We start from the raw sequence: 72089 nt of genomic DNA on the forward strand, positions 1-72089 counted from the left end.
TAGACATTCACGTTCGACTGCCGAGTATCTTCCCTGTGCTGGATTGAGTTTTTTGCTGGCGTAGGAAATGATTTTCCTATCACCACTCTCCCCCCGCTGAAAGAGCACGGCAACAACTCCGACTTCGCTTGCGTCGGTCTGTAGATTGAATGGCTTACCCGGAAGAGGAGGGCAGAGCCGTGGTGCGGACACCAAAGACTCCTTCAACTTCCGGAATGCCTCTTGCTCAATTTCTGACCAACGCCATTTGGTCCCTTTGGCCAACAGACTCGTGAGTGGTGCTGTGATCTCGGCGTAGTGTGGCACGAATTGGCTGTACCAACCACAAACGCCTAATACCCGTAACACGTCCTTTGTCTTTTTTGGGACAGGTAGTTCTTGAATCGCCGTCAGTTTCTCCGGTTCCCGGTCTATTCCTTCACCGTCCACGACGTGTCCTAGGAATTTGATCTGTGCCACCCCGAATGTACATTTTTTCGGTTGGCACGTCAGACCGTAAGACTGGAGTCGCTCCAAGACTCTCTGCAAGTGGTTTAGATGTTGATCGGGACTCTCCGAGTATACCACAATATCATCCAAATAAACCAACACAAATTTACCAACTAACCCACGGAAGACCTCGCTTACCAAGCGACAGAATGTGGCGGGGGCGTTTTTAAGTCCAAAAGGCATTACTCTGAACTGGAATAATCCTCTTTGGGTCCTAAACGCCGTGAGTGGACGTGTCTCTGGTGAGAGACCCACCTGCCAGTATCCTGATTTCAAATCCATGGTGCTGTAAATCTTCGCTCCACCCATTCCTCGGACCATGTCATGGAGATCCGGCATCGGGTGAGCGTCCGACTCCGTCTGCATGTTCAGACGGCGATAGTCAACGCAGAATCTACGTGAGCCATCCTTTTTCTTCACGAGTACCACCGGTGCAGCCCATGGAGAGATGCTAGGTTCAACAAAACCCTGTTCTTCCATGTCTCGCACCATTTCGGCAATCACCTCGTTTTTCTCTCGGGAGTACCCGTAAGCGTTTAGAGCCAGCGGATTTGGATCCTTGAGACGGATCTGGTGCTCTATCACCCGAGTTCTGCCTACTTCTCCGGAGAAAACCTCCGGATATTGGCATAGGACTTCTTTGACCCGCATACCGTACTCTCCTTCGGGTAATCCTGCGGTTGTTAGGTCCACTCCTACGGTGACCGGAGTTACTGGATTTCTCCAACTCACGGAAACACGTCTTTCTTTCCCCAGGTGGATTATGCAACCGCTATAGTCCCAAGCGACTTGTTGCTCCACGAGGAAATCATGGCCCAGGAAGACATCTCCGATGAGATCGTCTAACACTGCTGCCCTGAAGCTTACCTCCAGATCCACTATCTGGGCCCGAAATTCGGAAAACTCCGTAATTTCTTGGGTCCGACCGTCCGCCATCCGGACAGTCTCCGGTTCTTCGGTAAAACTCCGGCCAAACTTCTTTGCCACCCACGGTTTGACGTATGTCCTCGCCGCCTGGGAGTCCAGTAGCGCTACTACTGCCCCGAGTGCAAACTCTAGTTCTATGGCCGGTAACGGAATATCCGTTACTGTAGTTTTCCCCGTTGACACCGTTGCAATGGCTGGAGACTCTAACACTCCGGTCCGCAGATCCGAAAAGCGTTCTCTCAACTCGAACTTTGAGTCCGTATCTGAGTCTCTCCTCTTGCACTTTTCCCGTGGATAAGGAATAAACTCCTCGGAAAAATCTTCGGCTGTGACCGGACAAATTAACAACTCCTGTGTTAATTCATCTTGTTCCGCATCACTTGAAATGCTGTCCGCGACATTTTTATTGGAAACATCACTCACCTCGGTGGGATTTTCACTTTTGTCCGGAACACTTTCGACTCTTAAAGATTTTCCCGACCTGTTGTCCAGGTGGTCGGAACCCGTTTCCATCACCGAATCATTTTCCCGGTCCATTGTCACGAACTGTGGTTCCTTTACCGGAACGTCGTTTTCAATGGGTTTTCTCGGGTGATTTCGGCGCTTTCTCCGGTGTTTCTCCGGAGGCTCGACGGTTTTCACCGGACAACTCCTCACTCCGGAGCTTATCTTCGGGTGACCAAAGTTTTTCTCCGGAGGAATGCCGTTCTTACCGGATTTTACCGGTTCAGAACTCTTTTGGTCCGACTTCTTCGGGCCATTTCCCGAGTCTCCGGTCCGTATTGCTCCGAAGTTCCGTTTTTTCGGGTCAGTTCTTGTAATTTGTGGTTCCTGTATCGGAACGTTACTCACTGCCCGAGTTGAACTTCGTTGCTTACCACTCTTCGGACGACTCGTGACTTTTCCGCCGGTTACTTCCTGGCCGGCCGGGACCCGGCGGTCCCGCCGGTCGTTTTGGCGTTTCCCGACTCCGACTTTCTTTTTGGACATGCAGCTTGCCAGTGGTCATGACTACCACATACCCTGCATCCTGCTCCCGAAGATAGTCGTTGCTTCGGATTCGGCACCTGGGATTTCTCAGCACTCTCAGCTTTTCGTTTATCCAACCATTTTAACTTTGGTGGTACGTTGGTGCTCACTCCCGCCTTATCCGATATTACGGCCTTGCTACCATCCAGAACATGGGCAAGCGCTCGTAATTCGCTGAACGATTTCAGTCGCTGTATACGTGCATGAATTCTAAATTCATCACGCATGAGTCCAATCACTGTCATTACCACCGCTTCTTCTGTCAGACCAAGGTTTAACCTCCGATACAACTGGTACTTGTGTAGGACATACTCCCCCAGTGTTTCGGTCTTGGTCTGAGCGGTGCTCAACAATTCTGATTGCAGACTCGACTGCAACTCGTCCCCGTTGAACTTTTCCAATAGTTCAGACCTGAACTCTTGCCATGGTAAGTCCAACGCTCTCATGGTTCCCCACCATGTTCCTGCCTGTGCCTTCAGCTGAGGGGCCAAAACGGTCACCCATCTAGCCTTGTGGATACCAGTTTCTTCAAGTATTGCCTCGGCCTGGAGCAAAAACCGCACTGGGTCTTCCTCCCTCTTACCGGCAAACTCTGGTATCGACGCACGGGCCATATTTAGCTCATTTTGAGGGATGAGCAGGCTGTCCGGGAAATGCACGCGTTTTACTCCGGAAAAACTACTCCGTAACGCTTCCTCATGACTTCCGCCGGACACTTCACCGGACACTCCGGACAGATTACCGAAGACTCCGGACATTTCACCGGACACTCCGGACCGGTTACCGGAAACTCCGGAAGAACTCCGATTTCTCGGGTTTTCCCCGGTCAATCTGCTCCGTATGTTCGCCCATCGGCTCTCAAAACTCACACTTTGAGTTTTGACCGGACGATTTTGACTTTCGTCCGGGCAAATCTGATTGGCTCCGGATATATGGCTGGTTGATGGTTGTTGGGAATTTTCACGGCATGAGCAACTTGCTTGCTCCACCCGCTCGGTCGACCTATGCTTTTCTTCTGCTAACTCCCGCTCCAAGCGTTCCACGCTCTCGCTGAGAGTAGCGATTGTCAATTGTTGCTTGTCGACCGTTGTTTCCAACCCCTCCAGCCTGTTTAACATCTGCTCCATAAACTGATTTATCAAGTTCTTTTCAGAGTTGACCTCATCCTCCTCAGTTTGAGCCTCCGATGTTTTCCCTTCCGGTACCTGGGCTGACGTCTCGTCAGTTTCCCCAAACCGTACTGATCTTGGGTCAATGCTTTCCTTGGTCCGAATATACTCTTCTAAAGCCAAGAGTTTATCGGCCTTGGACCCCCCGGTCTCAATACCACGTTTCAATAATTCCCTGTTAATATCGACAATATTTAACTCACTAATGCATTTAGTAACCATTGTGCAGATTAAATTTAATTGCTATTATCTATCTAATATTTTGTCTTTGTCCAAATTTTCCCCATAAACTATTTAAACACAGTTTTGCTACAGCTCGTCTACCAGGATTATCACCTAACTTATCTTTATCTAATAAAATACCCATTTTATCGAAAATTGCTTTTATATACTCATCATTAGAACTATAATTATGTTTTGAACTTTCTAATTTTATTTTCATAAATGTATCAATATAATCTTTAAATAAATCCGTTGTTTTTTCTTTAAAATTCCATACTTCATAAATTTTTGTTATAATGTAACCTTTTTCCAAAGCTTTATTAACTTCGTCTGTTGTCCATGTTCCTATAAATTGCCTTTCATTTTGAGAATGATTACATTTTTGATTTTGATCTACAGAACATTTATAACATAATGGAAATAATAATTTTTCATTTTTTTCCATTTTTATTTTTACTGGAAGTACAGGGTGATAAAGATTTTTTGGAGGTAAAATTTTACATTTAATTAATCCAAACCAATTTTTATCATATACTTTTGGTTTCAATATTTTTTCAGGATGTCCAACAGGATAATAATCATAATAATTCACAGTTGGATATAAACTACACACATCAATATAACGCATTTTTGTATTTTTTACTCTTAATTTGTAGCATTTGTTCTACCTCCAAAGAAAGCGTCTCTTGGATTAATAGGGTCAGCTATATCAGCTTTTTCCATTTTTTTGTATGTATTACTATTTATCCAATCACATTCCCATTGTTCAACAAGATTATAACCTGCTTTTTTTATTGATGTACTTCTTTCAATTGTTTTTTCATACAAATCTTCCATTGTTGCATGATTTATATTATTTATAGTTTCTCTATCTTTATAACATTTAGTACAACCGTGCCAAAAACATCCATGATATTGATAAACTGTTTTTGATTTATTATCAAATCCGTCTACTTTAGCTCTTGCTATTTTTTTTTCACCGCCATTTAATGCATGTAAGATATTTTTATTATTAAAATGTTTTAACCACGTTATCGATTGTTTTGAATATTTTTCATTTTTTTCTTTATCAAAAACAGCTATAGTATCTTCTAATGAATATCTTGATTTATAGATAGCCATACAAACACCTGCTATTGTTGTATATTGAAAAGGATCTATATTAGCTATTTCCAAAAACTGTTTTCTGAATTCTAAACAACTTCTTCGTAAAATATCTACATCTGAATTACAGTAAGACTCTAATTCTTCTTTAAAATTAAATATATAATTTTCCTTAATTTTACTATCATACCATTTTTCAAATTCTTGTTTATTCTCTGTTTTCATTGTCTTGTATCCGTAATATTCTTTATCAGGTAATACGCCTATATAATCTTTATTTTCCACTGTATTAAAGAAATGTGGGAAGTAACCTTTTTTCAACTCTTTAAGACCAAAAGTTTTGGGAAAACTACTAAGTGGAGCTTGAATAAAATTACTACTGTCTTTTATTTTTATATTTAAACATTTAATTTCTAATAACATTAGTTTTGTACCACTATAAATTGTAAATGGTTTTAGAGTGTTATCAACCAAGTATTTTAATATAAATTGTGAATCGTATCCTTTTGCGTAATGAGCTATGAATGTATAACCCTTATATTCATCTGATATTATATGATTACAAAATTCTTCGTTTGTATCGAACATAATTTTATTTCCATCAAAATCATGTGCAATTATTTTATTTGCGATATGAGTTCCTGTTTCTTGTTGAGCTTCATAATCAAAAAACATATATTTTTCTGTGTAAGTTGTAGTACATTTACCTCCTTTTGCTTCTCTAGATAGCATATAACATTGGTGTTCATTTATTTTCACTTCTTTTTTACAATTTCTACATTCACTACATCCACAATGATGATCCTTATTTCTTAACGCTATTTTATTACATTCAATACATTTGTATACATATTCACATATATAATTATGATTATCTAAACATTCTTGATTAAAACAATATCTATTACATTTTTCACAATATATTCTATTTTTCGTACTACTTAAATGTTCAAATCTCGTACCAAAATCTGTACATAATTTACATACATTGTATTCTTTAACACATTTATGTTTATCTTTATTTTGATATGGTTTATCACACTTTTCACAATAATAAGACGATCCGTAGAATCCTTTAGTTGATGTAATAACATCAAAATGATTACAATTTTTATACAAATAAATTTTAGTTTTTTTATCATCGCCCTTATAAATTAAAGTATTTAAATTTTCAGCACAAATAACATTTATTTGTATATTTAGTGCAACTTCCACATTCTTAATATCATTTAATGTAAAACCTTCTTCGTTATATTCTGTTAACATATTACATAATTCTAATGCTAAATCTTTTTGAATTTTTCTACCCATCTTCAATTGCTTAATTTTATTGGAATCTAATTCATGTCCTAAAATATTATTTGTTTGAGTAGATAATGCAACAACAATAGCCCTGGGACAACATAAATTATCATTGTTCTTAATCTGAATAATACTATTTTTCGTTTTTATATTTTCTGATAAATTTATTATTTTAGTTCGATTTGAACCTCTTGGTATTTTTACTAATTGAACTTGAAAAGTAGTTTCTGTAATATCAATTGTTTCAGCTGAAGTTAATATTTTACCAATTGATTGTTTTAAGTTTGATAAAAAATTTTCAGATTTCATTCCAGTAGATATAGTATTATTTAAATTTGGATTCATTACTATAATATTTATTTGATCACCTTTTTCGTAATTTGAATTTTTTTGGACAAGTTTTAACATCTCCTCTAGAGCTTTATGTGTATAATCAATTTTGTATTTTGTATTACTTAGTTTAAGATCTTTTATTAAAGTTTCTCTAAAAGAAATTTTATATTCAGCATTATGTATCTTAAATTTCTTCTGCACTTGTTTATTCAATTGAATTACTTCTATCAAATCAAAAACCTCTGGTGTTTTTCCTAATGAACTATTAAAATAATTTTCTTCAGTGAAAAATGTTTTTTCTAACTTCTGAAACGGATTATTGTTTAATGAACTATTATCAGTCTTGAAAATATCTCCTTTAAATTTACGAAAAGGTTGTTGCTTTCTTTTATTTACGATGTTTGTTATTAAATTTTCTTTATTAAGTTTGTAAATTGATCTTATATCATAATCTCTTGCTAATGACTTAAGCTCAGAGATTTTTAAATCACGAATTGTACGACCTTTCCTAATTTTTGATATAAGATCAATTTTTTTAAGGGTACTATATCCCTTAAGTTTATTCTCTTTTGCTATTGACTTAAGCTCAGAGACTTTCATATTTTCTAATATTCTTATAGAATTTATTTGTTCCATTGTTTATTATAATTTTTTTTTTTTTAACTAACATATTCAATTTTCTTTTGAAAGATTTTGCATTTGAGGATTTTATTTCATTTTGTGATCTATTTGTGATTTAATCAATTTACTGATCTTTTTATGGTTAATTATAGTTTACTGATATTTTTATGATTAATTACAGTTTACTGATATTTTTATGTTTAATTACATTTTACTGATCTTTTACTGATATTTTTATGTTTAATTACATTTTACTGATCTTTTTATGAAAAAAGTTATTTTACTGATCTTTTTATGTTTAATTACATTTTACTGATCTTTTTATGTTTAATTACATTTACTGATCTTTTTATGATTTATTACAGTTTACTGATCTTTTTATGATTTATTACAGTTTACTGATCTTTTTATGAAAAAAGTTATTTTACTGATCTTTTTATGATTTATTACAGTTTACTGATCTTTTTATGAAAAAAGTTATTTTACTGATCTTTTTATGATTTATTTCATTTTGTGTTCTATTTCTGATAAAGTTTACATTTTCTGATGATTTTCTGATGAAAATCAATCTTGTGATCTTTTACTGATATTTTTAGGAAAAGTGTGCTCAAGTGCCCCACTTACTACTAACGCGTATGAAAAATCGTCGCGGACGACGTTACAAAGAGCATAAATATACAAATAAAATAAGTTAAAATAATTCACGCAGTGAATAATACAAGGAACATAGACAAAAAATACAAGTACAAATAATTCAATGTTAGGGACAAAATGGTAACGACAATAATAAACGGACGCGCTAGCGTAAGTGGTGATAACACGCCGTTATAACACTGTTTATGATTAGAGTTTCAAGTGCTTTGGCTATGATAGTTAGGAAGGTGATTGGTCTGTATGATTTCACCTGACTCGGGTCCATATCTCCTGGTTTTGGGATAATTACCAATTTTGCTGACTTCCACGAGTCAGGGAAGACAGCGTCCTACAAGCACCAGCTGAACAGTTTCGTCACCGGTTCTTTAATAACTGCCCAAGCCTTATGTAGCATGCCCGTAGTGATGCCGTTTTCCCCTGGAGCGCTGGTCGGCTTCATTCGCAAATCGCGGCCTTTATAAGTTCCTGCTCAAGGGACGGCCTGAGCGTTAGCGGCCGCTGGAACACCGATCCGATGTGACTCGGATCTGAGGGAACGAAGGTTTTTAGAACTAGCTCGGCTACCTCATCATAGTCTGATGTGGGATAACCGTCTGCCTTAGACAGCGTGCAGTTGATTGGCTCGGGTCGGCTGCCATTCTTGGCCCATCTGAAGGCTTTGACCCACGGATTTTGGTTTAAGTCGCCCACAAACACTTTCCACGCCTCTAGCTTGAGAGACCTGATCGTGTCTAGGAACTCGTTCGGAAGGCTATTGTACCTCTGACGGTCGGTATTTGTAAGTCCCAGGCACCTCTCGGGACTAGGTTCTTGCGCAGACTTGCAAGCACTGGAGACCACCAGACATTTTACCATTGTCGGTGTGAGATTTACTTTTGTCGATTGATATGTCGGTTGTTCATTACCCTATCTATGCCCTTAGCCATGGCGTATATGCTAGACTCTGCGATGCCGCCAATTTCACCCGCGAGAGTTGACCTAAAAAAGTCCCAATCGACCGACTTAACCTGGTATCCGGTGTCGTTAGAAGTCATGATTCGTGTGGACTTAGGTACTGACAAGTCAAATATGATTACCCTGTGATCGCTATCGGTGAGATCACTCACTTTCCAGATGCTAATAATTGGGATGATACCGAGTGGTGACAATGTCACGTCTATGTTCGAAGAACGGTTGTCCTGGCGACAAAATGTGTCTAGTTGATCTGCGACGTTATGGTTGCGTAACCCATGTCTGTCAATGAATTCTTCGACAATCCTACCCCGGCGATTGCGTGAGGAGGAGTGCCAGAGTTTCGAATGACCATTTGTATCCGTATATATGATTGCCCTCTTTTCCTTGACAAGGAAAATTGGTCAAGGTGCTCGACGTGTTCAACGGTTAGAACGTTGTATTAAAAAACGACGATACCAGGACAACGTGTTCTAATCTGCCCTGGCCGTATGCGGCTCTCATCGACACCGAGTACTTAGACGTGTGAGTGTCCATGAGAGAGCACCATGTCGTGTGGCAACGCCTTGACATCTGGAGAAATCTCGGCCTGAACCACCCGACGGTGGCCTCGCTGCTTGTAGCCGGCCTAAGACAAGATGAGCGAGTACTCACCAATTACGCGAGTTTCCTCGGGTGAAGGGCATGATTCGTGTACCCTTACCCGAGTTGGCCAGGGAGGCACCAAGTCCGCTTCACGTAAGCTGACACCTAACCCGCGGTGCGCACACTCTTAAGATCCGAGGAAGCAAGTTCTGAGTTGACCGTTACATGGCGGTCGATCCGGCTACGCGGCCAACCGATACCGAGACGGACTAGCAACGGCCGGGGTGCACCAGCATCGCCTAGGTTTATACGACAACCCAAACCCGATCCGCCATGCTCCTCAGAGCCAATTCTTATCCTGGAGTTACGGATTGGTTTTGCCGACTTCCCTTACCTACATTATTCTATGCGGCTAGAGGCTGCTCACCTCAGAGACCTGCTGCGGATATCTGTATGAACCGACGCAGCCTAAGACTCTGCGTGGCCCTCTCTCGAATTTTCAAGGTCCACGTGGGGGTCACAGACGGGGCCATAACAAGCGGTTTTCTTGGCGCTCGCGTCCCTATCGCCCGGCTAGAGGATTCCAGGGACGTACAACGCTCACAGAGAAAAGAGAACTCTTCCCGGACCCCCCGCGGCTTCTTCGAGTTCATTTTGGTCACCCGGGCGAGACAAAAGACCTAACCCCGAACACTAGGGAGCGGTTCCGCGTCGGGTTCCGGAATACAGAATCCCATGGCGATTCTAAAACGCCTTTTCCCTTGGTACGAGGTTCTCTCTCCAACCTTAGGATCGACTAACTCTTGGACAACGGCTGTTCACAAGAAATCCTTCTCCCGGCAGCCCCCGAGGGCCTATATATATCTGATAATATAAAATTATCTTGTAACGTCACAGGTTTTTTCGTGCACAGTTATTATTATTATTGCTATTATAAATCATTGTGATTATTATTATCAAAACCACCTTATTATTATCATAATTGTCGCGCGCTCGATTAACAATATAATCTACAAAGTTATGTCTCCACATACTACTTCCCCCCTCTCTACACATAGGTTCAGTTGTGAACACAACAGCTGCCGGTCGGATTGCACCGTCGTTCGAGGAAGACGTGCCACTAGCGGAACCGAGAGCGCAACCTGTACCCACATTGTAAATTATAAATTGATACATTACACACTCAATTAGATGAAAAATGAAAATTTAGGAAAGATTCCTTTTATTAATATACCTAACAATTTTTGTAATACAAATGAATAATCTTAGTTACGCGTTTATTATATTATTTATAATCTAATTGATATGCTAAGCGTTGACGAGAGATTCTTTAAAATTATTATTTGATTTATTTATAATGTTGCGTATTTGTTACAAACTGTTTCCTTAAGTATTATTATAGAATAAGTATAATAGATATAGTAGTTAGTATTTAAAATTGATAAAACAGAATATTTGTAGTAGACGATCGTATATATTCCAGATGTTCTGGCTAACGTCAAAAATATAATCATTTCAAAATGTCAAAGCGTTCATATTCTAGTGGTGCTTCAAAGAGGCAAAAAGCAATCATAAAAGAAATCAACGAAAAAAAAATCATAAATTCCTTACCTAAGCTTACAGATTTTTTTTCTTCTATTCCTCCCAAAGAAGAAACTAATTTAGTTTTACCGATATCCCAAGAAACTATAAGCATTAACCAACAATCACAAGTATCTCAAAATCATACTTTAAGCCCTTAATAAATGTTTCATTGATTCTCCAGAAATAGTTGAGGACAATTCATTAATATCAAAAGATCCCGGAAACTGGAATACATTAACTGAAGAAAAACGAAATATGTATATTAGAAAAGGTTCCAAATTTTTTCAAAATAAAAATAGTGACTTTTACAGTTCCACTCGAACTTATATAGAATCAAATGGTAACATTAAAGTGAGACACTTAACCAAGTCAATATTCACTCGTCAACTAAAAAATTGTGAAAATGTCGATAGATCGTGGCTTTTATATTCTCCCTCGAAAAAAGCTTTGTTTTGTTTTGTATGTCGTCTTTTTTCTTCTACAAAAACTGGATTTAATTGTGAACAAGGATTTAATGACTGGAAACATGTTCATACGGTTGTATTGGGGCATGAAAATAGCTTAATGCACAGAGAATCTGTTATGACTTTTTCTGTTAGGACAAAAAATAATGGTTGCATAGATCAAGAAATATCTTATCAAATAAATTTGGAAGTAAGTTATTGGAAAGAAGTATTAAGGAGAATTGTTGCTGTAATAAAATGTTTGTCGTCACGAGGACTTGCGTTTCGCGGAGAAAATCAAATAATAGGAACTCAACACAATGGGAACTATTTGGGCTGTTTAGAGTGAATAAGCCAATTTGATCCATTTCTTTTGGAACATTTAAATAAATATGGAAATCAAGGAAAAGGAAGTCCTTCATATTTATCAGCTAATATTTGTAATGAATTTATTAACATAATGGAGAGACAAGTGCTAAATACAATTATTTCGGAATTAAAAGTGGCTAAGTATTATTCAATTAGTGTTAATTCCACTCCTGATCTTTCTCATATAGATCAAATGACATTCATTATTCGATATGTTAATGAAGATACTCCAGAAGAACGTTTTTTAGAATTTATTCCTATTGATGAACATGGATCTGAGTATTTATTTAAAGTTATTTCATCTTTTCTTGAAAAAAATCAGATTAGTTTGAACAATTGTCGTGGCCAGTCGTATGACAATGCTGCAATTTGCAAATATGTCAGAACAATATGCTGGTCTACAAGCCAGAATAAAAGAAAATTGTAATTTATCCGTTTTTATTCCGTGTGCAGCTCATTCTTTGAACTTGGTTGAGGTTCGTGTAGCGGAATGTGTTACGGAAGCAGTAAGTTATTTTCAGTTTGTACAAAAGTTGTATAATTTTTTTTCGAGTTCTACCTATCGTTGGAATATCATGAAGAAGTGCTTGGGCTCACATTATATTTTAAAATCACTATCAGAAACTAGATGGTCTGCTCGAGTTGATGCTGTTACTGTCTTGTGTAACGGTTACAAGGAAATTTTAGATGCTCTAAAAACAATTAAAATAGAGGATAAGACTTCACCGGGTGTTAAAAACGAAACACATGGTTTAATTAAGAAAATGGAAATGTTGGAAAATATTGTTCTTACTGAAATTTGGAGTAAAATCTTATCAAGAATAAATGAAACAAATAAAAATTTACAAAAAGAAAACATAACCATTGACGTCGGTTCAAAATTATTTGATTCCCGTGTTGGTTTTCTAAGTGAAATTAGAGATGAATTTTATAATTATGAATCTGTCGCTAGAGAAAAATTTCCAGATTCAGACTATAAAGATTTACATCAACGAACTAAAAAGAGGAGTATTCATTTAACATTCCAACAGACCAACGAAAATATATCGTTTTCAAGTAGTGAAAATTCAAAATAGAAACTTACTTCCCAATAATAGATACATTAATAACTCAGTTAGAAATTCGTGGTAAATCATACAAATCTATAAATGAACTATTTGGATTTTTATCAAATTTGAAAAATTTAGACACAAAAGAAATACAAGTCCATTGTAAAATATTTGCGGAATTTTATCATGTAGACATTGATGAAAATGAATTAATTTTAGAAAGTATACATTTAAAAGCATATCTATCGGAACTTGATATTTCTGAGTTCAGTATTTTTAGTACATAAAAATGTTTAAAATCAAATGGACTAGAAGAAACATTTCCAAACATAATGATATCTTTCCGAATTTTTTTATCAATGATGATTACCAACTGTAGTGGGGAACGTTCATTTTCCAAGTTAAATTTAATTAAAGAAGAGCTTAGAAGTACCATGAGTCAGAAACGATTAAACTCCTTATCTTTAATGAGTATTGAACATGAACTACTATCAAGTTTAGATTATGAAAATATTATAGAAGACTTTGCAAATGAAAAAGCTAGGAAGAAACCATTAAAGAGTATTTAAAAATTGACAAATAACATAATTATATGTAGAATATTTAATAAATAATATAGATAATGTGTTAAAAAATGTATATGTATATCATAAATCATAATTTATTAGGTATTGTAAGGCCCCCGAAATATGTTGGGACCGGGGCCCCGTAAAACCTTAAGACGGCCCTGGGTAGGACACATTTGTTGGATATACGATTAAAATGCCTGTATCCTGTATTCCTGTCTGCCCCTGACTAGTGGCTGACTTCACTGCTTATATTGTATTCACAATAACTAATAATGTGTATTATTTAGGTTTTTAGTGAAGTTAAAAAAATGTATTATGACATTGAAACAACAGGTTTAGCTATCCTTCAAGGTTTCCCTATTATTGGCGCTTCAGCGGATGGAATAGCTGCAGATTTTGTCACGGAAATAAAATGTCCTATTAATTACAAAACAGTGTCTAATTACATTAAGAATGATATTATTCAACCTAAAGTTCTCTCTCAAATCCAAATCTAAATGCATGTTTATAAAAAAAGTAAGGGATTACTTGCAATTGCAGATCCAGGTTTTGATGTTAACAAGCAGCTTCAATTGAAATGGGTCGAATATGACTATATTTACTGTGAAATACTAATAAAAAACAGTTCCTTATTCTGGAAAAAAAGTATATTTCCAAAATTATTGTAAATACAATTTTAGGAATAGTTTTAAATTATTTAAATGGCATTTCTTTGGATAGAATAAAAACAACACATTATTTTAAACAAATATATTTTTATTTTATATACAGAAATCTTGAATAAAAATGTACCAATATGAAACTTTTTTTTTAGTATAAACAGGACATATAAAAAAATATTACTGTCTTATAATGGGTTTTTGAAAATTTATCAGAGCACAAGCAATAATTATAATTTCATCAATATTAGATACAAGGTTAATATGCATTAACGCATGAGGTTTCAGTGTTGAAAATTCTCTTAGTCTACCTATAACTCATTCAATGTAAATCCTTAGACTAGTTATTCTTTTGGTTTCAAGAACTTCTTGCTTGGTAGAAATTTGGCTTTGAGATACACTTGGTGGTCTTACTAGTTTACATTTTCTTAATGATAACATATGATCAATATTTTTGAATCCTCTATCAGCCATAACATCAGAATTTTCTGGAACCAAGTCTAAGAATCCACATTTCTCTATCAGTAATACATCACTACATCTACCTCCATACCCTTCTGATATAAAGTTTATAAATCCATCAGGCGTACAAGATATTAGGTATTTAAGAGTATTACATTTTTTATAATCTGACCAAGTTAATAACTATTGAACTGGGTCAGAGGGTTTTGGAATTTCAATTTCAAGACAATCAATGATGGCTTGAACGTTTGAATATCTATAGCGAAATGGGATAGGAAGTAATTTAATGATTGCGTCTTTGTTTTGCCAGTAAATAAATTCTTTAAAATAACCAACAATTAGATTAATAGTTTTACAAAAAATACGACAACTATAACTTTCTGAAACACCAAATAGAAATCTACTAAAAGAGTCATTCAATCGAATTTTAGTTAAATTTAAAAGTATATCTCTTTCAAAAATTTTAGAATTTGAACTTAGTAAAGTAATAAAACCATGTTTAAACCATTCATGGGTTAGACCTATATAATGTTTAGGGTTATTTTGAATATGGTAACACATTACTTCATATCTAAGTTTTTTATATTTATTTGACTCATTTTTAATAAAAAATTCTTCAATATAACATTGAGAACTTGAATAAGATACATTTGATAGACTTTCACAATTTGAAAGAGAAGAATTTAAAGTTGATTCTAATTCACTATTTTCATCAAACTCTTTATGTTTAACTGAGCCAAACTTAGCAGAAGAAATAATTTTAGTCAATGCTAATTCTAAATCACATTGGGAAGATTTTTACCGGGTGGAAGGTTTTGGTTTATTTTTTTTACATATATTTTTTAATTATATTGACTTGGACTCCAACTTCTTTTGATAGTGGTTCTGGTGGAGCCAAATCATTAATGAAATCATTTACTTCATTTGAGTTTCTGATACAAATAAAATACATTTTATATATAACTTCAAGTAAGCATAAAATATAAATATATAGAATTATTGTACATAATCTTGTATTCTTATATAGTTAATGATGTATATACACAATGTTAAGAAATAAGTTAAAATAATACAGAGTAATGTTTATCATGCACCAGTTATGCTTACTTAATACTTTTTTTTAAACTAGGCAGAATGTGCTTTAAAATACTTAGACAAATTTAGGTTGCTTTATATTAAAATTGATAATAGAAAACTAGAAACTATTAGATAGTTCACAGTGAAAAAAAATAATCATGTATCTCATTGTATATACAATATACATATAAAGTACAACTGAAGGGATGAGTGGATAAAGGTGTTAAGTGACATTTTTAAAACTTTTCAGGAACCATCATTTTAGCATTTATATTTTAAATGTTTGGAACTTTCATAATTTTTAAGCTAAGCACACATGATTGGGATTGTTGTATACCTCAGATACTGGTTTAATATATTTATCAATATTCAGTTTATTGGTTTACCCATACTAGACTTACCTTAAAGTTAAGTCACAAAATAAGTACTTAACACCTTTATCCATAAAGTAACTATACAAAAAATTATTTCTAATTGGGTGTTATCGACAATAATACAATATTATAAAAAACAAAATCATACATTTTATAATAATTTTTAAAACAAGAAAAATAGTAAGTTATTTGTCTAACTGTATAACAATCAAATTAACACATTTTCTTCAGTCAATAACGAAATATTTTTATCAACAAAATGTACTTGGAAATATTAATAAAAATAATAAAAAAAATCATAACTTTTTAATGTGATCCTAAAATTTTCCTCAATTAATAGAAAATTAAGATCATTTTAAGAACAAAAAATATATTTGAAATGAAACAAACTTTAAATGATATTGATAAAAAATAATAACTTTTCCTCAGTTAAAATAAAATGAAAATACTTTGACAAACTTGAACAAACATTCAAAAAAAAAAAAAAATGTTTAGACATACAAATTAACATTAAAAAAATAACTTAAAAATTAAAAAGTAATAATTCAGTACAAGATAGGTGTTGTTAAAATAATTGTTCATAAAACCATTGGAATTAAAGTGGAACAAACTCTAGTTGAGTTTTGAGATTGTCGATTTTTTCCTTTGAAATATCACCAATTTTCGTATTCAGTCTTTCTAAAGTTACATCTGTAGGAATAAAATCTTTATCTTTCAATAAATTAACAGTCTTAAAGGGAACATCTTCATCATAACTCTCCTTATATTGATAGCTTCCAAATGTATCAACTCTAATCCATTTGATGTTGTCTCGGAAATGTATTTTTTCACCGTCACTGTTTTTCACTTTGTTTACTATTCTCATATTCTTCTTCAGAAGGTCAACATTTTTAAATTGGTGTTCCATATCAACCAATACAGCATTTTTTTTACTAGCATCTTTTATTATACTACGATATTGTTCTGGGGTATAAATATTTTGGTTTTTTCTTAGTTTTTTCTCAATTCTTCTAAAATCTCTATCTGAATCCAAATAAGAATGCCCCACTTCAGGAAACTTGTGATCAATTATTTTAAAGTCTCCTTTTAAAATCATAATCTGGTATAATGATATAATATTACAATTTTTATTTTGACCAGCACATGAATCTGACCATATAACTAAGTGATCCACATCTTGTAACGTAGTGTTTTTGGAAAGTTGGGTAAAATACCATAAAGAACTTGCAATTTCATTGCTACCTTTTCCGGCCAAGTCCTCAGTCCAAGTAAATATATATGGTTTATGGCCCTTGGCAGTGATAGTATGAATACCAAAATTGTAAAACCATAATTGCCTCAAGTAAAATGCCTTTGATGTAGATAGTTTAGGTAGAGTCATTGTTTGTTGTAGATCCATGGTAATATAACAGATTTTATGATTATTTATAGCATTTTCTCGATCTTTTCGTTGAGTTTCATAGGCAATTTTATAAAATGATACATGTGCTGCATTGTTAGATTCGCCAGCATCACATCTACTGCACGTATCACTCCTAGGACTACCAAAGTTTAAAATGAAATTTTCACAAAATATTTTTCTGTAAGTACTATCTTTAATACTATAACATCCTGATTTATTGTCATTAACACATTTTTCTTTGTACAATGAATACATTTTTTTTATATGTAATAGTGGTGACAAATATTTTCTATTGGGATTGTTGTTTCTAGAGTAGGTAATGTGAACTTTCAGCAGGAAAACTTTCAATATGATTACTGATATATTGCATCACTTCATCAGACATTTTATGCGGTCGAGATAAATGCTTTCCCCTTTTGTCTGCTTGTGGAGATACATCAATTTTAATTTGTTTTGTAGTAATTCAACCTTCTTTCTCCCAATTTGAAATATTTCACAAAATGCAGTTTTGCAAACACGAATATCAGTATTAAATGTTTTGATAAAATTTTGATATGTAAATGAACGCACTTTCTTTGGATTTTTTGTAATACGAGAAGTTTCAATTTGTCTTATACTTTTGCAAAGATAAGAATTTTTCACATTAATTTCTATTTTGTAAAATGAATTAAATAATTGTTTTCTAGTTTCTGTGTCTATAGTTGTACTGCACTTAAAACGACATGATTTTGAACATAGTATACCTAAGTTAACTGATTTGGCTGGAATAATAACTCCTTTTTGTGACATGTATTCTTCACCCCTAGATCTTAGTGCAGCTGCTTTATTTCTTTTCCACTGTTCTGTATTTCTCTTCCTTTTTCTACTTTTCTTTTTTTCACTTATTATTAATAACTTCATAATTTTCTGAAAATATTTTAATTTTCATAGATTTGATAATTAAATAATATTAATAAAAAAACAAATATTGTATTTTATTATATTACCTATACTATTAGCTTGAGGGTTATCATCAATATTATGCTGATCAACAGTTATTATTTCATATTGTGCAAAATAATTATCAGTATTTGGGCTTGCAGCTAAATTAGTATCATTTAAAGATTCTGTAATAAATTTACAATCCTATATAATTTGAAAATATGAATAGTTTTATATATTATGAAACTATATTAATCATACCTATTGTTGGTATAATATTATATTTTATATTTTACCAAGATATAAATATTTTTAAAGTTATTCATTCTTTTAATTTTTCATAGTTGAAATATTTTTACCTATGCTGTTTTCACAAAGATGATTATCATCTTCATTTGATTGATAAATAGGCTGAGTTTCAAAGTAATTATTGCTTGTAATAAAGTCTAGTTGTGGGCAACTTGTCTCTAAATTAGTATATTCAGGTTCTTCTATAATAATATTATTAATTAATTTAATATAAATTATATTAGAATTTTCATAAATTAATAAATTAAAATATACATTAGCATTAATTATATTATACCTAATGAAAATGATAGGTTTACCTAAGTGTTTTATTTCATTGATATCAAAATTCAATTTTCGTGCAGTAGAACTAGTTTTATAAAAAATATCAGTACTAATTTGAGTTCTAGATTCTGTCTCTGGGGTTTCAGGAATTATTGTGATCTCATCTTCAAAATAAGTGCCTTCAGTTATACTAATGGTATCCCATCTTTGTTCTGGGGTATCAGGTACCAAAATGTCACCTTTAAATGATAAAATAAGTAATACTTTAAAATAAAATTGCATTTTAATAAGAGTATTAATTTATAATCATAATATTTTATTTTTCATTGTGTTATAAAATGTATAACATTTGACATTAATTTCTGTTTAAATACATACCATTTAAAATAGTATCAATGTAAGGATTGTAGGATTCATCACTTACATATTCAATAGATGAACCTAAAGTTATAATATTGAATATAAAACAAATTAATATGTATAAAAAAATATATATATATGTATTCAATTCCATTAAACATCTTTACTTGAATCACTAAAACCATAGTCAGGAAATTAAATGTAAATTGTCTTCTTCTGGTACTTATGTTATTTGTTGGTATATTGTTATTTATGCTACGATTTTGCTCAACCAAATTATTATTCAATGCTTTATTCAACATTATTTTAGCACGAGACATGTTAAAAATTAAAAACTAAAAGCTTACTATGTTCAGTTAATGAAAGCAAATAAATAAATATTAGGAAATTTCAACTATGAGCATGATAACAAAAAATTATGATATGCTATAAAAAAGGAGGGAAAATCCAGCTATCATTTTTGGTAAACCATTCTGATAATATGATAATGAATATTATAAGACTGTAGTATCCATAGATGTTATAAGAATTTTTATAATATCTATGGCAGTATCTACAGATAGGTAGTAGGTACTAGGTAGTCACCATTAAGTACTAATACCTATTACAACTTACGATATTTTAACTTATTATTAATACTGTACTCTAATATATTAAAATTATAAAGAGTTATTTCAAGAGGATAAAAGTGTTCAAAGTATCAATAACACAAAATATCTGGTAAAATATTTCGATGCTATTTCATAAAATGGGTTAATAGACGTTAATACTTTTATCCATCTTACACAATAATAATAATGTTTAGATAACACCTTCATCAATTGTGTATTACTGAAAATAATGATTCGACTGATTTAATTTATTGCTACAATGTGTAATATATTCTAACACTTTCATCCATAAAATAAAAACCACTTTTCAAAAAATGTCACTTAACACCAGTGGACGGTGTTTGTGCAAAAGGGCTCATGTCAGAAAACACGATTTTACAGTAGACGTAAAAAACGTGTATTGGCCATTTAAAACAATAAATGAATGATTTTTTTTTTACAAATAGGTAATTTAAACATCTAAACTTTGAATAATTAAGTATTACATACCTTAAGTATTTGAATCATTATTATAATTGACTTATGCCCATGTGCACGAATATATTAATACCACTTTTACGACTTGTGCCCTTTTTCGCAATATACAGAAATGTAGAAAGTACCAATGTGCCATACAAAATAGTACCTATATAATAATTTGATTTATCCAGTGTTCTCGTAGTTTTAGAATTTTTAATTTTCTTTTTTTACTAAGCCTAAATGATTAATTAATTAACAAATAACTCATTTTTATTAATTATTTATTAATGATATTAAATTGGTAGATATAATAAAAATGAGCAATATTTTTTTCATAGCAAAAAATTAACCTAATTATGTTATTTTTCAGGTTTAATAGTTTAAAATAAAAATAAATAACAAACTTTGATAGTTTATACACAAATAAAATTATAAGCAAATAAGACTTCATAAGAAAAATAGTTTAAAATAAGAATAAATAACAAACTTTGATGGTTTATACACAAATAAAATTATAAGCAAATAAGACTTCATAAGAAAAAAAAATAGTAAAATATTACTTTTTGAACATTTAAAAATATAAATTATAATTGTTAATAATGATATTATAGTTTAAGAGCTGTCATCTTCAGAAGATACAATCGGATCTTGGATATCGGTTTTTGATTTTAAGTTTTTGTAAAAATCGTGATACACATCTGGTATTAAATTTAATAGAGAAAGAAGATCTTTTTTTTTCTCGTCAGATATTGCAAGTGTTTTACTATATGCTTGAGGTAATAAAGAACTTCTTACACTTCTGCGAGCCATATTAAAGTCAATAAAATTATCTTCTGTTCTTAATGATTTTTTGTATTGTACCATAGTATTGTTTTCTTTCGTGTACCTGAGCCATTTTACATCACGAAAAACAAATACATTACCAGCTTCATCTTTTTTTTTTATTTGATATTTATTTTTTAACAGGCTATTAAAATCAAAGTAATCATTTTGTTTCATTTCAACGACTGTAAATTTATCTTTTCCTGCCCAACTTATTAAATTTGCCCATTCGTGGGGATGGTTTATAGGAAAAGTATAACGTTTACGAGCTTTTTCAATGCGGGCGTGGTCAGAGTCGCATTCCATCCGTGTATGCCCAGGCACCATAAATTTATGATCAATTGTTTTTATTTTATCTTGATTCTCTAAAAAATAAATACACATGGCTATAATTATGCTATTCTTGTTCTGCCCTGGACAACAATCGCTATACATTATGACATGCGAAATATCTGATGACAAACTTTTCAAATAATGAAATAGGGATGAACCAATATCATTTGCCCCTCGTTTGGCTATTGTTTCGTTCCAAATATAACATACAGCTTTTGAGGTAAAAGTGTTATGGACAGTGAAATTATATGTCCATAATTGTCTTTTATAAAAAGCAACCGACGATTCTAGAGATGGAGTAGGAAGACATTGCTGGAGGTCAAAAGCAATAACACATGTATTCTCTGTAGATGTAGAAATATCATTTCTTTTCGAATTAAAAGCTTCTTCAGCTTCAGCGTGATGTAGCGTTTGTTGATTAATTAGTATGGTTTTTTGTTCATTAGAGCAATTAGTATTATTAATTTGGATTTTTAACCTGTCGCAACAAGAACAGGTATCTTTTTTGGGATTTTTGACTTTTAGACCTGACAACTTAAAATATTTTACGTATATTGAGCGGCTTACTGGGTTTTCAACCGTTTTAATATATTCATTATAGGCAAGTTGCAATGTGAAATATGGAGGTAAATACTTTTTACTGGTTTCTTGGCGGCAATAATGACTCTCATAAGCTGGAAGTTGATTTATATGATCAATAACACATTTAAGAACTTCAGCAGTTATTTTATTGCGAGGTTCTGCCCTTCCCCTTTCATCAGGTGTACACCGACTGACAGGAGAATCAACTTTTTTTGAACAAATAGTTCTAGTGAACTTGGCTGTTTCACCAAATATTTTTAGGAAACAAATTTTACAAACTGAAATAAGTATACCATCTTTTGGAACAGAATAGTGATAAACCTTTACTCTATTTTTCTGTTTTTCTGGTGTGCACTCTTTTTTGGTTTGTGTTTTTTTGTTGCTACTAGTTATTAATCCAGATATGTATGACACTCTTTTATTATAGTTTTTCATTGACCAGTAATTTGTGAATAACTCATCTTGTAACTCAAGATCAATTTTGTTTTTGCAATCAGCTCTACATTTTGACAAAGGTATACACTTTCGACCAAGAACAATCTTTCCTTTGTTTGTCACATACTCTATTCCAGAATTTCTCTTATGTTTTATTAAATCTCTATATTCCCTTGAATCCCCTTTTATACTTTTTCTTTTTTTCTTTAAATTTTCAACAGGGAAATCACCCAAATCCATAGATGTCTCAGTACCAGACACATGACTTATATTTTCATCTGTGCACATATTATTTACTTGATTTTGATTTGTGAATGTATTCTATATAATTTTAATAAAATATTCCCATGATAGTATTAAAAAACAAAAGCTAATCTATACTATTATATAAAATTGTAAGGGTTTTTCTTAGACCGCGCTAACCGAGAAAACTACTGAACCGATTTGGTTGAAATTTTTTTTGGCTGAAACCCAACACTCCGCTGAAGGTTATAGTAACACTTTTGTCAATAAAAAAAAAGTATAAAGTTCATACAAAATCAAAAACAGAATCAAAGTAGTGGCGCCCTCTTTCGGCCAAAAAATATACTAAATATTTTTAGTTGTTACGGTTCTATAGGTTGCAGATCCAAAGAGGATGAGTTGTTCTTATATAAAATGGAAACATATGGTAAACTTATTGTATGACATATAGTTACTATTGGTTACTGATAGGACAAGGTTATTATGAAAGAATATTTTATGAAAATCCACCCGAAATGTAGGAAATGTGTATGTCAAAAATACAACAGTGGCGCCATCTGTCTAGAAAAAAACAAACTAAATTATAAAAATTTAGTTTATTGTTGCAGATTAAAATAATAATAAGTAGTGTATTATATAGTGGTTGCTATTGGTTTATCGGGCATGTTTGTATATTATAATATTACTAGCCGACCCGGCCACGCGTTGCTGTGGCTAAAGTTTTTGTAATATTACATTATAGTAAACAATCTAAGAGAACATCAGTCACTGGCATCAGCACACTGGCATAATTTGTACTTAGTTTTTTTACCTTTTTTTCTTACCCAAATTTTGAGTAAGTGGCCAATTCATTATCATGCCGAGAGCGCAAAGAGCACGCATTAGCAGAAGAACTGCCAATGCATCTCGAATGTATAACAGAAGGCAACAAAATAACACACCAGAACGTTCTCAAACACGTGCTCAGGAGCAACGTAACGCTTTGAGTATGAAATCAGCGTTTAATTATCAATCCGAGATTGATTATTTAAATATTAAAGCGCTTCAAATTGGACGAATGACTATATTATGTCCTAAGTGCCATGCAAAAAAATGGAAAGATGAAACCCATGGACTTTGCTGCGCTGACGGTAAAGTTGTTTTACACCAATTTGAGGATCTTCCAGACCTAATTAAAAGTTTAATTGATAATTCTCACCCTCTATCAAAACATTTCTTTGATAATTCTAGACGGTATAACACTCTGTTTCAAATGACATCGTTTGGAGCAAACGAAAGAAGTGAAGGGAACTTCATGCCCTCTTTTAAAATTCCGGGTCAAGTGCATCATTTAATAGGTAGTTTATTACCCGAAATTGGAAATAATGCTAAATTTTTACAAATATATTTTATGTCAGAGTCGGATCAAATATCTATTCGAACAAATATGATTCCAAATATGAAAAGAGGTCTCATTGAATCATTGCAAACAGTTTTGCGTGAATATAATCACCTCATACAGAGCTTTAGATCTAATCTGGAGTCGAGTTTCCGAATTGAATAGATCTTATGATGCACTGCAATATCCATTGATGTATACTAGAGGCGAAGACGGTTATCACATTAATATATTACAGGAAAATAACCAAAATCGAACCAAAACTGTATCCTGCATGCAATTTTATTCTTATAGGTTTATGGTTAGAGAAACAAGTCTAAATCATCTACATTATTACAAAACATTATTCAGCCAATTCGCCGTAGATATGATGGCAAAATTGATTTCTGAAAGACTACACTTTATTCGTAACCATCAAAAACAACTACGTGCGGATGATTATGTTCACCTCCGAGATGCTGTTAACAATGATGCAAATATTAATGCTAATAACGTTGGGCAACAAGTAATTCTTCCTTCCTCTTTTACTGGCTCCCCACGTTACATGCATGAAAAAAATCAGGATGCCATGACTTATGTTCGTAAATCTGGCCGTCCAGATTTATTTATTACTTTTACATGCAACCCGGAATGGCCGGAAATAAAAAATGAATTATTTCAAGATCAAAAGTCGTTTGATAGACACGATATAATCTCTAGAGTTTTTCATCTCAAACTAAAAAAGTTTATGCATGTATTAAAAAATAAATATATTTTCGGAGATGTAAATTGTTATGTTTACAGTGTTGAATGGCAAAAACGAGGTTTGCCACACTGCCACATTCTTTTGTGGTTACAAACGAAAATTCAGCCAGATGAAATTGATAAAATTATTTCTGCCGAGATACCAAACAAAGACAGAGATCCTATACTTTATGAAATAGTTTGCAAGAATATGATTCATGGCCCATGCGGCGAGTTAAATATTAGATCGCCATGTATGAATATTGGAAAATGTAGTAAGAAATACCCTCACAAATTGGTCAAGGATACTCAAACTGGAGATGATGGTTATCCGACTTACCGACGGAGATCACCAGATGATGGAGGTTATACTGCAATATTAAAAGTTCGTGGTAAAACAGAAATCGTGGTTGACAACCGTTGGGTTGTACCGTATTGTCCAGTGCTATCTAGGTGCTTTAATGCGCATATTAACGTAGAATACTGTCATACGGTTAAAGCGATAAAATACATATGTAAATATATTAATAAAGGATCAGATAGAGCTACTTTTTCTGTTAATCGTGAAAACGATGAGATTACAAATTTTTTGAATGGTCGATACATATGTACTTCTGAAGCGTTTTGGAGAATTTTCAATTTTGAAATCCATGATAGAGATCCGACAGTTCAGCACTTGGCTGTTCATCTAGAAAATGGACAGCGTGTTTTCTTTAATGATAATAATCTTCATCAAGTTATTGAAAATCCAAGAAAAACGACACTAACTGCATTTTTTGAACTGTGTTCACATGATGATTTTGCGAAAACACTGTTCTATCATGAAGTTCCTTCTTATTACACCTGGGATAATAGCAGAGGCTGGTTAAAGAGAAGACGGGGAAAAGATGTTCCAGGTTGGCCAGGAATAAAAATGGACACTGCCATTGGTAGAATTTACACGATTCACCCAAATCAAAGTGAGTGCTTCCATTTAAGATTGTTACTAAATTATGTACAAGGCCCTACTTCATTTGAAAGCTTGAAGGCCTTTGATGGAGTCATTCACGCGACTTTTAAAGCTTCCTGTTTTGCTCTTGGGCTTTTAAAAAATGACTGGAAAAATACTCTAGCGGAGGCAACTCTTTCAGAAAGTCCTTCAAAATTAAGAGAATTATTCGCAATAATCATAGTTTTCTGCCAACCGTCTGAACCTCAATCTTTGTGGGAACAGTTCAGAAATGATTTTTGTGAAGATATTCTTCTTACAGAGCGCACTCGATTAAATGACTTGCAATTTACTTTTTCTGATGAAATATTTAATAAAGGTTTGATTGAAATAGAAGATAAAGTTGTTTTTCTGTCTGAAAAATATTTAACTGAATTTGGAATGAACTCACCTGTTCGAAATGAAAATGCATCTGATCCTTTTGAATTCTCAATTTTGCGTTCTTACGATAATAACCGATTACAAGATTTTGTAGAAATCAATTTACCAAAATTAGTAAATGATCAAAAATATGCTTTTAATGTTATTACAGAAAGCGTAATGAATCATCAAGGAAGAGTTTTTTTTTTAGATGCTCCGGGTGGTACAGGAAAAACATTCCTAATTAATTTGTTGTTGGCTCAAATTAGATCCTCAGGTAAAGTTGCATTAGCAGTAGCTTCATCTGGTATAGCAGCAACTCTCCTTAGTGGCGGCAGAACTGCTCACTCGACTTTCAAGTTACCGTTAAATGTATTATTTGATACAGAATACGTTTGTCCGATTCGTAAAAGTGGCCCTCATGGAAAAATTCTTCAAAAAACCTCATTCGTTGTGTGGGATGAGTGTATAATGAGTCACAGATCACATATCGAAGCAATTGATCGAACATTAAAAGTCTTAGGTGTAATAATAAGTTTATGGGTGGCATAACATTCGTTTTCGCTGGTGATTTCCGTCAAACCTTACCAGTAATCCCTAAAGGTACTCGAGCTGATGTCGTTAATGCTTGCTTAAAATCTTCCCATATATGGAACTATGTTGAAAAACTTTATTTGCGAACAAACATGAGAGTTTATTTATGCGGAGGGGACGATATTTTTCCAGCACAGTTGTTGAAAATTGGAAATGGAACTTTAGAAAATGAAAATGGTTACATTTCTGTCAATCACACGATTGGACGGGTGGTCAATAACGTGTTAGAGTTGATTTCTACAGTTTATCCAGACATTTTTAATCTGTCCAATAAATCAGATCAGTGGTTATGTGAAAGAGCTATAATCTCTCCAAGAAATGTAACAGCAGAAGAAATTAATGATATCATCCTTCTAAAATTCGATGGACACTCACGTGAATATCTATCTATTGATACAGTTACATCAACAGATGATGCTATTCATTATCCACAAGAATTTCTCAATTCTCTTTCTCCTTCGGGATTTCCTCCTCATAAACTAAAATTAAAAATTGGTGCTCCAATTACATTATTACGTAATCTTCAACCACCGAACTTATGTAACGGTACAAGATTACAAATAAAATCGTTGCGAAATAATATTATAGAAGCCGTAATTCTTACAGGGCCAGCGAAAGGAGAAATTGCATTTATTCCAAGAATTCCCATGATTCCCTCTGACTTGCCGTTTTCTTTCAAACGGCTTCAATTCCCGGTTAAAGTTTCTTTTGCCATTACCATAAACAAAGCACAAGGTCAAACATTCAAGTACGTTGGCGTAGATCTTCGTACAGAGTGCTTTTCACATGGGCAATTATACGTGGCATTTTCTCGAACTGGAGACCCGAATCATCTTATGATTTTAATTTCAACAGGAAATATAACAAAAAACATCATATACTCAGAAGTCTTATAAAATTCATATTTTAATTCTTTTTTTTTCTTTAATAAATTTTAATAAATCTTTAATAAATTTTCTTTAATAAATCTTTATCAACCATAAATTATTTCTTTTTTATCAGTATTTATTTTTATCATTTATAACGCTAGAAACCGTTTTTTATATTTACTAGCCGATCACAATAAACAATAATATTTGAATAAAAAATTCTACATATCATGGTCCGAAGGCAAAATAAACAACCAATCACGGGCGAAGCTGTGACGGGTCGGCTAGTAGATAATATTTGAAAATAATACTATAGGTGCAATTTGATATTTACCTTAATTTCAGGAGTTCCTAATATTAAACTATTTAAACTACTCAATTCACTTAACACAATATCATCATCAAATAATTTATCTACACTCTAAAAAAAAAAAAAAAATAAGCATATACCTATTTTATTTAAATAATTATAAAATAGCTTAGTTGGATTTAAAAACTCACCATGCGTTCAATGGTACCATTGATAGATACACTTTTATTTGTATTAATTGAACCATTATTAAGACTTTTAGCATCAGCAATCGCAAAATTAACATTAAAAGCATTGTAAGCATGATTAGCATTAATATTTTCAAGTCCATCATTCTTAAAATAATCAATAAAAGCAATATTATGTTAAATTAAAAAGCTAGGAATGAGAATTAATATTAAAAAAGAATATTTACTTTATACAAGGATAAGATATCATCAGGAAAATTTGATTCAATATTTTCATTACATTTTTCTAAAACTTTATCAATGCAATACATACTTGTATTTTCTAGATGATCATTTATTTTGCTATAATCCTGATAGTTAAAACATGTTTTAAAATAAAATTGGAGTAAAATTAATTGGTGAGTAATGACTAATGAGTAATGAGGTATAATATAATATTAATAGATAAATATAATTAATTTTTTAATGTAGGTATAACAACAACCTAAAATTTTAAATATTAACTTATTTACTAGGTATCTAATAACCTAATAACTGAGTATCTCAATAACAAAATACCATAATGTATTCATGAAATACAATATAATATTATAAAATTGAAAATTATTTATATTATTTTCAAATTTAATTAAGTAAATGAGTTTTTTTTTATCATAACAAATAATTATACTAACATCTTTTGAAGTTAATTTATTAACATTATTAACATCTTCAACCCATTCCTAAAATAAAAAATATGAAAATAATATGAGTAACTTGCTTAATAGGCATATATATTTTTAATCATGTAGATAAATTTGAACTAACCATAATTGTTTGTTTGCTTTCATACAAGTTGGATATCTTAGAAGCATTTAGCTCATCATTTAAATTTCGTCTAACAGTCAACATTTTCTTTGTACGATTATTCAGACAGTTATTGCTATTACTATCATTCCCTTTTAGTACAAAATAATACAACGTAATTTATAAATTAATATTTTACATATAATTTTTACTAACAACATAGGTAGGTAAATAATAAAATATAGAAATTGGTTTAAAATAAATACAAACACACAACACTAATGCAAAGTGAATAACTTGGTTTCTACCTTCTTTTAAGTTTTTACTATTGTTTGCTAATGAAACAAGATTTTCAGCTCTTCTTGAAGTCATCTTTTTGAATTAAAAAAGTTAAAAATTGATTAATAAAACGTTTTAACCACAGAACGTATAAAAATATAAAGACTTGATCCCTTTTACACAATTAAGTATTAGACTTGTGCCGTTTTACACAAAAACCAATATTTACGTATGCAGTTATGTCCTTTTTCACAAACAAAATTTAGTTATTACGACATGTGACAAAACGCACATATCAATAACTTGATAACGGTTCTACGTCTGTCCAAACCAGTGGTACCAGTAGACGCGGCGCAAAATTGCGTATAAAATTAATGTATAATATGAAAAATGAAAAATTTGGACTTGAGCCCTTTTGCACAAACACCGTCCACCTTTATCTCACTCATCCCTTCAACTATATTATTACCTTATGATTATAACACTTACTAATATTATATTCGAGTGTATTATTTACTGCTCTTTCAACCAAATCACGTCTTGCTCTTTTTTTATAGACAACTCTAGTTGGTAGTGTGTTGGTAATTTATTTACGGTCAGTCTGGCAGTCAAACTTATGGGGAATAACATTTGGCTTTAGTTTAAGGTGTTTCACATTAGATGGGCCATGATTTTAAGTCGAATATAGTTGACTAAATCATCTTCTAGCTATAATAAAGAATATAAAGTAACTAATAATATAAGTCACTATATAGAAATAATTTGTATTTGTATTATGTAAATTGTATTTTGTCCATTGAGATTAAGAAAATTATTTACTAGGGGTCGTTATACTTCCAAAACTAATTGCCACGTTTTTTTAAATTAATTTATTAACACGGTATATTATATTCATTTATTATTACATGAATGATGGGACAAAATGGTTTAAAAAATTATTGGTATAAAGCATTATTTCTATACATATATTATACATACAATTTATTAATTGTTAATAATAATTGTAAAAAAATCTACAAATACATATTATATATACATAAAATAAAAATAAATCATAATATAATATAATATAATAAAATGAGTTATTCTAATTCCTCTGTATCTGATTCTTCATCACTAGAATCGCATCAGGCAATATCGTCAAAATTATTGGTTCCATTAAGGCGTCTCTAAGGATTTCCTTTTGATTATCTAACTCCTGTAGTTGTTCGGCATGTCTTACACACTTCTCCCAATCCTCTTTGGTTACCGCATCTAACGCTTCGTGGGTAAGACGTTCGATATCCACCATCTTGAACGTATTGTTGTTTTTCGCCACTTGGCTCTTAACTTGGGCCCATATAAGTTCGATTAGATTGTATTGGCAATGATAAGGAGGTAACCGTATTACTTCGTGTACATTTTCTAAAGCAATTTGGTCAAGCAAATATTGCTTTTCGCGTGGAATTAAGGTTTTAATTTTATGGTGAAGTTCTGGTAACGTTTCAAGCGGACTTAATTCAATATTTTTTTCAGTTAACCATTTTTGTACGTCAGCTTTTCTCCAATTGCTTTGTGGGTAATTTTCTAACAACGTGGAATGATATGACACATTGTCCATTACTATGACAGACGGCTCTTCAAGAGTATTTAATAGTTCAATAAACCATTTTTGAAATATTTCAGCATTCATTTGACTATGGTAGTCGGCGGTATTGCCTGTATTACTATAGAATACTAGTTTGGACCCTTGAATAAACCTGTAACGAGCACATCCAGCGTGACACACGATAAGCCGACCTCCTTTTCCCGTAGGAACTTTCAAACCTTCAGTGCTACATTCATTTTGACATATTATTGATCTTGAATGGTTTTGGTTGACCCATGTTTCGTCGATATAAACGATTGGGTGATCATCTTTTACCTTGCGCAGCGTACAAATGTCTCGAAGAAATTTACATCGAAGTGCAACGATGTCATTTCTCTCCATTAAAAATTTTCGGCCGTCATTACACTTTTTATAAGAAAATTTCAAATTCTTCAACAGATTTCGCATCGAACGTAAGCAACCAGAATAATTGATTTTCTGTTTTAAAGCATTTAATATTAAATTCGGAGTTGGGTACTCACCTCGATCGTAGAACTCGTGAACCGTTCATCTAACGACATCTGAATCAAAATCGTCCTGCTCTGATACATTTTTCGCACGTTTGTAGCCTTTGCGTGGAGATTTAAATGATAAAACTGACTTTGATTCATCGGGTTTATCTTCTGAATGTTTTGCTTCAGAACAAATATGTCTGACAATGCGCTCTGACAATCCAAAAGCTTCGCCGGTACGTATTTGAGCTTGTTTAAAGAAATCGGCAGTTAAATCCGGTTTTGATGACAGTTCTTTTAAAAATGTATAAACATTATAAACAATTTGTTTACTCTGGCTGCGTGTATCACTATTATTTAAAGACATTTTTAATAGATCCTTGTACAAAAATGTATTCAAACACAAGAAAAAAACAAATATTCACAAAACTGATTTCGAAAATGTAGGTACAACACACCGTCTGTTACAAATGTCTGTAGCATAATGCACAAAAATACAAAATCAACAGGCGTATACATTATACTATACACGTGTACGATTCGTTCATAATACATTCCAGTTCTCCAGCTGTTGTATACCAGTTTTAGATGGGTACCTAAATTTTGAATTGAATAAGGGAACGTGTAACAAAAAAAAAAAAACACATGCCGTGCGCCTATTGTGTTAACATCTCGGCGGCGCGGTGCAGTTTGAGAACCCACGGCTAGCCACCGGTAAATGGCAGGCGGGTCACGGGGATCACCGGCCAGTTTTCGTTGCCCGGACTATAGGTTAATAACTTATTTACCTATAAATCCTAAAAAACGTTCTTTCACCTCCAAATTCTTTGTATAACGGATACAGATGGACATTTGTTCTTCTTTATGAGACCTGTATTCAAACACATTGATAGGTATTTATTATTTTAAACTGTTACAAAATAACATCATTCTTAAAAATATTTATTTATATTTACCTGGCTTCATCACATGAAATGGAAAATATGCCACACTTTTTAACTTCAGAAACAATATTATCCCTCACATATGAAGCACAAATATTTATCAAATCATTTTGAATAGTCCTTGTTGGCTGTTGATAATTTGGAGATGATACTACCTTGTTTTAAAGAATTTTTGTATTCTAACCATTTTGACATACAATTAATGTGATTAATTGTTGAAGCGTGCAAACTTAGTTTTGATTTTTTGGTCTTTGAATCTTTTGATCCACAAAGCTATAGACAATTAGATAAATATTGTGTAAAATATATTGTAATTATTATAATTTTACCTAATAGGTACATAATTTAGTTTTCATTTTATTTGTATGTTTGAAATACATAGGTACTTCAACTTCAGACTAATTAGAATCTTCATAAGAATAGTTGTGCAACTTACTTTTTTCCAATTATTAAATCCTATTACAGTAAATGTATCTCGAGCAGTTCCAAAAATACGTCAAGGAAAACAAAATACTCTATCTTTTTTAATACTATATTCGAGCCAATTAAACTCACTAAAGTGAGAAGGTGTAAATCCTCGATTTTGACTTCCAAATTTTGTCTTAGGATACTCTTTTTTAAACATTTTTGAAAATCTTATTTATAATATTTATATACATATAAGTTCTAATTAAAAATCTACTTACCTTTAATATTGGCTGACGCGGTCCTGAACTTAAATTACCCGAATCAAGTTCATCATCTATAGGCATTAGGCACATCATTTAACTCATTTTCTTCATAGTTTTCATCTGCAATTATACTTTCAGTATTTATTTCAGACGAAGGCGTAGGCGTATGTTTCGGCACATTTAGTTGATCATCAGAGTTTTTTTTTTATTAAAAATACTAAACATTTTATTTTTCAAACGAATTTAAATGTATATATTAATATAACTATATAATATAAGTAATATATTAGGTATATAATTATATAATAAATCACACGATATTACGAGGTACGGTACGTTACGTGCCTATGTTGAAGGAAAACTTACAGAAAACTTAGTGCTGTATTTTTAATCCTTATAGTTAAGTTAGGTTAGGCTAGTTATAAGCACAAAAGTTTTTATGATTATTCAATTTCAAAATTACTTGCAAATTTTCACGTTTTCGACAGATTTCGTAAAAATTTGAACTATAAACGCTTTTTAAAAAAAATTGTGACAAACGATTTTTAATTTTTTTTAGCTACAATGAGAACAACTCATAAGAAACCTTTTATTCAATTTTCAAGTTTTTTTGGTCATCCAAAATTTTTTTACCGACACTTCAAAAAAATTCTCATAAAAATCGAAAATTTCAGTGGTCTATAAATAACTCAAAAAAAAATCAAAAATTTTTGAAAATTAAACTGCTTATAGAAAACACAAACATAAACATTTGGTGAAAATTTCAAGTATTTACAGTAATTAGTTTTTGAATTACAACCATATAAAAAAATCGATTTGGTCAAAAACTGGTTTTGCGTAAAAATTCCCGTTTTTCTGTCACTTTTTTTTTGGTTTTCTCGATTTTTTTGAAAACTGTTTGAAAATTTTTACTTTTGACCTCTATAATGCACCAAGGATATTCAATTTTACATCGGAAACAGCCCCCAAAGTTTGAAATTGGAGCATTATTTCGACTAGTTATGCTGTACACAGACACACAAAAAAAAGCGGGTGAGTGGGTATCGCTCTGCTGTACATTAGGGGGTGGGGTGGACCTCTGACTAGGGTAGGTTAAATTTGAATGCAATGATAGGTATCATTGTATACGAAAAACGATTCTGAAAACGGTTTATCTGTCTAGGATATTATATTATAGATTATTATAAATTTTCAAATCTTAGATTTAAAAAAAAAATTTTTTATGAATTTCTAACTTAAAATGATTTGCGAATTTTCGTGATTTTTACGCATGTTGTCAAGATTCACAGTCTGTTATTAGAGAATACTTTAGCATCTGTAGACATTCAGGTGCTAGCTCTGTATTTTATTTAGCACAAACATATTCTAAAATACCAAAACAGTTGGTAAGAGATAACTCAAACTTTTTAATAATTCTGAAACAAGATGATATGAATTTAGGTCATATATTCAATGATCATTCGTCGACAGATATGGATTTCTCAGAATTTCGGAAAATTTCTCATTTATGTTGGAATCAAAGTGATTATGGGTTTATGGTTATTGATAAAACTCGAGAAATGAATGAAAGAAGATATAGATGTTGACGCGGGCCCGCGTAATAGCCGTTTGAATTCAAACGGCCTTTGCGCGGCAAACCGCGCAATTACTTCTCTTTTCAACCGCCAATCGACGACGGACGACACCGACACGCGATAAGCGCGCCTGGAACGGTCGATCCGCAGAGACTCCGAACCGGTCGACAGGAGAGTGAGTTGTCTGACCGACACTGAACGACACACCCTCCTCAACACCCCGCTATTTTGATTTTCGTGTTGATCATTTTCTGGCGGTTATATTTTCAACCACCACAAAAAAAAAATCATTATACCGCGAACTGTTTGTGTTTTTTTTCACCACTCCCTACACTAGTGACACCACTGACTCACGCGGTATCCGTCCAGGACCGCCACAATGTGGTTTTCATACGTTTATTAAAATAAAATAATTATATATATATATATATATAATGTAACATTGTTATTATCTACATAGTCTTGCCAGTGGTCATACGATACAGTAATATTGAGTTTATTATTTACTATGTACAAAGAAAAGGTTTTGCTGAAAAATTTAATAATATCAAAAAAAAATATTAAACAAAAAATAATGGAAATGAAACGTGGTATTATAGATTCAGATAACTATTTCCGTGAAGCATTTAAACATTTTAAACCAATAACTGAACCACTCAGTACAAAAATAGAAAAAAATGCATCGTGTAACTTACAACTAGCTGATTATAAAAATGCAGAAACCTCATTACACTAGTGGTGAAAATGAAGATGATGAATTAAATTCGACATTTGTAAATTTTTTTGACCGTCCTAAATCACAACATTATGATAAATCTTATGGTTTACATTATGATAGAACTAGTGATTCTTACAAAATAGGAGATTACTCTGTAACTTTTAGCTATGGTAACTTACAGCTGCTTAATAAATACTATCCATGGACATTAGGACTACAATCTTTATTATGTGAGAAAAAACCAAAAAATACAACTATACAAGATATGGAATCTTATTACGATATTTTGAAAACTTCTCGAGTTCATTTAAAAGCGGATGGGAAACCAAAAACCTCAAAGTTTCATAAATGGGCGACCGTTGTAAAACCTCTCTACGAAAGAATGAAAAATGAAGAAAAACAGGTAAACGAAGAAATAGTTAAAATTAATAACTCTAGAGCTACTCGGATAAGCTTTAAACAATTAAACGAACATTTATCTAGTTCCAGTTCTAAACGTAGTAATGTTCATAATAATACAACTATAACAAATGAACCATTTGATTTTAACCCTACAGCAAACAGTTCTATGTCTGTAGGTCCTCCAGTTGAAAAGATGTTTAATTTTACTGCATCACCACATGCTAAGAAAGGTTCTGGTTTATATAAAGATGTAATACCTCAAACACAGTTAGTTTATTATGATGATCCAAATGAATTAGTAACTAGATTAAATCTTTTAACATCATCACAAAGAGTTGGTAATACTGGAGTTAGTAATGAAATCATATCTATTTTAGAAGAATTACGTGAGAGGAATATTATAGTATAATGACAACCTTAGAGAATATAGCTAATGAGCTACATCGACCAGCGAGAAAAATATTTCCTAGACGAATCGTAGTTACACGGTTTAAAGATGATCTCTGGCAAGCTGATTTAATAGACATGCAGTCACATTCTAGACAAAATAAAGGTTTTAAATTCATTTTAATCATAATTGATACATTTACCAAGTATGTGTGGATAGAAGCACTGAAAAATAAAACAGCGGAGGAATGTAAAAAAGCTATGTTTAATATATTGAAAAAAGCTAATCCAAAATTGTTACAGGCAGATAATGGTACAGAATTTTATAATAATAAATTTCAAGATGTAATGAAGAAATATAAAATTAAACATTATAGTTCATTCAGTGTCATTAAGTGTTCAATTTGTGAACGTGTAATACAAACTCTTAAAAATAAAATATATAAACATTTTACTGCAACAGGTACATGGAATTGGTATAATACAATATCAAAAATTATACAAAACTATAATAATACAAAACATAGAACAATTAAATGTACACCAAGTGAAGCTCGAATGCAAACAAAATTAAATTTATCACACATACAAATATCAAAACATTATACAAACCAAAATTTAAAATTAATGACAAACTATTACGCTGACTAAATTATGCTGGTATTTACTCAACCCTTTCTTACCCCAAAGTTTGCTTTTACATGGATTTTCACTAAAAGTAGTAAAACATCTTTTACAGATAATTAATCTGGAACAGTTTTTAGTTTTCTGACTTCTAATAAATCTTGAAAAATTTTTTATATAACAATAATATGATGTGTTATTATTATTAAACAAAAGTAGATCAAAATGTTTTTTTTTCTTTCAGTATTACAAATATATAGAGGGAAAATATGTTTTTTATCATTTAAACTATAAATATTAATTGATACATTATTTATACGTTCAAATTTTTTTTATCTGACTGATTGGTGTAGGAAAATCTATACATTTAAAATCTAAGCCACTTTTTTTTTCTAACATTTCAAAATATTTCTTATTAAAATAAGTTTTATTTGAACGATTATCAAACTATGATAGTATTGAATATTTAAAACATTTAATATCATTATTTTTTTTTTTTTTTTTTTTTTTTTTACATTTATGACTGCTCTTTTATCTTTGATATATTCAGGAAGATCTAGATACGTTCCTCCTCTGAGAGGATTTACTATAATAATTCTCAATTGTAAAGCATCTATGGCGTAGGGAAATTGGAGCTCCCATCGCCCAGTGCACTTCTATAAGTACACTGCAGTAGCCTTACCCTGACCTTGATTGGTTGGGGTAGACTGGTCCTCCAGGTTGGGGGTTAAGCGCAGGGTTAACAACCCTGCCTAGTAAAAGAATCTTGTTATGAAACCAACTACACCTAAGCCTCGGACAAGATTACACGGATTCAAGACTGGTTTTTGGAAACGGAATGCTGATTTTAAGATTGCGACATGGAATGTGACAAGCTTGTATAGAACAGGTGCAAGTCAAAATTTAGCTGACGTCCTTAACAAATACAACATTAAAGTAGCAGCCATACAAGAAATAAGATGGTTGGGAGTAGGACAACTAACGATAGGAGAGTACACAATTTTCTTCTCTGGAATGGAGAATACACATCATCTCGGCAATGGCTTTGCAGTTCATAGGACACTAGTACCGTACATTAAGGAGTTTAATCCAGTATCCGAACGGATATCAACCTTAACCATCAACACTAGTCCAATTAATATCTGTATAATAAATTGTCACGCACCAACAGAAGTAAAATATGACAATGTGAAAGATAGCTTCTACGACGAACTGACTGATACATATGAAGGTATCAATGGGAACATGATAAGGATTGTAATAGGTGATTTCAATGCAAAATGCGGACGGAAACCACATTACTTCCCTTGCATAGGGAAGGAAAGTTTGCATTGCAACAGCAATGACAATGGTCAGCGATTGGTAGCGTTTGCGACATCAAATGGTTTGACTGTTAGTAGTACCACTTTCCCACATAAAAATATTCACAAAGCCACTTGGAGGTCACCGGATGGAGAAACCCTGAACCAAATCGATCACATTCTCATACAGACTAGATACAGTAGTACAAACCACGATGTAAGAAGCCACAGATGTGCTGACTGTGACACGGATCATTACTTAGTGATTGCCAAACTTAGATCAAAGTTAAAAAGCCAATCGAGATTAAAAAACAAAAGAGCTAAATTCAATCTAGAGTTACTAAGAGATGAAACCGTGAGGAAAAGATATGAGAGCGAATTAAGGAAAGAGATTAAAGAAAATAGCGTACAAATAGAAATAGATGTAGACTTGGATTGGGAAAAAGTGAGTAATGCTGTCAAAAAAGCAGCGGCCACTAGCATTGGTGAGCTAAAAAGTTCAAAAACACTTGGTATAATGATGTGTGTAGAATTGCTGTGGACAAACGTCGCAAAGCGAGAGATGACTTTATTAAGAACAACACTCAAACAACTAAAGAAGCTTTCATTCGGGAACGTAAAATCTGCAAAAGCGACCTTCAAAGGGAAAAAAGAAAATTCTTTAACAACATACTTCATACTGCAGAGAACGATCATACGCAGGGGAGAACTAGAAATTTTTTTAGAGTCATCAAACAATATAAACAATTCAACCCTATATGGAATGCAATCAGAGACCAAGACGGACAAATGTTAATGGAGCCAGAGTCAAGAGCTAAGAGATGGAAAGACTATTTTGAAAAACTACTAAATGGTAACATGCCAGCCCAGCCTGTAACGCATGTCGAATATGAAAGACCGGAGCCCTATGTAGAGGATGTTAGTCTAGATGAAGTAAAAAGTGCTATAATTGGCCTGAAAAACTGGAAAGCACCGGGTACAGATAATATTCCAACAGAACTCATTAAATATGGAGGCGAGGAGCTACATGTAGTAATATACAGACTGTGCCAGCAAATATGGATGGAAGAACGGGTACCGGATAGCTGGAATGAGGCAATCATTATACCATTGTACAAAAAAGGAGATAAGACAAAATGTGATAATTATAGAGGGATATCGCTCTTGAACTCTGCGTACAAGGTCTTCTCTAGAATCTTACTAAATCGCATGGTCCCTTATGTGGAGGACTGTTTAGGTGAATATCAATGTTGTTTCCGAAAAGGACGTTCAACCACGGAACAACTATCCGTAATAGGCCAAATAATTGAAAAGAGATACGAATATCGGCAGAATATGTGGCAAATTTTTATAGATTTCAAAAAAGCCTATGATAGTATCCACAGAGAGAGCCTCTACAACATTATGTATGAGTTCGGTTTCCCAAAAAAATTTATATCCCTAACTAAAATGTGTATGGAAAACACGAAATACAGAGTGAGAACACAAAATGTAACATCAGAAACCTTTACAGTGGAAACCGGACTAAAGCAGGGAGATGCCCTGTCCCCGGTACTCTTCAATCTTGCTTTAGAGAAGGTAATAAGGGTACTACAGGACAATGAAGGTGGTCTACTAATCGGTCAGAATAAGATACAGATCCTAGGCTTTGCTGATGATTTAGATATAATAGGTGATTCACTTTCAGACGCACCCAACGCAGCCAGAGTGTTAGAAGAAGCGGCAAAAAAAATAGGTCTTGAAATTAACACTGAGAAAACAAAGATAATGGAACTAATTGAGAGTGGGGAGGACCTTAGTGAGTCGGAGAATTTAGCCTATGAAAAAGTTAGCGATTTCAAATATCTGGGGCTACATTAAGTACAAAGAATGATTGGTCAAAGGAAATAAGTATTCGGATAAACAAAGCTCAGAGAACGTTCTACGCACTGACAAAATTTTTCACGTCCAAAATGTTATCAAGGAAGACGAAAGCAAGATTATACGTAGCCATTATAAGACCGACGCTAACATATGGTTGCGAAGCTTGGACGACAACCAAACAAACAGAGAGAAAACTAAGGACTTTTGAACATAGAATATGGAGGAAAATATGTGGACCTGTCTTTGATGAAACAACGGGGAATTGGCGGAGGAGGTACAACAGAGAGTTGTACGATATGTTGGAACTAACAACAGTAACAAGCTTCATTAAAAGCCAAAGGATACAATGGCTAGGACACATAATGAGAAGGCGAGAGAATGAAATAGTTAGAGTGATATTGGAATGGAAGCCAATAGGTAAAAGACCAAGAGGTAGACCGAGAAAAAGATGGATAGACGTGGTAGAAGATGATTTAAAAATCCTTGGAGTCGAGAATTGGAGGGGGACAGTTCAAGATAGAGACAGGTGGCGAAGTGTAGTAATGGCGGCAAAAACTCTTAGAGAGTAGAAATGCCTTTAGAAGAGAAGAGAAGAGTAATGCATCTATTGTTTTAAGTGACCAGCCAGAAGCTTTTGCTAAAAAAATCATCTTCTTCACTTAATAATTTATTGAACATCCCATTCAGTAATTTATTAAAATCAGAGGAATTACATGCAAGTGTATTAGAGGTTTTAAATGCTATATCATGTACTTCTTGTGTGATAATTCGTTCATATACACTATCTACATATAAATTAAATTTTATAGATATATTGTCACCATTTTTCTTTTCATAATTAAGCTGAAAATAAATTAAATGAAAAAAAAAATATAATAAACAATAATAATATTATAATCACTTTATTAATATAAATCATACAATATTTAGCAAACCTAAGCAACTAGTTTTAAAAAAAAGAAATTAAAGAACTTAATTATTATTTAATAAATCATATAGGTATGATAAATGACAGTTTATACTTTTTTGACATCGATAACCTATATAATTTGATTCGTCGTAATTAGCTTTAATTTCTTTTTTTTTTAAATAAATTTTCTCTGGTCGACTTAAGGTTTGCTTTTTGGATTTTAATATTAATATCGTAGATTAATTTTTTAAATTTTTTCTCTTCTCTTTCACCATATTTCTCATTTTCAGCCTGTTGTCTCAATACTCCATTAATTTCTTTTTCGATGTATGATGTCATGTTTCTGTAAATTATATAGATTTTTGCAAACTATCTGCTAGTAATAAAATATTAAAATAGTAACACACATCATCATTAAATAATAATTGTTTTTATTTTTACAAGCAAAAAAACATAGCTATAAACATAAAATTAAAATCATAATTTCTTAGAAAAGTAAATGTCGTGAAATGTTTGAGAACGTATCATCATATCCATACTATATCTTTCTCCATAACAGACTTCCATTTTTCTAGCATAATCAATATATTTATTACCATATTTATTAAATATTTCTCTTTTCTCTCCATTTAAAGAAAATAATTTATCTCTTAATTGATTGATTTCAAATTTATTTGATGATGAACATATCCTGATTAAATAAATGTTATGTTTTATTTCTTTAATTTTTTTATTAATTTCTTTCGTTTCTAATATATTATTTTTATTATCTTCAATATTCCCTAATCTTAATGATTCCATGGTTTGTAAATTATATTGATATTTATTCATAAGTTTATCTTTGTTTTTTGAATCCATTGTCTGTAATATTATTTCAAATTCATTAATGTTCATACACAGTATGTTAAATCGTAGAAACATAGACGGAAAAATCTAATTATAAAATATGTTAAACAACTGTATTGTATATAATTTAATTTTTATCTGAATTAAATTAACTTTATAAAAATAAAAAAATTAAGTTTAAAAATGTAGGAACACATTTCATATATTACTATAACTGTGTTTAATGTTATATACTAAATTTATTTTTTCTCCTATCTAATGTCAAATGAATACATAAAATTCGTTATAGATAGACATATTTTTTTATATCTAATAGCAGACAGTCTTATTGAATACTTATTAGAATAAGAATATTATACTACTTATTTCAATTATAAAAACTTAGCTCAAATTGAAATATTTGTATGTAAATATTGAATATTATACTATGATAATATAACATTTTTTAATATTATTGATATCAAATATTATAAAATAATAAATATCGCGTTCGGTGATAATATTAAGCGGTGATAGTACAACTGTTCTATGGTGATAGAGACGGTATATATTTTAAGGTTATGTCGGTTAATAGTAGATTGCTGATGTCACGAACTAAGATATACAGGACTGGAAACGTCATGATCGGCGGAGCGCGGGGGATGGGTCCGCAATCGTCTAGCTAATCGTACACATCGATCTCGAGCGCCATCTATAGGACTAAATGTTACCAAATTACCAAGTTAATTTTTTATTTGCCGCCCAATTGATGTTCTAAACTTAAATCAATTTATGTTTATAATTATTTACTTAATTTACTTAAATGTACATTTTCGTTTATAGTTTGCTACTTTTTTCATTTGGAATTTTAAAAGTTTATGCATATTATCTAATTTTCATATATAGGTACCTAATACATTTTAATTACAAAATGCGTATGTGTTCTGTGGTAGGATGTACAAGCATAAAAAAAAAATCCAAAGTATCTTTACATAAAGTACCAAATCATTTGAAATTAGATTGGAATACTGTTGTATGTAAAGTTAACAATAAAAAAAAACCTTTGAAATATGTTTGCTCAGAACATTTCACTAGTGATGATTTTATGACATACTCTGTGCCAAGTGATATCTGCAGCAGTGTGAGTATCAGAGATGGTAGATCAATTTTAAATAGATATAAAATTTATATAGGTAATTTAGTTTTGTAACTTTGATATTTAAATTATACACAGTTTATTGGTCAAAGGGTGAAACCAGGTTTAAAGAAAGGTGTAAAACCTACAGTATTTGTCCATGAGAATCTAATTTCTCAAAGTGCTCAAAATAGTAAAAGTACTAGAGAATCTAATGTACAATGCCAGACAGAAATATTTAGAAGGGAATTATTTAGACAGAGGTATCATTTAAAATTAATATATTTTTATGCTTAATTGTTATGAAACAAAATATGTTAACTTCCAAATTTTAATGCTATAAATTTAAGGTTGACAAGATCAACAAATTAATTCACAAACATTTGCTACAGAACTAGACAATGAAGGAATATGTTCGAGTAAACGATTACGTTTAACCCATTCTAAAGTAAACATTTTAATTTGTTTAGAAAATATTATGTATTGTGAGAATAAATATTTTTGTTATTTTAGGAGTATGACTATTTTTCAAATTTTAAATATAATATAATTGAGAATATGACATTACCAGTAGGATGGAATTTATACAAAGATGAAACAACCATAATTTTATACAAACCTTTAATTAAGAACTTTAACTGTGAAGAAAATAAGAAACAATTAGTCATTGAAAAACAAATAGTTTTCAAAGATGATTTATCAATTGACTTTTATGTCAATAAGTCTTGTATTCAACCTGAAAGTATAGGAATGATTAAACTAACATATCCTATTGACGCGGTCCCGCGTAATAGCCGTTTGAATTCAAACGGCCTGTGCGCGGAAATCCGCGCCGTCTATTCTCTCTGTCAACCGCCAATCGACGGCGGTCGACACCGACACGCGATAAGCGCGCCTGGAGATGTCGACCGCCGGTACCGCGAACCGGCTTGTAGCAAGTCAGTTCCACGGCCGCGTTTTGAGTGACAACTACCAACCGCACCATCACCGTCCTCGCGCGTACCGTCTCTCATATTATTACATCTGTGATTTGTTTTTTTTTCCTACCGATAATATCAAAATAAAATATACACCACCGCACTTCTGCGACTTAAACAAAAAGTGTTTTTTTTCCTTGGTGTAAAACCGATCCACCGCATACATATTTGTGGTATCCGTCCAGGACCGCCACAAAATTGGCTCCCCGTACAGGAATCACCGGTAAGTAAACACTGTTTATCTTAACTTACCCCATACTACCCCCATTACATTTCCCTGTTGTGCAACTCGCGGAAAAATCCCCGATCCCATACGACGCAAACGTGGTTTGCAGGCGGTAACGGAAAAACCCGGCGTTACGTAATATAACCACAAAGCACGTAACGACCGACCGACCACGCCGCCCGACTTACGGACGCACCGATCTCAGCGCGCGCGACACCGCAAACACACGGAGTAGGATAGGTAGGAACGCTAGAGCGCGACAAAGTCACACAACCACCGCCAAGCACCACCACCCGCAACGTCATCCGCGATCACCCGGGACGGAGATACAAATAACTGCCGCCGCATTCGTAGTCGCGATAGTCGACCGGACAGCGCACACACGCACAACCGCGACATACGCTGCGAAAACCGGTTAGTGTAATCACCCCAGCGCGCACAACGACAACAGACCCACTGACCTACATTCGGACGGAAATAGCACCGATAAGCGGTCAACAGCACAACAACAACAACAATCGCTGTATAGTGTGTTTACTATTTTCCCCATCAACAACACCGGAAACACAGCCGGACGAGATGTCGGGAAAATACATAAACGAATTGACCGTTGCGGAGCTCCGCTACGAATGTAAACAGCGCGGGCTACCGAAAGGGGGCGCGAAAGACGCCCTCGAAATCCGGCTGACCCAGCATTTCGCGGACATGGATCTGCAGGCCAACTCCATCCGGTTTCAGCCGATGGAGACCATGAGGGCGGCCGCAAGTGACTCGGACACGAGTCAGACGCACCACGCCGGACCAACCGAGAACACAGCGGACGACCACACGGACAACCACCAGCCGCAGAACATCACCAACCCGCCGCCCACTCAAAACAATCAACAAGCCACGGACCTGATAAGGCGGGCCCGCGGCATACTGCAGGAGGCGCAGCAACCGACAACGACACAAACGCGTGCCGACAGTTTGGAGTCGCGACTGGCCATGCTCGAGAGCTGCATGATGCGTTTTGGTGACGACCAGCGTCGCATAGCAGAGACGATGCGACGCCTGGAGATGGGCATGTCTCAACAAACACCGGAACGACAACCGGAGGTACCATCACCGTCCCGCCTCCACAGCACGATGTTATCTGGACAACACCGGAGCACGCCGGAAACATCGGCGACCGATAACACTCGCACGGGCACACACACACACACAAACACGTCGACCACCACGGACCACGGATCAAGTTACACCGCGACACGCGAATCACGTGCCACGGATTATCAACGACCCGAACACGCACCCGACCGGTCAGTACGATTTGAAAACACGGCGTGTCATCACAATGCTCCAACAACAACCCACACATATGAACCGCGGCAGTCTATACTGATACCGTACGACGACGTACGTACAGCGAGATTTTCACTGCCAGAGTTCCACGGAACCACACCCGAGGACCCGGTGCGGTTCATACATAAGGCGGAATCGATACTATACCAGTCACGTATAGATAGGTCGGGCTGGACAAACATTATTGAACCGCAGTTAAAGGGCGCAGCCAGTACATGGTGGGACACCATCAGGTTACTGGACCTCACCTGGGATGAGTTCCGCGCAGAATTTTTAGAAAAGTTCGACAACGCGGACATACAATCTCGACTGCGGGCCGAGATAGTATCGGTTAGACAAACGTCGACGCAGTCACTGACGGAATTCGTGATTAAAAAAAATCAACTCGCGCGCCGCATCAACACCGGGCTACCTGAACCACAGCTATTTTTTTATAGTCAGTACGATAACCGGATTAACGCGAGACGAATACCGCACGCACATACGGCTGCAAAGACCAGCGACATTCGCCGACCTTCGCCGGATCGCTGGCATCCTGGATTACACACCGGAACAGACACCACCACCACCGCTATCTCGACCGCAACCGAAACCGGAATATAAAAAGATCGGACAAGCCCGTGCAACACGGCCGACAAACCAGCAGCGAGCACGGGACGGTACAGCTGGAAAGCCACTACCGCCCAACCCGTGCAAATACTGCGGAGGGCCTCACTGGAACAGTGACTGCCCCGGGTACACACCGGCGTCGGGAAACGGCAACTGAGTCGGCGGACATTTGTCCGCGCCGCCGTCTCACACACACACACACGCAACAACGCCACCACCAGCAACACTCGGCATTACGGACGGGGATATAACTGTCAAACGCGCATCAACAAGCTCGGCGTCATCAGATATATCACCCACCCACACACACAAAATTTCATTAAGTAGTAGGTCGTCATCACCACACACAAACACACAGACCACTACTATGAAATTCACGCGTGCACCGTTGGAACATACAAGTAGCACAGAGGCAACCGAACCGGACGCTCTGATAATGGCGGTGCAAACCGCTCACCAGAGCACCGGAAACGCGGTTCAGAACCAGTTGCCCCGCTACAGTACACAACCAACGACGAGGAACGAAAAGCGAACATGCCCCGACAAAATTCCGACCCCCGCGGTCGAGCTCGAATTTAGGTCAGGCTTCGTAACAGCGTTACTCGATTCACAAGCACAAAAGTCATATGTAAGCCCGAACATTGCACACACATTTGGCACACCACACCACGGACAATCCACACACGTACGAATGGCGGACGGACACACCACAATGACAAGTGGTACCGCCACATTCGTAGCCAGGATCGGAGACCTAACGGTCACTTTCACTGCAGCCATTCTGGACAACCTATACTGCGACATGCTCCTAAGACACGACTTCCTCATACACAACGAAGTCACCTGGGACTACACAACGAGCACGATCCACCTTGGTACACATAGGAGAACAACGGCATGCTGGAAGGGTCGGAAAAGCCACCACCACCCTACACCAGACATCGATAATTTGGTAATACATGGTGACATACACACGCGCGCGAAAATAACCGAAGTAATTCGCAACTACCCGGACGTTTTCAGCGGCAACGTGGGTCGCACCAGATTAATCGAACACGACATACTCCTGAAGAACCAAACACCGATAGCGCTCAAACCATATCCCTACCCGCAGGCAAAACAGGCCACAATCGACACCATGGTACAGGATATGGAACAACAGGGACTTGTGGAGCAAAGCACATCACCATGGGCCGCACCCGTCGTCTTAGCAAAAAAGAAAGACGGATCGCCCCGACTGTGCATCGACTACAGACGACTCAATGACGTCACTGAGTCCGACGCTTACCCAATGCCGGACCTCAATACGTTGATACGTCAAATGCGAGGCGCGAAAATATTTAGCATTTTGGACCTTAAGTCGGGATACTGGCAAGTACCACTTAACCAAAACGCTCGAAAATACACAGCATTCCGGACGCGTCGGGGTCTGTATCAATTCCGAGTCCTTCCCTTTGGCCTTAAGAACAGCCCCATGACCTTTGTACGTTTAATGAACGAAGTACTGAGAGGGTACCTGGATGAGTTCGTCCGCGTATATCTTGATGATATAGTGGTGTTTTCAAACACTACGGACGAACACCAGTGCCACTTGGACAAAGTTCTGGAACGTCTACAGAGACACGGGTTAACATGCAACACCGAAAAATGCAGTTTCGGATCAACCGAAATATCATTTCTAGGACACCTAGTCACCTCCGACGGCATAGACAAACAACCGGAGAAACTAGAAGGCATCATGCGGTTCCCAACACCAACCAAAGTTAGGGACCTACGGAAGTTCCTGGGTGTCTGCAACTGGTACAGCCAATTTGTCGACAATAACGCGGACATCGTAGCGCCACTAACAGACCGGCTCAAACAGGGTACCAAATGGTCATGGAGCGAGACCGAACAGGCGGCATTCGATACAATAAAACGCGCCTTGTACGACTCGCCAAAACTGTCGACACCGGATTACGGAAAACCGTTCTGCCTACAAACGGATGCTAGCGAAATAGGAGCAGGTGCCGTCCTTTTCCAATGGGGTGACAGACCGGACGAAAGACGGATAATCGCCTACGCAAGCAGGAAGTTTAGTGACACACAGAAACGGTACGCCGCGGTTGAACGCGAGTGTCTCGCGATAATTTGGGCAATCGACAAATTCAGACCATATTTGGAAGCTCGCCGTTTTGATCTTTACACGGACAACGCAGCACTAACGTGGCTCCACCGAGCAAAGAACACAAACTCCAAGTTAACCAGGTGGGCACTACAACTGGCTAACCTGGACTACCACACCACGCATGTACTCGGCGTACAGAACGAGGCGCCGGATATGCTATCACGGAACCCGGCACCCGGGCCACTGGTAGACGAGGAACACCTCGAGGAGCGACTAGTAGGGGTACCCACACCACCACACAACACCACTACTAGCGCACCGGCCGACAATCTGTTCGCCACTACGGACCCGGACAAACCAAACAACGACCACACCATCACACACACTATGCTCGCAACTTGGCAGGCCAACGACCCCAAAACACGAGACATAGTGGACAACGGGACACCGGACGAGCCGGCGCACAGCACCAGAAACGCCACGAGAAAGAATAGCCAATACATTTTTACCGACGGCCTTCTGCGGAAAAAGCTGGGCGAACACACACCCGTAGTCGTACCAAACGACAAAGCACAAAAGGTGATTTGGATATACCACAACCACGTCCTCGCAAACCACCCAGGTTGGAAAGAAACATACAGGGCGGTAAGACAGCGTTTTTTTTGGAACGGCCAGAAAAACGACGTCCGACTGTATGTCAAGTCGTGCCACATTTGCGCGTGTACAAAACCACTGAACGCGCGCGCAGATGACCCGATCGCCGCCAGAACACCGCGACACCCCTGGGAGGTAATCAGCATAGATCTCATGGGCCCCTACCCGCGTACGAGTAGGGGAAAACAATATTTACTGGTTGCCACGGATTTGTTTAGTAGATGGACCGAAGCATACCCGCTCGGAACAGCCACTACGAAGACAATAACCGAAACGCTTGAAAGAGAATTCTTTTCACGTTTCGGATATCCCCGTGTGTGTTTAAGCGACAACGGCCCACAGTTCGTATCGAATGACATGTGCAAAGCAATCGAACGATGGGGGGCCGAGGGCTGGACAACTCCGGTATATCATCCGAGGGCCAACCCAGTCGAGCGCCGCAACCAGGAAATAAAAAAAGGTCTACGCGCGCTACTCATCGACGGGAAGCACAACACCTGGAACACCAAGTTAGCCCCTATACTGTTCTCTATCAGGAATAGACGCAACGACCAGACAGGATACCCACCGTCGGTACTTGTCCTCGGCAGAGAGGGCAAGCGACCCGGGGACTGGGCACTGACTCGGACGGCGGACAACCAGATAGAGCACACAGATAGGGACAGAGCGAAACGGGAAAGTGCCGTACTGGACGTACCACCTGTAACAGGGGGCCAGACGGACACAAAATACCGAACAGGTGACATGGTGTACTACAAAGCACACCACCTGTCGAGCGCGCACAAAAAATTTCACGCCGGCTTCGCACCGAAATAGTGGGGACCGGTGAAGTTACACAGACGCGTGGGCAAAGGCGTGTTCCTCACGGACCAACAACCCGCACTCAAAATCCACGTGTCCTGTCTCAAACGGGCGACCATCACAGCATAACCCCACCCTACACCGACCCACCCACCAACAAACCCATAACTAAATCTAACAAATTTTAGTCGGAACAACAGCCCTACCATGGACCAACAACGGCCGACCACACCGCCAACCGCCATCCAACAAGCGGCCGAGTTGCTGGAACGTAGCCAGCAACTACTGAAGGCGGCCAGCATGGAGGAGGCGACCAACACCACCACGGCGGCACGGGTACGGCGGATGTCAACGGCGCAGCTGCAGCGGGATCCGGTGTTGTGGGCTGCCTACACACGGGGGTGGGAGGACCGCACCGAGGTATTCAAGAGAGCAACAAGCGGCGCTCCCACAAACGTGCTACGGCCAAACAGGTCACGCAGTCCCAGACGGGCGGCAGTACCGGCAACGACGCGAACGACAACCACGTCACGACCGGCAACAACTTCACGACCAATCAGGCCGCTGCTGCAGCACCCGGTACCCGCACCACGGCTGTCCAAACAACCAACGGCCGACGTAGGCAGCCGTCTCGCGCCAACCACGCAGACGCCAACAGCCGTCACCTCCACGTCAACACCCGTACCAGCCTTCAACGCCCGTCAACGCCGGAACCAGCAGCGCCTGCGGGACCATCGGGCGAAAAAACAACAAGAGTCCCAGCAGTTCCGCCTGGAAAAACCGGCACCAATCACGGCCCCCCCCAACCAACTACCCGGCCCGCACCGCGACCACGGTACCGGAGGTAGTGATACCTGCCGGAACAGCCGGGACCACGGAGCAACCGACCACCGCCTTCTCACAACCCGTTGATATGGAAATATCAGCGGAAGAGGAGGCGGAACTGTTGGACGGGCCGGACACGCACCTTGGTGACGAGGGAGACATGGAGACCGTGTTCGATAACACGTTCCATAGTCTCCCGGCGTCACCTCGGCGGCAGTAGACACGCCGGGGCCACGTCCGCTATCACCAGCCGGAAACACGTGCCGGAACCCCGGAAAAGTGCCCACAGCCGACATCGGCAATCACTCCCCAGACACCGCCGGGTCACGTCCGCTGTGATCAGCCGGAAAACGTGCCCGCGGACAAGGTGTCCACCACAACCACACTCCAACACCCACACCACCGCACCACCGATACTGGCTGGCACACCGCCGTCGTTGGCGGTTTGGGGGGGGAGTATGACGCGGTCCCGCGTAATAGCCGTTTGAATTCAAACGGCCTGTGCGCGGAAATCCGCGCCGTCTATTCTCTCTGTCAACCGCCAATCGACGGCGGTCGACACCGACACGCGATAAGCGCGCCTGGAGATGTCGACCGCCGGTACCGCGAACCGGCTTGTAGCAAGTCAGTTCCACGGCCGCGTTTTGAGTGACAACTACCAACCGCACCATCACCGTCCTCGCGCGTACCGTCTCTCATATTATTACATCTGTGATTTGTTTTTTTTTCCTACCGACAATATCAAAATAAAATATACACCACCGCACTTCTGCGACTTAAACAAAAAGTGTTTTTTTTCCTTGGTGTAAAACCGATCCACCGCATACATATTTGTGGTATCCGTCCAGGACCGCCACACTATTACCATAGAATATATAGAACAGGCAATAATTACTTTTGATTGAAAATTAACATGTCAAGGTGGACCTAAACCTATTGATTATCCCGGTACCTAATTATAACAATACATTTTCTATATTGTATAATAACTTAACTTTTAGTTCTTGGTGAAAAAAATCTAACACAACTGATTTTATGTTTAGGAATACATAATATGAAAAATGCTTATCTTGAAAGCAACTATTGGCGCCACATTAAATGTCCTATCCTAATAGATGAAAAAAAAAAGGTGCCATTATTGTAATACATTGTTTTCTTACTTAAGACGTCGCAGATGTAGGTCTTTGATTACTAAAAACAAATATATAGGTTCTACACTGACTCCAACACGTCGCAGTGTGTTGAATAAAATTATGAAAAAAAAAAAATATTTACAAAAATGTAATTTAAGGTAACATTTTTAGAAAAAATTAAAATGAAATTATACTACACAATATCAGATACCAACTTATAAATTATAATGTAATATAGTTATTATATTTTTTATATGCATTTTAGATTTCAAACAAAAATATCAAAATAAAACACTGAATTAGAACATTCCCATGCCAAAATTAAAAATATGTCTGTCTCTTCTATAAATGAGTTATTAGATTCAAAAAATTTGAATGATCCACAGAAGTTAATTATCAAAGAAATAATTAATACAAGTAGAGCGACGATCCCAAATAATAAACGTTACAGTGAAGACTGGATTTTATTATGTATTTTATTAAGGATTCGGTAATAATTATTTAATATTGAGTTAAATATGTAAACTAATAGCTAATTCAATTTTTATAGGTCACCTTCTACATATACATTTTTAAAACAACAAGATATTTTACCTTTGCCTTCTGTACGCACCACACGTAAATATTTATCACTTGTTAATACAAAATGTGGATTTGACAAACAATTTTTCCAATTATTAAAATAGAAATTTAGCATGCTTACTTCCAACCAAAAGCATGGCATGTTAATTTTCGATGAAATATGCGTACGAGAAAGTATTAGTGTAAACTCTAAAACTTTAAACTACTCTGGATTAGAAGATTTTGGTGAAGATGTGCAAAGCTCAGGGTTAAAAGCCAATCATTGTTTAGTCTTTATATTTCAAAGCTTAGCTGCCAATATCTCCCAGCCAATAGCAGTATTTGCTTCTAGGGGCCCTGTAAAAGGTAATATTATATTACTTAATATATTATGTATAGTTGTTGTAATTTGTCAATTTGTCATAATATTGTAATACGTAGAAATACTTAATAATAATCTAACTCAATTTATGTTTTGTGTTTTCTATGTTTTGTTCTCTATATCCTCATGCAATTTAACATTTTAAGGCCTGTGTTTTGGGTATTGCATGCAGCATGCTGATGTTTCAAGAAACATTTGATACGTGTAAAATAAATGATTTATAATTTATTTTATAAATCTACCGTCTTTATACTAATCTAAGGTACCATGTTCTATATTCGATATTTGATAATAACATGCAATAAGTTATTTTTTAATGTAAAATATATGTTTTAATAATATTTAGTTTATTATTTGATTTTAAATGTTAATTATGAATAATACTCAGTTTTAAATAATTATGATAGGTATAGTTCTTGCTCAACTCGTCATTAAAGTGATTTGCCTTCTGGAAGATATTGGTGCTATTGTCAATGGTGTGGTTTCTGATGGAGCATCAACTAACAGAAAACTTTGGGATGAGCTTGGAGTTAGTGGTAAAAAAGGCAAAGTAAAAAATTTTTTTGAACATCCTTTGAAAAACAATAAAAAGGTGTACATATTTTCTGATGCACCTCATCTAATAAAAAATGTCAGAAACAGGTTGTACAACAAAAAAAGTTTAAGAGTAAGTAATACTAAGAGTAAAATAACTGAACACTAAACACATCAAACCTTTTGCGTTTAAATAATACTTATAAGTTATAATATATATTTAGGAGTCACCAGAAAAGCCTTTCATTAGATGGTCACATTATGAAGAAGAATATATGAATGATATAGCAAGAAATTCAAACTCTCCAACCAAAGTATGCCCTAAAATAACTCCAAGACATATAGCTCCAGACAATTTTGCTAAAATGAGTGTGAAACTAGCCACTCAAGTAATTAAACAAAATATTTATATTTTTCAGACATTATTGTAGAATTGTAGATGATAAATTATACAAATTTAACAAATTATATTGCAGATATTCAGTGATTCCATGGCTAAGGGTATTCAGTTTTATAGGGAATACGTTAAGATTGACTCATTACAAAACAGTCATGAAACGCAAAAAGTTACTGAAAGATTAAATTTATTGTTTGATATTTTGAATCGAAAATACCCAGTTGAGGGGATTAAAAAAAATAGCAATGATTTTAAAGTAGACAAATATACCAAGTTTACTATACATGTAATTATAATTCAAAATCAATCCTATTATTATGTTTCATAGGTCTTAGAAGATACCATTGCATGGCTTGATTCTTGGGAAGTTCAAGTTGAAAAACATGGTATAACAGGAGATGAATTTTTAACACAATCAACAGCTGAGGGATTAAGAGTTACGATACAATCAACATTGGATCCTTGTAAATACCTTTTAGATGAATGTGGTTTTAAGTATATACTGACAAATAAAATGAATCAGGACCGTTTGGAAGTAAAACAAATTATTTATCTACTCATCTAATAAATAAATTCATAACAGAACTTTTTTTTTAATTACATAGCAATTTTTTGGTACTGTGAGGCAAGCAACAGACCCGAATGATCACCCATGTACACCAACTTTCCTTCAAGTTTACAAAATGTTGGCTGTCTATTCCATTCTGAAGCCTCCAAAGAGTGGAAATTGTTCAATTTTAAATTCGGAAACTCCCAAAATTACAATAACTGATCTAAAAACTGTTTTCAATACTAATAGTATCACAGAAAAAGAAAAAAAATTCAGAACTTGCGTAAAACACTAGATTCCTATGTTACAGTAGGTTTAGAAGTAGAAGATGTATTTGATATTAATGATCATAATTATTTTAAAGCTGACCCAGAAACCTGTGTTTTATATTATATATGTGGATACATAACTAGATACTTCATGAAGCATATAAACCGTAAGGTTTGTCAGAAAGCAATAGTTGGTAAGTATAATTTATATTGACATAGGTACACTTTGAAACTGATCAATCTAATTCTAAAGTAAATAATAAAAGTTTATAATTTTTCAGGCACAACAGATTTTTGTGATAGGCCAGAATCAGTATTGACAAATTTAAAATCGAGAGGGGCATTAACTCATCCAAATAAAATTTTATTTTCTGTAATTACCGAAATGGAAAAATCATTTTCTAAATTTTGTGACTACAGTGATGCTTTTAATTTGACGATTGATGATTTCTTTTCACACACGCTAAAAAGCATTAAGTGGCCTTGTAGTCAACACAAGTGTGATACATTAGCATCAATTTTATCGTACTATGTCACCATGCGAATGCGGCAGTATACACAAATAGCAAATAAAAATGTTGCAAAAGTAAACGCTAAAAAGAAAAAATGTTCCAAACTTACAGTGTCATAAAAAAATCATAATTAATAAATATTTAAATTTACATTTACCTATTGTTTTTTGTTTACTGCTAAATTATTATCAAATTTCGAAAATGTATATTATCAACATTAAAATGAGTAATATATTTGACTGATAGAGTGCGCCAAAAATCGATGCGTACTTTTTTTGAGTCCATTGGGTTCCCTGTGATATTTGGTCGTTTCCAGTCCTGTATATCTTAGTTCGTGCTGATGTGTAATAAAATGTAATTACTGACTAGTGATAGTGATACTATCTTATAAATATCATGTTAACATTTTATCATATAAACATAGATAATATTATCATAAAAACTATATTATTATAATGATGATGTGTTTAAATCGTTGTTATTCTGTTTCTAGTTTTTTTTTTTTTAATATAGGAGTAAAGATTAAAAGTTTTAATAAAATAATAAAATAGGTACTTACATAGTTAGTATTGAAGTATTCTAAGTCTGACTGATGACTGTTTTCTGAGTCTGGCTGGCGGTTGCTCTTCACTGTTGTTGAAGATGTTTTTTGTGTTTTTTGATGGTAGGTAACTGTTTTGCTGGAGAGTCGAGGATGGTTGCTGTTCTGATAGCTTCTTGGTCTGTTGGAGCTGCTGGTGAACTGATGATTTTATGTTTAAAAATTCGGTGTTTTATACTAGAGTTTAACCCTCTCTTTGAACGTTGAATATTAGGTACCTCTCATAATCCTGAGGTGATTGTACATTACATTACTTAATACCATTCTCTTTTGTCCATGTAAGAACATGTTTGTAGTCTTTTATGCAAATTCTTAATACATTATTACATGAGAAGTCTATTTGAATATATACATTCTAATTTATTGTAAATTATATTTGATATTTTAACCAGTTCATATAATTTCATGTTCATATATAATCATTTTTTTTTTTGGAAATGTTTTTCAGGTCATTGCTATTAACCGTTAACGTTTTTATATCTGAAATCCGGTTCATACTAATTATTTTTTGATTCTAATAAATGTTAATATTATATATATATATATATATTATACTATTATTGTTTATATTACATATTTGTTGAAAAGTCTTTTAAGGTCATTAACGTTTCTATATAAAATCTGATTTTCAAGGCGGGTGATTATTTTAGATCCTGTTTCTTTAATAATTCATATAATGCCACTTGTGTTCATGTAAAACAAGTTTGTAGAAAGGTTTTTCAAGTCATTGCTATTAACATTAGCATTTTACATATAAAATTATTGTGGTAGTGGCTAATATCTGTGTATAAATAGCCAGTGTAAAACCATTAACGTTCATCAGTCTTCAAGATTTCAATTCAGTCCTCAACACAGTCTACAACGCAGTTCAAAAATGTCTTATAGAACATCAATTATTTCTTCAGAATCAGAGGTAAGTAAAGTTTTTTTTAAAAACCAAATAACAAATTGGAGGCCAGTCGTAACACTACTCAACGTTATGGTCATAATTATTAAGAAACATACATAAAAATAAAATATATTTCTTTTAGATATCGGTTATAAAACCACTTGTACATTTTTAAATAAAAAAAATATATATTATTTTTCATGTTTCATAGAATGAACATTTCAGTGGATCCGTTGACTCTAAAGTTAAACCATTAGAATCAACATCTAAAACAAAAACCACTTTAAAACGTGGTGTTGAGAAGACGATTGAAAAAATCTATGAAAAAGAAGCAGATGAAAATGGTTGGTTAAATTATTTTTTATAATGATCACATAAATTCTTTTTTCTTTTTTTAGAATGCTTCATACAGAGACAATGTTGGTTATCGTTTAAGATCAGAAGAATATGATGAGGAAGTTTTCAATTCGTTAACTTTTCGACAAGGTGACGGTTTAATTACGATAAAAACTACATTTGAGGAGAAGCCAACAGATTACTGGGTGATAACACATTATAAATGTTCAAATATTGAAAATATTCCAGTTAAGGATAGGTAAATAATTTATCATTAATTTACTTTTTTTAAACTATTGTTAATCTTTTTCAATAGGTATTTTTATTATCACTTCATTTCATGATTTAAAAAAAATAAAATAATTATAGGTGAAAGTTTAGTGAAGCTGGCGTTAAGTTGTATACAAGCGAAAAGTCAAAAGACCAGACATTGAATGTTAGCTTGAATCAGACCATGCAGTCAATATTTGACACGATGCTACAAGACCCAGGACGTCGTACAATCAAAAGTAAAATAATAGGCTAATTATTATGTTTTTTTTTTTTTTTAAATGAGTTTTTTATTGAATAAACAATACAATATATTATATAAATTTTTATTTATTTTATACTATTAAATCCTGATGTATTAAGTCTGACATTGTATTAAAATGGTATTGTAATATTTCATATAGGAATGATGTGTCATCGTTTTGCAGATGAGTGTAATAACTAAAATCATAGTTTTGTATAATAAATACTGGTTTGTGAATTCATTTCTCTGACAACTGATAGGTAGACCACGGACGTCGTTTTTTTATTAGATCGTAAGCTGTGTTAAATGTAGCTTGGTAACTTGGTAGAAGTTTCTGTTTTTCTGCAATGTAGAGGTCTACACAATGTTGAAGCTGTTTAAGTCTACATAAATCTATATGTGATAAAGTGAAATAATCATCATTGATATGTAAAGTGATTGACCTCTGCTTAACATTAATTGAATATGTAAAGTTATCAGATATTTTTGTTCGTCTACATCTGGTGTGTAAATTATTAGTAATTGCAATGTAATTAGATTCAGACATGAGTGTAAACCATTGTTCTAAGTTTAAAGTAATTATCTTCTTTGATAATTTACATTCTAATAACACAATAATCGAAATTTGTTTATTAATTAATAAACCGACTGTAACGCTCTTCTTACTATACGGACGAATGTCGAAGGTTGATTTTGATACGATTATAGGTAGAACCATGATGAATAATATTTATAATAATGTTTCAGACTATCAGTATGAAAAAATCTAGTATAATGTGACTGATGGAACATATAGTTTGAACTGAGGTTTTTTTTCATCAGTAAACATATTATATACTAAATCTGTTGTAAAAAAAAAAATGTGAACGTACAGTTCAGTAGATTAGTGTGTAGTGAAAGGAGTAGAGGGAATTATTTATATTTACTTACCTGAAACATGAAATTAACTTATAAAATTAACTTAACACACTAATCCACTGAACTACACGTCCACGAGATATTAGATTAAAAACTAACACATATAAGTTGTTTATAATATTTTTTTATTTATTACAACATATAATGAAAGAACCTGATTTAGCAAACGGTATCGTATGACCTAGTTTCACAATTACAAATATATTCATTGTTACAATATTTACTTAGCACTTTTTGAACAAATTGATTTCTCTTCATTAATAATACATATATACACTTTGGATTATATCTGCAATGTTCAATCCAAACGTCATCTTCTCGTTTCCAATTATGAAGAATAAGTCCAAAGCAAAAGCATTCGACGATATCTTCTACTCCTGTATATTTTAACCCACATTCAGCTAGAGCATATTTATTTTGAAAACAATTTAAAGGAAAATGTTCGAAAGATCTTAATCTTGAATAAATTGAAGTATATCCTGGATAGGTTGAAACTGAATTATTTCGTATACGATGAACTAATGATTGAAAATCGCTTGAAAGTTTTGGTAAATTCATTTCTTTAATTAATGGAAATAATAACTTGAAAAAACACAACTCGAATACACGACTGATCAGCAGTAACTAAATGTAAAATTATTAACTTGCAACTAAATAGTAGAAATTAAATATATAAATTTTTAAAAACTAGAACAGTGTAACCAACGTGATTAAAAACATAAAAACAATCTCCCTGTAATTTTTATAAAAATTAGCGATATTTGATTGAAAAAATTTTAAAAAAGGGGGAAAAAAAGTTGATACGGTAAATATTTTTGTGTAAGGGGCAAATAGGTAGACAATCTTGTGTAATCACCGTATTGTGTTACGCGGTAAATCAGTGTGCTCCAAGCGAGAATTTTCCACTTGAAAAAAAAATTCAGCAACCATCTTCAAAGTCATTCGATTTACGAGTTTTTCCCGAGTGGAAGGACAGGATCTAAAGTAATTCAGTCACCGCTAAATTTAGTATATTACAAATTGAATAAAACAAATATTGATTCGATAACCGTTCAGCTAGTTGATCAAGATCATAATCCGATTGATAATTTTGGTGAGGCATTGACAATCGTGTTACATATTAAACGTTACGGATCTTGATATGGGATTAAAATTCAAAATAAATCCGCTACTTCGGATCAGTTCAACTAGTCATAAGACTAAAGTGGTACCGGTAACATCAAATAAAGTAAAAAAAATTGACGTTGAAAAATAAAAAAATTTTGCAAGCTCTAGGTTATCAATTAAAACAGAATGCCTGAAAGTGATATTTTAGATATAAGTTCACGGTACGAGACGGATTCTAAAATAACGAAAATTGAATATCATTCATATACACCGTACACAACATCGTTTAATAATAATGATGAAATACGGATATCAGTACAGCAAACAGATGTTTATCCGTATCTACATGAGAGCTTTATTTATTTAGAAGGAATAATATCCGATCCTGATAAAGTGAAACTGTGTAATAATGGTTATTCATACCTCTTTGAACAAATTCGATTAGAAATAAATGGAATAGAAGTAGATAGCACACGTGTTCTTGGAATCACAAGCTCGCTGAAAGGATTCTTATCTTGTACACCAGATAACTATAATTGTAACGAAAATTCTGGCTGGAATTTTAAAAATGGATCACAAATAACAAACGATAAAGGTGAATTCAGTGCTTGCATTGAAATATTGGTTAGGTCTGTTTGAAGATTATAAAAAAATATAAGTAAATTCAAGATTGGAATTAATATTAACTCGAAGTCATACTGATTTAAATGCGTTAAGCCTTAAAAGTGATGTAGTTGCTGCTTTAGGTAAAGTTGTAGTAAATAAAATAGTCTGGAAGGTTCCGCATATTACTGCTGATGATGAAGAAAGGTTAAAGTTATTGAAACTTGTAGAAAAAGAAAAAAGTTTGTTTATTCCTTTTAGATCTTTCGAAACTTTTGAATATCCTGAACTCGGAACTACTAAAAAAGTAGTATGGAACTTGAAAACCGCTTCAAAATTAGAAAAACCACGATTTATTATAATTGGATTACAAAAAGGTCGTAAAAATACAATAACAAAAGATTGTAGTATATTCGACCAATGTAATCTAACAAACGTTAAAGTATTTCTAAATTCGATTGCATATCCGTATGATAATTTGAATTTAGATTTTTCAAAAAATAATTTTACATTATTATATGATATGTATACATCATTTTAAGAATCGTACTATGAAAAAAGTATACGGAACCCTATATTGAGATATCTACTTTTCTATCGAACGCACCCATCATAGTTATTGATACTTCAAAACAGAATGATTCGGCAACAGCCTCAGCAGTGGATGTTCAATTGGAAATTGAAACATCGGAATCCCTTACAGGTGTAACTGCTTATTGTTTATTAATTCATGATCGTATTGTAGAATATGTACCTTTTACTAAAGAAGTAAGAAAACTTGTGTAATTTTATTGAACAAAATAAAAAAGTTTATTAAATAATTTGTGTTCTTTACTTGAAATATAATTTTTATAAAAATTAGCGATATTTGATTGAAAAAATTTTAAAAAAAGGGGGAAAATAGTTGATACGGTAAATATTTTTGTGTAAGGGGCAAATAGGTGGACAATCTTGTGTAATCACCGTATTGTGTTACGCGGTAAATCAGTGTGCTCCAAGTGAGAATTTTCCGCTTGAAAAAAAAATTTTACCGTGGAAAAGCTGGCTGTGAACATACAAATATATACTACTGACATAAAGTATTATTGGTTTCTAAACTCCAAGTTCCAACAGTATTATGTCCTTCAACTTCACGATCAAAAAATTCTGGCGGTGAATATGCATCCCTCAATGATTTATTTTTTCGTAAATAATTGTGTAAGTATACACATGTCGTGATTACAAGTTCTGCTTTGCTTGGTTCAAGCAGCATTGGTTTTCGAAGCACTCTGAACACTGCTGATAAAATTCCTACAATGTTTTCCACAACTCTTAGGGCTCTAGACAGTCGATAGTTGTATGTTCTTTGATTGATCATTTTTCATGACTTCCGGAATAGGGTTTAAGTATATTCACTGTTAATGTGAAAGCTTCGTCGGCTACAAACTGATTTATTATTCGTTTTTCTTCTTATTATTTAGAATTGTTAGTGTAAAAGGAATAACAACTATATTCTTTATTCACATAATTAGAAACAAAAAACTTTTATTGTTCTACTACAGGATTACACACTTATGATTTTTATTACATTATTTTGTAAATCTAACCTCAAAGATGGTTGACCATTTTCACATCTATGATAACATAGAGAGTGTTATCACATGTTCCTCTTTTTTTTTTATATATATATATATATATATGTATATATTCTAATTCATTAAATAAATATACATATTAAAATAATATACAATTTAACAATATTAAGGTTAGATGTTACAATTTGACAATATTATAATTAGAACTTTTTTTTTTACATATATATATATTCTAATTCATTAAATAATTATACATATTAAAATTACATGGTACACTTTAACAATATTATAATAACAACTTTTTTTTTTTTATATATATATCATAAATAATACATGTCTTTGTATATTTAAACTAATTTAACACTTACATATTATATCTTTGTGGTTTTCTTATAATTCTACCCTTCCTACTTACTTTACTTATTACAGTTTCTTTATTTTTAATACCAACTTCCTTCCCTCTTTCTCTTCCACATTCAATATTCTCTCTCCCATCAATATTTCCATTATAATACCTCATATGTCTAGATGTTCTCCTAAATAGCTTGTTGTTTTTGTTCTTAATTATGAATGATCTCGGTTCTTCACACTTTTTAATAATGGTACCTTTTTTCCACACTATCTTTTAAATATAGAATTGAGTCATTTACTGCAAATTTGTTTTCTTTAATTCTCACATTTTTGTCACACTGACATTTTTGTACATTTTGTTGTGTTAACATTTTCGAATAAGCATTAATAGGAATTTGAGGGTATAGTAATTTCTCATTAATGGGCAATTTTGTTCTAATCTTTCTGCTCATAAGTAGCTCTGAAGGAGTGTATTCAAGACCTGCAACTGGTGTACTTCTATAGTCTAGTAAATAAAGATCTATGTCTTTACCTGTTAATATAGATTTTTTAAGCATTGTTTTTGCAATCCCTACACTTTTCTCAGCAAACCCATTACTTTGGGCATAATTTGGACTTGTTGTTATTACTTTAAATTTCCATTCCTTAGCAAAATCTAAAAATTGCTTACTATTGAATGGTACATTATCCGAAACACATAATTTGGGGATTCCAAAATAACTAAATACATTTTTCAAACTTTAATTATTGAATCTGCTGATTTACTGCTTAGTTTTTTGATATCTAGCCATTTTGAGTAATAATCATTTATAATTAAATATGACACACCACCATATTCACCAATATCTACTCCTATTTTAATAAATGGTTTGTCGGGAATTGAATGATTTAATAAGGGTTCTTTAAATTTTTTACTTTGATACCTGGCACACAATGAACACTTACTTATAAAATGTTCTATGTCATTTGCCATATTAGGCCAATAATAATAAGACCTGGCTCTTTTAATGGTTTTAGTCATACCTATGTGGGTTTCATGAAGTAATTCTAGTATGAATGCTCTTAATTTAAAAGGTACTATTAATCTGGCATCAAGATAAATCAAATTATTGTTTACTGTTATATCATTTCTAAATTTCCAAAAATTATATAGTTCTCCTTTAAATGCTAATTTTGTTTTATCACTAGGCCAATTGTTATTGTAATATTGCTTTACTTTATTCAGACAGGGATCATTTATAGTCTCCTTTTGAAATTGTAACAGTTTCTCATCGCTAAACTGTATTTTTTCTGAATTTATACTATGTACAACATCATTAATTGAAATATCATCTTTTATATTTTTAATAATATAGTCTCTACTTAGATAATCAGCAATGTGCATTTGCTTACCTGGAAGATACTTAACTTCTAGATCATATATAGCTAACTTTGTTTTTATTCTTTTTAACCTATTATTCTTAATTTTGTTAAATTCTTTATTCATGATGGAAACAATTGGTTTATGATCAGTATGTACCGTTATACGTCTACCATAAATGAAATTATGAAATTTTGTACAAGCATATAATATTGCATTCATCTCTTTTTCAATTTGAGCCCATTGTTTCTCAGTTTCGGTTAAGCTACGTGATGCATATGAGATTGGTTTATTGTCTTGCATTATGCAACACCCTACACCCGATTGTGAGCTATCTGTTTGTATAACTATTTTTTTAATACCATCAAATGCAGCTAAAACTGGGGCATTCATCAATTTATCTTTAATTTTATTCAATGATTGTGTGTGAATTTCATTCCAGTGCCATTCAATATCTTTTTTTAATAAATTTCTTAGCGGATCAGACATTTGTGCTAGATTTGGAACAAATTTCCTAACATAATTAATGAAACCAAGTAACCTTTGCAGTTCTTTTTTAGAGGTTGGTTCTTTAAGGGATTTTATTGCCTCTGTCCTATCTGTATCAATAGACATGCCCTTATTATCAAATAATAGTCCTAAACATTTTACCTTATTCTGGCAATACTGAACTTTATTTTGATTAAATTTAATATTGTATTTCCTAGTGCGGTCAATGACTTGTTGTAAAATCTTATCATGTTCTTCTTTATTATCTGCTGCTATAATGAAGTCATCAAAATAAATTGTTAAACCTTGAATATCACCAAAATATTTTATATTATATTTTTGAAAAACCATTGGTGCAGTTTTAATACCAAATGGTAATTTATTAAATTTAAGGGTACCTAATGGGCTTGGAAATGAACATAAATTACTACATGAGTTTGTAAGTTAAATTTGCCAAAATCCATCCTTAAGATCGAGAACTGTATAAAAACTTTTATTTAATAACCTAGGAGTTATTTCCTCTAACGTTGGAATAGGATAATTTTCTTCTACAATATTTTTATTTAAGTGTTGAGGGTCTAGACACAATCTTAAACTTTTGTCTGGTTTTTCAATAATAACTATGTTGTTTAACCAGTCAGTTGGCTTATCAACATAGGACACAATACCTTTTTCTAATAATTCTTTTAACTTAATTATAAACCTATCTACAACTGTATGTGGTACTCTCCTATAAGGCGCTGGTTGAGGTTCAGCGTTATCTTTGAGCTGTATATCATACAATTCAGGAATCTTACCAAGCCCAGTGAATACATCAACATTATTTTTTATGAATAATTCTTTTTCTGAACATATCATATCAACTCTTTTTATTAAATCATATTTTACACATGATTCTAACCCTAATATAGGAATAATATTTTTACATTTATGCAGTTGACTTGGTTTTAATATTAAAAACTCAACATTATCTATGCATTCAGGACTTATTATACATTTTATTTGACATTTTCCTAGGCACTCTATCTTATGACCTCCATACGACTCAACATTACATTTATTAGATCTCAACTGTGGTTGTGGTTTAATTTCATTGAAATGTTCCCACGGAATAATATTAACGTCACTACCTGAATCCAATTTAAATGTTATATTCTTATCAATCACTCTTATTGTTTTTGCCCAACTACTATTAATCTGATGCACCTTATATATTGTATCAATTTGAAACATCTCCTCCTCGCTATAATGCGTTTCATGGACCTCTTTTTTCTCTTCGTTGTTTTTATTCTTACAGCCTATAGCAAAATGGTTCATTTTTTTACATATACTACACATCTTACCAAATGCAAAACACTCTCTAGGTTTATGTTTCCTACCAAACTTCTTACAGTTATACTCATTATTTTTATCACCGTCACTTTTCTTAAATACTCTCTTTACATTTTTATTTTTAACATATTTATTTTTAACATATTTATTATTATTAGTCTTAGTTAAATTCTTACCTTTCCCATTATCTGTACTCTTCATTTTTATCACGTGTACTTCTGATGATGATGCCATTTCTTGAAGTTCTTGTTTAGTTGCCTCTGTGGTTTTACATATTTCTTCTGCCTTGTCCATCGTCAGATTACTTATGGTTAGTAATTTGTCTTTGATTTCTGGATCTTTAACGCCAAACACTATTCTGTCTCGTATCATGTTATCCTCTTCTTTGTATTCACAAGTAGCAGCTAATGTTTTTAATTCAGTGAGAAAATCATCAAAACTTTGGCCCTCTTGCTGTATACAACATCCAAACTTGTATCTTTGAAATATTATGTTCTTTCTTGGTTCGCAGTATTGGTTGAATGCTTGTACTACCGTATCAAAATTAGTTTTTTCTTTCTTTTTAAAATTATTATAAATCTTAACTCCTTGTGGACCAATTAAATTCAATAAGATATTAATTTTTCTTATGTCACTCTCTTCATTTTTATTAGATGCTATTAAATAAATATTAAATTGTTGATACCACTCTTTCCAGTTTTGTGCAACATTACCACTAAAGGACAATTCATGAGGTGTTCGGTACTCCATTTTATCTTTATCCGTTTCAATCGTGGTTTTCTTATAGTATTCTTCTACAACTGCGCCATGTTTTATTATTCGTTTTTCTTCTTATTATTTAGAATTGTTAGTGTAAAAAGAATAACAACTATATTCTTTATTCACATAATTAGAAACAAAAAACTTTTATTGTTCTACTACAGGATTACACACTTATGATTTTTATTACATTATTTTGTAAATCTAACCTCAAAGATGGTTGACCATTTTCACATCTATGATAACATAGAGAGTGTTATCACACAAACACACATGGTACTACTTTTTCTCTCCCATTTAAATTTTTTTAATTATGATTTATTATATATTTTAATACTGAAAATAAAAACTTAAAAATTGATAAATTTTTTTTCGAAATATTCAATATAGCCAATTTGTAAATTTGATTTTCAGAAAAATTTATATGGAAAAACACTTATTTAAGTCAAAAGGCTGATTTTTTACAATTTTTTTAAATATCAATATTTTCGTTAGGTAAATTATAGTAATTTATAGTTTATACATCACATATATTATTAAAATAAATACAATAAAAAAATAATTAGATTTTAACATGCACTTATTTAAAAATGTTCTTATAAAATATTTTTAAAAAACTTTATTATTATTTGAAATTACAAGGTTTCTAACATAAACTAGATCGTAATTTACTTAAAGAAAACATTGATATTTAAACAAATTGTAAAAAATCAGCCATTTGACTTAAATAAGTGTTTTTACCATATACATTTTTCTAAAAATCAGATTTACAAATTGGCTATATTGAATATTTCTAAAACATTTTTTATCAATTTTTAAGTTTTTTATTTTCAGTATTAAAAAACAAAAAAAAAAAATGTAGCACAAGTGTCTATGAATTATATTTAAAAGAAATTTTTTTAAAATATTGATTAGAACAAAAGTTATTTCATTTGTTAGAACTCTGTAGGACACTCTGTATATATATATATATATATATATATATATATATATATATATATATATGTAGAAATATTAATTTTTGATTTTAGATATAATAATAATTTTTAGTTTATTAAAAAATGATTAATTATTGGTATAGTATTGTTATTATATAAATAATAATTATACATTAATGCATATTATTGAGTTGCAATTACAAATAAAATTATAGTATTGATATTAATATATTATTATATTATTATATTATTATTTACAAAAAATGTTAAATTTATGTCACAAAATAAATTATTTAATATTATTTTTGTATTAATACACAAATTGTATTCTCATGGCCAAAAGTAAATTATAAAACATAATTTTAATATTTTTAAATTAAAAAATTATTTCGAAAAGACGTTTTTCTAATTATATTATTACTTTTAGAATATAGAAAAAATAATTTATTGGTATTTAGGTTGAAACATTTAGTTAAATAACATTGCAATTTTCCTACGTTATTAATTCGAATAATAGACAATAACTTTAAATAATATCGTGATTATATTCAGATTTTTATTTTAGATTGAGATAAAATTTTAGAAATGATCTAGTTTATGTTAGAAACCTTGTAATTTCAAATAATAATAAAGTTTTTTAAAAATATTTTATAAGAACATTTTTAAATAAGTGCATTTTAAATGATGTGCAGAGTGGAGTGGTACGGGGTTACCCCGCAAAATGTTTGTCCACTACTCCGCTTGTCTAAACTTTAAATACTTATAACTCATAAACTACTCGTCCTCAATTCGATTTTTATGTACCAAAATTTTTAGAAAAATATTCTGCTTTGGAATATGAAATTAAAAAACTATGTTGCCATTCAAAAAAGTGAAAAACTTAAAAAATGATAAGGATAAAAAATATAATTTTTTAATAAAAGCGTTGGTTTTTTAACAACTTGAAACTATGTAAAAAAATATTTTGACAAAGTCAATACTTTTTTAAATAATGATGTTTGATAAAAGAATCACCCTGTATATATATATATATAAATAGAAAGTAAAGTTTCCATACCAAAAAACAGTGAAATATGAAACACAATAAAAATTACATGAAATACAATAATGTTATATCTGCTTAAAATTAAAAAAAAATGTTCAAAAATCAGTGTTAGTAAATTTTGTAGCTGTCATAATTGCTGTTGAGTAGTTGTTCTACATTACCAACGTTCGGAAAGAAACTCAAAAAAATACATGATACACTGATACATGCATTTAGTGTATCAAGATACAAGATACATCGTGAATGTAGAAAAGATACAAGATACATGATACTTTTATATTTCCGATCGAATTTTATTTACTATTAAACTTAAAACGTCTATAAATAAACACTTATAAAGTCATAATGATATTAAATAATAAATTAACTCAATAGGTACAGATTATAAATTTAAAACTAATACATCACTATATAATATAAATAGCATACAAATCATATCTTAATTTGTACTTCTGTATATAGTTTCTATAAGTGTATAATTGAACATTGGTTATGGACTTTGGTCAAAAATGAATATATAAATTAAATTGGTTATAGTTTTATGGTTAATTTTTAAATTAAATGTGATTTTTATGATAAAATATTGATTCCCTTTAAAAAAAATTAATTTTTCAAACGTTTTGTCTGATAGATTAGATCTACTGGGTGAGTGCACAAAACTCGCAAATGAAAAATGGGTTAACGCTCAACGGGAGCAGATGAACACAGACTCATATTATATTTTATAAATAATAATTACTTATATTTACTTTTGATTTGATTTTCTGTTTTATGCGGAAATACCTACACGGTTAGATTTTTTCCTACATGTTATCAGAATATGAGATTCTAGAATAGTTGAATGCCATTACCAATCATATGGTATTTGATTCTGAAGACGGTGGAGATTCAGACGCAGAGGACCATAATACCTCTCAAACAACTCTCAAAGCCGACAAGTTTGGCATTTATCTACCAGATCATCAGGTAAATAAACCAAATAATTATTTATTTAGTTTCTTATAATATTTAATTAAGAGTTTTTTTTGCATGCATGTTCTAGTATGGCTGAAGTGCAGGTGCCTAATTTATGGCATATTGAACAAACGAATAGTAACATTCCTTCAACTTCTCAAGGTAAATTTTAGTTTATAATTATTCAATATTTTGATTAGATTATTGTATGCATTTGTTCTATATATTATAAAAATAATTTGGTACAAAAACATTGTATTATACAATTTTGTGTATTATATGTACCTAGGACTAAAATAAATTTGTTCCTACCTATATTTATGTAAACGTATGGAATATGTTCTTATAAACAACATTGCAATAACTAATGTATTGTATAGTCAAAATAAAACTATGATAAAAATATTAATATAGTAGGTTAGTTATATATAATCTTTAATATAAATAACATTACTATTAATTTAATCTAATTATATTAAGTTGTATTCTAATAAATTATTGTAGTTATTGGTAAAATATATTTATAGATTATGAGAGTATGGAGCTTTTTTAGGGCTCCGCAAACCACCCACAACTTTAGGGGAACACTCAACCTGTGAACTACGAGCCGCGCCGCGCGACAAGCCTAAGATTGCTGCGGCGGAACTCGGAGGTTTTAACACCATATGGGGTAATGAAACGCCAATTAATAAATAAATAATAAAAAAACTGACTTTAGGGTAATAATAATAATAATAATTTGTATTAAACAATGAACATGACAATAATAATGATAAGATGTGGCTCCCGCACACCATACTACAATGGTTGACTAATTTATTCTGAATTACATTTTGAAATAATCATTGTTTTGGCACAAGGCAGTTCTAGGAATATACTAATTATGAGGTAATTAATAATTTAGCGCACACGACTGGTGCGTTATAATATATGCGTAATAATATCAGCGAAATGCAGGTCGGCCCACGAGGCCCGCCATCACCAATGGTGATTTTAATAATAATGTAAGAATAATAATAATATGGCCACCGTTGGTTGAAAACATACCAGCATTGATAGCGCGAAGAGGCCAATTAAGGGCAGCGATAACTAGATTCTCAACTTATTTACAATCAGAAATACGAGAAGTCGTACAGATTGAGATTCGTAAAGCAAAAATAGAAGAGAACTGGTACGAATTTGAAAAGGTACAATCGGCAATAGAAGACAACGATGAAGAAAGTCGAAATACAAGTGACATTATCCCTACCGATTAAAATTTGAAAACTTATACTTCTGGATCATGTCAGAAGCCGAGATATGTATAAGAGCGTCAAAACAGGAAAGTTCAAAGGTCGAAACAAAAAATTTAATCGATTGGGGTCATAGCAGCGAAGAAAAAACACAAAAAAAACAGTACTAAATCAATAGTCAGATTGGCTCCATTGAATATTCCCGTTTTTTCAGGAAAATATGACGAATGGATGTCATTTAAGGATATTTATACGACTGTAATACATACTAACGAGGACTTGACAGCCATAGAAAAATTTTTTTATTTAAGGTCATCTCTGTCTAATGACGCAGCAAAAGTTGTATAAAATATTTGGAAACTAGCGCAACAAATTATGATACAGCTTAGAAAAGTGTGATCAATCGATACGAAAAATTTTGATACAGACGCACGTAAAAAATATTGTAGATTTGCCTTCAATAAACGAGAGCAACTCGACAAAATTACGTCAATTTTCTGACGATCTCGTTAGCAATATGAAAGCTCTAGAAACGCTTGGACAGAAACCGAAAGAGTGGGGCCCGCTGTTGTTGCATAATATACTGTGTTCAAAATTAAACAACGAGACATTGAAAGAGTGGGAGATTAAATCGGTCAAGGACAAAATACCGTCCGTTACGAAATTAATCCAGTTCATAGAGGATTGGTTCCAAATATCCGAATCCATTGAATCGTCTAAATATATAAATACAGAGTCTGCAGCAAAGGAAAAAGGTCTTACAAAGTTTAGTAAAAATAATAAATACAAAGCCACAACAAGTTCAACGGCATTTACATCGACAGCTACGGCTGTATGTTATGCGTGTAATCAGCCGCACACTATTTATAAATGTCCAGTATTTACTGCTTTATGGACACGTGATCGTCATGACAAGGTAGTCCAACTAGAGCTTTGCAAAATTTGTTTACGCAAACACAGTGGTAGTAAATGTTTTGGTAAATATTGTTTTAAATGTAATAAACCACATAATACGATGTTACATTTAAACCAAAAACATAATATCAACGAACCAGTTTCAAACACAGATAAAGGTGAACAGACGGCGACGACAACACATGTCGCTAATGAGACCGATAACGTGTTGCTAGGTACCTCGGTAGTAGAAGTATTCGGCCTAAACGGCGAAAAGATTTACGCCCGGGCATTGCTCGACTTGGGGTCGACTAATCATTTCATTTGTTCGGAGTTGGTAAACAGTTTAAGATTAAATAAACATAAGACCAACCATATTGTTTACGGCATCGGGAATTCAAAACAGAACGTGACTGCCACGGTATCGTTAAGAATCAAATCGCGTGTGAGTGATTATGAAATAAACACGCAATTATTAATTGTTCCAAAAATCACGGGAGATTTACCCGCGCGAAGAGTGTCCAAAGGTAAAGTGAAACTCGAAAGGATTACACTGGCGGATCCGTCATATAACGTTCCGCAAAAAATTGACATATTAATTGGAGCACGTCATTTTTATGACATTGTGGGTGCTCAGCAGTATAAACCGGATTCAAATGACCCTGTATATCGAGAGTCTAAATTTGGATATATTATTTCTGGTTTAACATCAAACGACACAAACATAAAAAACACGATTTCCTGTTATACATCAAACAGTCACGAAAATATTCATGAAAACAAATATGAGTCTTTAGAAAATGTAATACAACAGTTTTGGCGCATCGAGGATTACGGCAAAAGCAAACCTTACACGATGGAAGAGCAAACTTTCAAGCAAAACGTTAGTCGTATCGAGAGCGGTCGATTTGTTGTACATCTGCCGTTCCGCGGAAACGTCTCAAAATTAGGCAAGTCCTTCGACATCGCAAAAAGAAGATTATTCGCAATAGAAAGGCGATTTATAAAAAATCCCTCGCTGAAAGGGGATTACGTAAAGTTTATGACCGAATATGAAAAATTAAACCATATGACACAGAATATGGACAACGAAGAAATCGAATTGCCCGGTCGTATGTGCCATCTAGCTCACCATTGCGTACAAAATGAAAAAAGCCTCACAACAAAATTACGCGTAGTATTTGATGCCTCAACAAAAACAGAAAGTGGGGTTAGTTTAAACGAAGTACTGCAAAAAGGACCGTCAATACAAGAGGAATTAATTCACATATTAGCCAGATTTTGCACTCACAATTTTGTGGTAACTGCCGATATAAAAAAAATGTACTGACAGAGGGCGTAACCGTTTTCCGCCAAATTGACCCTAGCCCGTTATCACCATGGCCGTTTTCCGCCAAAGGTTATATTTCCGATTTCCGCCAAAAAAAAATAAAAATTATTATTGAGAACCCCTGAACTGAATCCATCAGCCAGTTATGATTACGATGTGCTCAGTACATCTACTAAGTTTGTCAAAAAAATCTCTTTTCCAGATAGTAAATAATTTGTATAATAATGTATTATTTGGACAACAAACATGTGATATTGAATGTGTACTTTTATATAATTTTAATTTTTATAATAATGAGTGATGCATGATAAAATAAACAGGTATGTCAGCAACTTACGGTTATTATGCGAGCTTGCGCAAA

General features: G+C 33.4%; 6 protein-coding genes across 6 annotated transcripts in view; 5 read left to right on the forward strand and 1 right to left on the reverse strand.

Annotated features, from left to right (window-relative positions):
• Nucleotides 1–20910: 20910 nt before the first annotated feature.
• LOC149054512 (uncharacterized) lies at nt 20911–22758 on the reverse strand. The gene has a single exon (XM_089230054.1). The coding sequence runs from the start codon at nt 22756–22758 to the stop codon at nt 20911–20913; it is 1848 nt and encodes a 615-aa protein (XP_089086180.1).
• A 2267-nt stretch (nt 22759–25025) lies between these two features.
• Nucleotides 25026–26714, forward strand: LOC149054513 (uncharacterized). The gene is made up of 3 exons (XM_089230055.1): nt 25026–25422; nt 25552–26121; nt 26440–26714. The coding sequence occupies exons 1-3, from the start codon at nt 25026–25028 to the stop codon at nt 26712–26714; spliced, it is 1242 nt and encodes a 413-aa protein (XP_089086181.1).
• A 134-nt stretch (nt 26715–26848) lies between these two features.
• LOC149054514 (uncharacterized) lies at nt 26849–28235 on the forward strand. The gene is made up of 3 exons (XM_089230104.1): nt 26849–27251; nt 27363–27504; nt 28190–28235. Exons 1-3 carry the CDS (start codon nt 26849–26851, stop codon nt 28233–28235), a joined length of 591 nt encoding a protein of 196 aa, XP_089086230.1.
• A 9123-nt stretch (nt 28236–37358) lies between these two features.
• Nucleotides 37359–38684, forward strand: LOC149054515 (protein CFDP2-like). The gene has a single exon (XM_089230105.1). It carries the CDS (start codon nt 37359–37361, stop codon nt 38682–38684), a length of 1326 nt encoding a protein of 441 aa, XP_089086231.1.
• A 10822-nt stretch (nt 38685–49506) lies between these two features.
• On the forward strand, nt 49507–50251 carry LOC149054516 (uncharacterized). The gene has a single exon (XM_089230106.1). It carries the CDS (start codon nt 49547–49549, stop codon nt 50249–50251), a length of 705 nt encoding a protein of 234 aa, XP_089086232.1. The 5' UTR covers nt 49507–49546.
• A 17925-nt stretch (nt 50252–68176) lies between these two features.
• LOC107171759 (uncharacterized) overlaps nt 68177–72089 on the forward strand; it is a 5685-nt gene continuing 1772 nt past the window's right edge. Inside the window, exons 1-2 of the mRNA XM_015522015.2 lie at nt 68177–68284; nt 69932–71608. Of these exons, the coding sequence (XP_015377501.2) occupies nt 68177–68284; nt 69932–71608 (1785 nt within the window). The remainder of the gene's footprint in view (nt 68285–69931; nt 71609–72089) is intronic.

Source organism: Diuraphis noxia, unplaced genomic scaffold (genome assembly GCF_037042655.1).
Source record: "Diuraphis noxia isolate RWA-SAM2 unplaced genomic scaffold, SU_Dnox_SAM2 contig0006, whole genome shotgun sequence".
Classification (NCBI taxonomy): Eukaryota; Metazoa; Arthropoda; class Insecta; order Hemiptera; family Aphididae; genus Diuraphis; species Diuraphis noxia.

What these genes read in the sequence shown, in the direction of transcription:
- LOC149054512 (XM_089230054.1), bottom strand. Translation starts at nt 22,758, where the DNA reads ATGTGCACAGATGAAAATATAAGTCATGTGTCTGGTACTGAGACATCT.
- LOC149054513 (XM_089230055.1), top strand. Translation starts at nt 25,026, where the DNA reads ATGATTCATGGCCCATGCGGCGAGTTAAATATTAGATCGCCATGTATG. An exon ending in TTTGAATGGTCGATACATAT is followed by an intron (nt 25,423 to 25,551) that starts GTACTTCTGAAG and finishes ATCTTCATCAAG; the next exon opens with TTATTGAAAATCCAAGAAAA. An exon ending in TGATGAAATATTTAATAAAG is followed by an intron (nt 26,122 to 26,439) that starts GTTTGATTGAAA and finishes TTAGATCCTCAG; the next exon opens with GTAAAGTTGCATTAGCAGTA.
- LOC149054516 (XM_089230106.1), top strand. Translation starts at nt 49,547, where the DNA reads ATGGACCAACAACGGCCGACCACACCGCCAACCGCCATCCAACAAGCG.
- LOC149054515 (XM_089230105.1), top strand. Translation starts at nt 37,359, where the DNA reads ATGAAACCAACTACACCTAAGCCTCGGACAAGATTACACGGATTCAAG.
- LOC149054514 (XM_089230104.1), top strand. Translation starts at nt 26,849, where the DNA reads ATGAGAGTTTATTTATGCGGAGGGGACGATATTTTTCCAGCACAGTTG. An exon ending in TAAACTAAAATTAAAAATTG is followed by an intron (nt 27,252 to 27,362) that starts GTGCTCCAATTA and finishes TAATTCTTACAG; the next exon opens with GGCCAGCGAAAGGAGAAATT. An exon ending in GCACAAGGTCAAACATTCAA is followed by an intron (nt 27,505 to 28,189) that starts GTACGTTGGCGT and finishes ACCATTATTAAG; the next exon opens with ACTTTTAGCATCAGCAATCG.